Here is a 50,950-nt window from a genome sequence, read left to right as displayed (position 1 = left end):
AGGGAAGGAATGAGTGTCTGCACAGAAGACGTCAATGAACAACTGTTACAGGTAAGCACAACTCTGTTTTCATCTTCCATCTTTTCAGGCAGCCTCACCACAGAGGAGGTGGGATGAGTCTCTCACTGCACAGAAGGTGTCAATGAACAACAGTTACAGGTAAGTGCAACTCTCTTTTAAACTTAGTCCATTTCTACGTATTTACCAAAACAGACCCTATTTGGGTCTATAACTACAGTTATTTTGTCCCTGTTTTTCCATTTTGATGATTTCTTGTTAAAACATTGTTCATGGAAGTAGCTAATACTGTGTTTGTTCAGAGTCCAGCTTCTTCCTCTTTGAGGAGGCAGGATATATTGTTTGTACATACTAATGTATATGCATGGACATTAAGGTGCTTTTCACAGGCTGCTAAATCACATTTGGAACTGTTGTTAACAGATGACAGGAGAATGGTTTGGTGGGTTTTTTAAGGCACAAGCAGACTGGGGTGGGAGGTGGCAATAGAGAGCCCTCTCCTGGAACCAGCCTCCAAAGCCACCCTTTCTATTGCTTCATAAGAAGGGATGGTCCTGCTTAAAATATCCATGAGTTCACAGATCCTTTTTAAAACAGAATGCACAATGTGCATTCCTAAGCCTCGACAAATCTATTTGGGCACGGGTTTTTCCATATGTCTCCCATTATAGTACAGAAAGAGGAGAACGAAAGAAAAGAGAAACTATTTAACTGCTAGATAAATCAAGCGGAACGATGATAAATGATCTGCATTAAGTGTCTGCAAGAAAATATAATTATTTAAAAAAAAAAATCTCCAAGTGTCATTTCCAATGCTAGTTCATGACATATTCTTACCAAAGATCGAAGCACTGATCCTTACCTGTTTTAAAGTGGTAATTAATTAGGGAAGCACAAGTCTGAGAAAACTTATGAGGAGTTTTCAACGACTCTGAATCCAAGTAATACATAAAACTTTACAGCTCTAAAGCACCCTTGTAATATCTAGCTTACCATGCATATAAAAGTGTCTATAAAAACTGTCAGTTTATTTAGCCGTTCAGGAAAAAAAATGCACATGCTACACTGGAGTATGCCATTAACGTTTCATGCCCAAACTTCACAGGGTTGTTATTTAAATTGAAAGGGTTCTTCAGCCAGATCAGGACTTAGGGGTCCAACAAGAAAGAAATCTGAAGAATAGCACAGCCTTGTGTCAAAGGTTGACCCTATGGAACTGAAATTTCCTATTAGGCAGCAACTGACAGCTGTGTATTGATGCATTCTTGGGGATTTTTCTCTTCCAACTACTTCTCTGTTCAGGAACACCAACAATTAAAGGAAGGAGAAATGGTTTGATGCTATAAGGTGGGTAGCACTCAGGGATAAACTATCAACCAAGCCTCCACAAGCATATCTTAGACTAATGGGATAGTCAGTTAGACCGTTTATGCACTGGAGGTTTCATGCCGGGCTGCAGGCTGGAGTTTTAGTCGTGGTAGGTTGCTCTACCTCTTCCTGCACCCACACGGGGGAGCATTTGACCTGGTGCACCTCATCCAGCCCCGATTTGTCTCCTGCACGAGAGCTGGGGCAGTAAAGTTCCCAGTGCATAATTGGTCTTAGTGACGCTCACTATGGTAAAGTCTGAGAATAGCTAATTCTGAAAGCCATCCTTCTAAGGCTGACTTCATTAACACAATGTCCTGTTTACAAAGCACAATGTGAGAAGTGAACAAAAGAAACCAGATTCTGATGCTAAAAGACAAAAATAGATTTTGCTCACCTTGAGCTTCCAGTATCTACCCTTCCTAAAATTAAAACAAAAATAACCTTCTCCTCTAATAAATGACAGAGAAGGATGTTTCTCCCCCCCACCCCCGTCCCCATGTTCAAAGTGCCTACAAAACAGATGATAAGTTTGATTCCATGATATGGAACATTTAATTAGCTTATGTGACATTTTCCCTTGTTCTTTACCTTTCTCTTTGGGTGTTCTATATTTTAAACTTTCAAAAATAAATGATCAGAATTATGGTTTTCCACTCATGCAAGGTGGAAGTAGGCAATTTGCCTTTATGGAAACTCCCACCCCCAGGCATCATGGTACATTCTATTTCCCCTCCCCACACCGGCAGAAGATTTTCAGGCCCATTCTGCACAAGGACCAATGTTGCCAATTGCTTTCACAAAGTAATAATGGTATTTTAAATAGTGGAATCTCAGTGTTCCGCATACCTTCATTTGTAGTGGAATCCAGTAGCATTTCATTTGTTCCCCACAAGTTTCTGGTCTTGCAGGAATTGCTAGAAAGGAAGCGGTTTTTTCTGTGCTTGTTCTCGCCCCTGACCGTCAATCAAACGAACAGCCAATGGGCGGTTGTTATCTTGCTCCTGAAAAGCCCCTTTCTCTTTAAGCACAGTTTTTTAAAAAATAGCATGTTTCAACGAATATGCCTTGATTCTTCCTAATGTAGAGACCCATCTAGCTGGCATGTGAGCTGGCGAGTTATCGTTACCACGCTCCCCCGAGTGAAAAAAAAATCCCCCCCCCGCACGGGCGAGATTTTTGCCCGAAATTAAAGGGAAGTGGCAAACAGGGGGCTGTGTTGTGCTTGGGGACTTAGGGGAGCTTTAAAGCACTTCTGTGGAGGGACTGTAGCCGGAGAAGCCTCGCTGGGTGAATCAAGCCTTGCTAGTTCGTTGCTTTCCCCACTCGCTCCGAAGGGGGAAAAAATGGCGATCGCTTTGCCGGAAGTTCAGAGGAGAGAGCCGGGGGAGGGACTTTGTTGCAACCGCAACATTGTGAACGCACCTGTCTTTTTCACAAGTGTTGCAGGTTGTTGGCAGGAGTGTAGCAATTTTCTGAGGATGAATCCACTTTTCCCGATTCCCCGGAAATCACTACAACGAAGCGATTTTAGCGCTAGTGTTGCAGGAGTGTTGCAGATTGTGTGCGACGTCATGCGGAACGTCAAATTTGTAGCATTTACCATTTGTAAGACTTCTGCTACTTTTAACTCGTGCGGAATGGACCTCAGTGATTGCAGGACTCTGTTGGGAAAAGGGAAAGATTCACATCCACAACTAGGAAGCTCAAGACTACATAACCGTAACCAGGGCCCATTCCGCACACATAGCATAATGCACTCAATATGCTTTGGTAGCTGGATTTTCTTGTGCAAAACAGGACAATCTACTTCTAAAGTGCATTGAAACTGCATTATTTGTTGTGTGCAGAATAAGCCCAGGCTAGATCAAATCAATGATCTGTCTAGTCCAGCATTCTATTTCCCAAATTACCAAGTCAGATGTCATGGAGAAGCCCACAGTCAGAGACCACAAACAATAGCCCTCACCTGCTGACTGCTCTCCAGCTTTGGGGGGTTGTGTGTGAGTAAAAGGTATTCTATACAAGCTCAGAGGCATGCACTCCTTTATACAGACATGTTACACTAAATTGGTTTGCAGTTATTAGTAAATATCAGATTCCAGGCCAGGTCATATAAGGATTCATTTGTTCTGCTCCAACCCCCATGGCCTTCTCTATTCCTGAAGCATATTCTTCAGTATAAACCGTGGAGACCCCAGTTTCCTGCCCCACATTAAACAAAGGCAGAAATTATTGCTTCCCTGCTTCTTATTGTTTCATTTAGAACAACCCTGAGAAATCCAGGCCAGACATCTTCACTTGAAGGAAAAAAACTGCTTTCGGTCCAGCCCTTGGCCCGGAATGAGTATATGCAGGTCAACCACATCTATAAGGCGACCAGCTGCAATAATGAAACTGTTTTTCCAGTCTTGTTAACACTGAAGCCTAATGGGATAGTTAGTTAAAGAGGCAGTGTACAGCATAAACAAGTTAAAAGTAAAGGACCCAGATAATCCTTATCCATTGTTGTATCCACTCTATATATTTATGAAACAGCCTAGGGGGTGGGATGTGTCCGGCTGTCCAAGTTGGAACAGGGCCAATCAGGGTGCAGCCAGCTTTGCCCTGATTGGCCCTGCCCCTGCAACTTCCACCCTCCGTCCCTGGACTCTAGCCTCTTTGCTCTCAGATGCCTCCGTGCCTGGAGCCAGCAGCAGGTAAGGGGAAATGCCCTGGGAAAAGGGTCATGGTGGAGGGCCTGCTAATGAGGGCCTCTTGGCCTGCTAAGCAGGGCCTGCTGACGAGGGCCTCCCTGCCTGCTGATTGCTCATTAAGGGCTGCTAAGGAGCTCTGTCCCGGCCCTGATAACGAGCTGCCCATCCCCCGCCTGCCCCACTTGATCTGGCTGCAAGCTGCCACCCAAAGCCACCTTAAGCTGCCTGGCTGTGGTCCAGGGGAGGGACCTTTCAATGCCCATTCTTAGGAATGGGCTTTGAAGCTAGTAGAGGTATAAAGCAGGACTGATGAGAAGGGTTTACCTCTAATCTCTGTTGCTGCTTCCCCCTCCCCAATTCCATCCCAGGTCATCCCCCCACACACATGCACACAAAATTGCTTGCATATTTCCTCTTTCCTCAATGGAAAGGAATAGAGACCAACCTTACTAAAATGAAGGTTGAGATTTCAGAGTTTTGGCACTACATGGACTGATTCCACAATTATGACTTCCCAGCATGTTTCCACCACATTGGATTCTAAATATAGATTTCAAATTTGTTCCTGGCATTCTGCATCTTTGATTTTCTCCCGTCACTGGTCAGGATTCCAATTGCGGTGTGTGTTTTGCATTTTCATTGGGAGAGTATACTCCCCCATCATGGCTCCCACCCAGCCCTATTTTTTGTCTGAGCATGCACAATAATGCACTCGCACCATAATGCAATGAATTCTTATAAAATTGCACACACACACACACACACACACCATCCTTTGATTCCTGTGGCACTTGGATCACGCAAGCAATGGGGAGGCGGGGTGGTGTTCTTATGTTGATGTAAATTTAGTCACCACACATGCATGAAGACCTTAGCCTTAGCCACCATTACACAACTGTTTATCTACACAAAAGTTATAAAGTGTCCCATTGCATTTTAAACCATGAAAGTAAAGTGTGCTTAGATGCTGGAAGGGGAGGCAGAGGGAGTCCTTTTTTTTTTTTTTTTTTTTTACTTAAGGTTAACTTTCTGGAGTGTTACCAGAAAGTGGGTGCTTATTGTTATTACAAGTTCATGTTGCAAAGCAATCCTGTTCAAAATTTTAAAAAATATATATGGAGGGGAAGAGGGTGAGGGGAGAGGAGAGGCAGATAGTAGGTAGAGTTGATATGTCATCATTTGAGGGGGGAATAGAGGAGCAAACAGACTGAAATCCCAAGGAACTTCCTCATTGGCTAACCACAAATTGCCTTCCAAGGGAGGGAGAGAAATCATGGCTTCTGAGGATTCTCAAACTGCATGGCAAACAGGGATTTTGCACTCAGGTCTGCTCCTTATGAGCTCAGTTTTTGCGCAAATTGTTTGTTATTTAGTGGGACTTTAGGAAGGCTGCTAAGCATTTTTCACAACTGCAGTAACAGTCATGGGAGGGGCTGCAACTACATCATCCCCCATAGCTACAAACCCAGAGGTCCCATTCAGTGTCGCTAATAGCCTGTGGCAGAACTATCTTCCATAAATTTGTCCGATTACCCCCCTCCCTTTAAAATCCATCTAGAAAGATTTAAAGTTTATAGGGTCAAACCTTGCAACTGCATTAATTTCTGTTCAGTGAAATAACTGTAGCTATAAACATACCATTTTGGATGCTCAGAGACATATAACCTTGTTCAGAGACATAATGTGTTTCAACGAGGAAGGGAATGTTCATATTATTCTGTTCAAGAATTACAGTATGGCTATACGTGATCTGCATGTCACAATCCATCACAGAGCAAATGTGCTTAATTCCATTGAAGTCAATGAGTTTAAGTACAACTGTGACTGAACCGGAGGAAATGCTAGCATAGAACACATAGCATATTTTAACATTTAAATAGTGGCTGTTTCCCACACAAGGTTTGGCAGCCAAACAACCCAGTGGGGCTTCAGTTAACATAGGTTCTAATACACCATGTTGGATTGAGGTAAGATACCATGTAAATGGAGATCCTACAAGGGGTTGTAGGAGATCCCATTATCCTGTCCCCCCACCATCACTATTTTGTTTTGTCCTTTTATGATAGCCTTCCCTTTTTATGCTTCCTTCTCAAATTCCTACCCATTTGTCCCCCCTATCTTTAACTTATCCCTCCTTCCTTCCCCGTGAGAAAACACAAAGTGCATCTAGCCACTGGGCCAGGCATGGTATGTAACCCACAAGGAGTGGCTAGAGCACCTCAATTTCTCCTCCATCCCTCTCCCTACACTATTCCTTTGTTTCCTCCTCCTGGCAACCCTCATATTTCCTTGCTTCATTTTCTTCTTTCTACCCCACCCACCAAATCTTCAGCTTGTCCCCACCTGTCTTCACAATGGGGACTGGACAGGTCCATGGATGTCTCAGAAAGGTTCTGCTAGTAAAAACAGCTGAAAAAGGGCAAGCCAGTATGGAAGCAGGTTGTTCCAAACCTGCTGTTCTTCTTGGCCTTGTTCTAGACCTCAGTGTGTTAGGCCTTCTGGGCCACGTGCTTTATGGATTTGCCCTTCTGGCTTGCTGCTTCGAATTCTGACTACCTGTGCTTTAACCCCAGACTAAGTTTGGACTATGTTTGTGGGCTCTTGCCCCAGATGCCTGCCTGAAGTTCGGCAGTAACATCACATCGTCCCCTCACTTCACCCTCCTAAAGAACTGCCCCCCCCAATCTCCCAGCATTAGCCTATGTAGAGTGGGAATCCTATGGTCATTTGAGCCACATTTTAAAAGAAATGAATTCATTCCATTCTTTTCATAGCCTATATATCAGGGGTAGCGAATGCTGGCAGGGGCTCATGGGAATTGTAGTCCATGGACATCTGGAGGGCCGCAGTTTGACTACCCCTGCTATATATGGTTATGTGAGTTAAAGTCAATAAGATATTATTAACTAATTCCTTAAGTGAGCTAAATTATGTTTTCAAATTCAATTGTTAGTTTTTGGGGTCCCTTGTTTGTTTAAGTGGCAGAATATTTTGCCTCAATGCTTGTAAACGACTGTTGTTAAGACTAGTTTTTTTTCTCAAGCAACGAATGTGTTTCCACAAAAACAGGCAATTTTGCAATTACTGTCATGTTAAAAAATCACTATTTTATATATTGTTAAACTACAGGTCTAGATAGTCTGTGCTATTTGTTTGATTATGTAGCTTTATATATTGTAGCTCACCAAGATAGAAACACATTTTAAAATTGGCATTAAACTATATTTGCTCTTATTATAAGACCTATTTTTCAATGTGAAATACGTTTTATAGCAATTGTTTCCTGAATGTCACTTTTAGAAACCCTGCATACCAAGTATACTTGCCTAAATTGTAACAGATAGCTTTATTAACCATCTTCAGACCTACACTAATAATGATTGCTTTTGCCTAGGGCCAAAATAATTCTGAAACTACAGACCTCAGAACTTTCTGAAAACTGGGATGGGGGTAGGAATTAAAGACTATAATTCATGCCAGTGATAACGCCAATGATTTCAGTTTTCAGATCCCTTGCCTGAAATAACAGCTCCTCAATTGATTTAGTGGACCAATTTTAAAATTATGTCCTCCTCATCTCATGGGCACATAGAACTCCTAGTGACTTTTGTCTTGTGAATTATGTAAACATATGTAGCTTATGTAGATAGTAAGCTGCAATGACCTAGCTATCTGGTCAAAGGGCTGCATGGAGCAAAGAGAGATAGGGCTGGTTAAAGTTTAACCTGCAGAACTGTAAACCAACCTGGGGCCGGTGAACCTTTGGAGTTTGATATGGTGATTAGAGAATAACCGGAGTGACACGTCGCAAACTCGGCATAATCAAGGAGAACCTTTCCAGGTGGTGATCTCTGAAATTGCTCAGGTACGGTCCGTTCTATTCTGTTTCGTCTGCTAACTAAATATAGGCCTCAGCATTTGAATGTTTCTTACTGTTTGTGATCAGTATTTATAGGGAAGGCCTAAATGCCTAATGTTTCTGAACAAGAACATGTCAACATTTCGAGTCTGCAGGGACAGGGGTTCTTTATCTGCAACGATTCATATGCTATACAGTTTTTCCAGGGCTGGCAATGAATAGATAGTTGTGAAGTTGGCATCTGAGGCCCTCAAGAGTTGCTTTTCCACTGCTTGCCAAATGGACAACTGCTGAGGCGGGCACGGTGGTGACAACCACCAGAACATTGCCTTCTTGCTGCGTAGCAGGTTTGCGCCAGCTCCCACAGTGTTCTTCCCCTGGCTTGTCAGAAGAAAGCGTTACATATCAATTATAGGTGCTGATTCCAGTTGTGCATGGAAGATAGCAAGTCAGGCAGTGGCGCAGGAAGCATTGATCCCCTTCATTTGTTACGAAATGAAGGGGATGAAACAGAATGCTCCCCCTTCAGATTCTCTTTTGCTTTGTTAACACGCAACTCGGTGTCTTGACTGCAGCACCAAAAATCTCTCTCCATAACAGTCAAATATTAATGTATTTCTGTGGCATGTTGCAGGCTACTTTGCAAGCAGACTCCTCTTTCTCTTGTATCCTATCCACATTGCCTGTGGATACCATAGTGTTTACAAGCATGAGCTCTAGCAAACAAGTTGTTTTGAACCGGATGCATGTTTCTTGGTGGCTGACATGTGGGCCTCTTCTTCTGACCTGAATTCCGTATGAAGTTTAAAAACCTCATCCCTATTAAATTGTCTTGCATTGAGTGAAAACTAGGTAGTTGTAGAAAACCCTGTCCTTGGAGAATGCAGTGACAGATGGTGTTAAAGGAATGATGTAGGGCACAGTGTTGCAGTGGGCCATAACAAACCATAAACCCCATGTGTCCATTCAAGCAACTCATATTGCTGTCTGGTGGAATTACGATTGCGCTCTTCCAGGGTCACCTTTTGAGGATGATGTATAATAGACAGTAAAGGCAAGGATGGAGAGAATGAAGGTATTTGTGCTATTTATACAGCATCATTATAAGACTCAATGCACACCACTTAGGGCTTTGTGATACCAACTGAGAGAGGCATATTTATTTTGTCAGTTCAGAAATCTTTTCAAATGTTTTAAAAAGCCTCAATGCACTGTGAACATATTGATAAAACAATCTGGACAATTCTGCTTTTACTGTATTATCTTTCTATCATGTGGGAAGCTCTCATTAAATGTATAGATAAGTAGTCAAAGGCAATAGAAACCGCTGATGTTCCTAATCAACATATTCAGAGGGCTGTGTTTTTGGTTATATGCTGGCTTTTGTACATGTTGCTTACTTAAGGACCTATCTCATGCAGCATTGCTATAAGTTTTTTTTAAACTATTATTTGGGGGGCCTGTTCTCTCCCAGACATGTCAAGCAGGGTTTACATATTTATGCCTATAGGATCTTCTCCTGCCATGCTTATTTGGGTGGATTCTAGGTCTATCTTCCCACTCCACTGAGCAAGGTGTGTAGTTTTCCTCTAGCCTATGGAGCCTGTACTAGCCTAGATAGCCCAGACTAGCGTGATCTCATCAACTGGATGCTAAGTAGGTGTGACCTTGGATGAGAGACCTCCAAAGAATATCAGGGTCATGATATAGAGACAGGCAATGGCAAACCACATCTGAACATCTTTGGCCTTGAAAAGCTCATGGGGTCTCCATACGTCACCACCATGGAGCCTTCCTATAGCGTTCTCAACTATTTATTTTTTATGTTTTTTTTAATTGGTCAACTCATTCACCCCTCCCAAAATGGCCAATGATGGGCCTGGAGGGGGTGGGGAGGGGAGGGGCACGTACACAGGCCAACCATATTCTGCATGATTGCACCACGTCTGGAGTTTCTAAAACCTTAAGAATGTTTCAAGAGTTTTTCAATTGTAAAAAAGTTGAGAAAGGTCACATTCAGATTTATTCAGTGGTGCTCAGTCCCAGGATTTCTTAGGGCTGCTGATGGTCTACAGGTCCACTTGTTTCCAGAGTTCTTATTCTCCGCCATTTCAATTTGGTTTTGCTATATCAGTCTCTTGCACCTCAGTATTGGTCTATTGATCTGTAGATGACAAACACCATTTTTCTTATCTTATTAATGGAAACAGTAACTAGGCTTCCAGAGAGCACTACTAACAAGCACGCTCCAGAAGCAAACACACAGCTGGAGGGAAAGTTAGTACATTGGAAACCTGTGTTTCCATCAGGTTAAGAAATTCCACAGTCATTTTCTTTGAGATGTGCATTGATCTTTGAACAGCAGAAGACAACTGTGTCTGCAAATACGGGGATGGGGAACAACATTGCCACTAGAAACAGCATTACAAAGTCTTATGAGTCAGCTTCAAGAAGATTCAAAAAGAGGCTGAGAAACTGCCAATAAAATGGAAGCAAGTTCATCCATGAAGGGTTGATACAACTGAAGGTGACTGTGAGCTTTGCAGCAAGTTCGAGCCTTTGCACCTTCAGTTTAAACAAAACAAATCAAAGCTATATAGACCCAAAGCTACAAGGCTGTGTTATATGTTCTTATATAAGAGCTGTAAGAATCGGAATGGAAAGGTTCGTGGTCTTCATCACTATGCCATTTAGTCCTGCAGGTTATAATGTACAGAACATATCTGGCAAAACAAAACTCAGTTAAATGCAGGGTTAATTATATATAACTGTACACTTCCCCCAAAGAAAACAGCTAACTGAAGAGCTAACACTGCCTTCCTATATGCTAAGATGCCTATTTTCAAAATCTACCAGGGCAATGCCTTTAGTAAAACAAAAAAATATATGGCATAGCCTGCTAAATTTTGATCAGGGAGGCTGAGGTGCAAATTTTTACTCATGACTGGGTGACCTTGTGTTTGACATATTCTCTCGTTCCAACTTCCCCATCACAAACAAGGTCTTTGCAAAGATACAACCAGAGAAGTTTCTTGCAGGATGAATAGGATTTAAAAGTAACAGACAAACAAACCCATCCTTTCCTTTTGATCAGTAGCTTCTGAACCATGTGCTTGTGGGCTGCAAGGGATAAATCAAGCATTTGTGAGCCTCTCACATGAGAAGCCGCATGCTACATCTCAGCATGAGTCACTCATGGCTGTGGCCTAGCTTTCTTCCACTCAGTTTCCGGTGTTGGTAGTAGTGGTGGGTGACCTAACAAGAAACACAGCAATTATTTGCCTTCAGGGGAGACTACTTCTGTATGAGTCGCCATCTTCTCCCATGCTAACAAATTAGAAATACACATAGAAGGATATGTGAAAACAAGAAAAAAATATGCCTCAATAATTCCTGTAAGTTAAAGAATTCATATATTTCAACTGGAGGTCAACATTAAGCAAGAAGAAGAGTTTTGTGTCTTTAGAATCTATCATCATCATCATCAAAAACAACCATGACTAGTATTCTAGGTGATATCTAGTTTTGTTGTTGGACTACCTCAGTTGTGTAATAATAATTGCTGTAAATTACAAAGAACAGTATTTCATACAGGTATAAAATATTTTTATTTTACAATAGCCGAACGAATAAATAACATATTTTGAAAGTAAAACTTTTTTTTTTAAGTATAAGGCATGTCTTCAGGAAAAGGTGTGCCATTTGAAATTTGGGAAACTTAAGATGAGGAGAGTCTCAGAGGGGCAACCTCTTTCCTTGTTGATCCAAAATATGATCTATATTGATATAATCGATCTATATCAAGAACCAGATGTAGATCAGTGGTGAGAATGTTAACGTGGTAGGACGGTGTCTAAGTTCAAGTTCTCGTTCAGCTACAGAGTTCATGATGTTATCTTGGGCTGGTCACACTCTTTCAGTTTCTCCTACTTCCTTGAGTTGTTGTTGCAAAGGTAAAATTGAGGATAGCAGTCCTACGTAGACCTTTCTGAGCTCCTTAGATGAATGGTAGGATACAAACATGATAGATATTTGGCAAGTCATTTCAAATCATGTATTTGCATTTTCTGAAGTTCACTGTGGGTTTAATACTCATATATGCATTTCCAGAAGATGGAATTGAATGGGGATTTTTAAAAGGTTTAGAACTCATATATTCATTTCCGGAAAATGGAATTGAATGGGTTTTTTAAAAAGTCCTCTTCTGTTACAGTGAGCCTTGATTTTTTTTTAACTTGCTGCATGAGGTGATTATGACTGTATCAAAATTATATTGAAAAGTCTTTGATAAAAAATGTAATATTGAAGAAACCCATTTTGAAGCAGCTTTTGAATGGAAATGAAAAGATGCTCTAATTTTAACTGGCAAATAAGATTCCTTTATTTTTAGTAACTCAGAACTTAGCTGTAATGCTGCCAGCAAATAAGATTTTGAAAGCAATTTGATGGCGAATAATATCATCATATGACACCTTATCAAATTTAGGTAGTTTCCCAGATTTATCAGCAAGAAACATATGTAAAGACAGTATAACCTGAGCTTTTCTAGTGTATCTAAACATATTCATAAAATCTTAACAATTCTAAAATGTATGGCTACCAGATGCTGCCTTAAATTAGCCCTCCTGAAAATGACTGAGTAAAATAACATCGTTAGATAATAAAATCAGAGTCCAATAGCACCTTTAAGACCAACAAAGATTTATTGAAGGTGTGAGCTTTCGAGTGCAAGCACCCTTCGTCAGACTATGATCTTCTTACATGACAGGGAATATATAGCAAAAATCAGTTCTGTTACATCTGTGTCCCAACCAAAGACAGCCAATGATAATCCTTTGTCAAAACAGCCAATCAATCCCCTAGAATTCAGTGTATTTTACAAAGAGAAACCAAAATGTTGCTATTAGAGATCAAAGGCTATCACCTCACCATATGTTGCTTGCTCCATCCAAACATTAGATAAGTTTGCAATTGTTAGTTATTACGTAACTTTCCAGTTAAAAAAATGAAAACATATTTTATTAAAATTGTATTTTCCAACTTTTAATTAAATATTTAAAAAAGGAAGAAGAGGCTACCAGTAACAATTACTTTGAATGATGTTACCAGACAAGTGTCTCTACAGTTACAACTGAAAACCTGTGAGAATGTCTTGTGCTCCAGGCACTAGCTTAACTATTCATTGCGCTATTTGATCATTAGCACTGATGTATTTGAAGGTAGCCATCTGTTGACTGTCTGACTACCCATGCCGGCCCATCTGGCATCCACCAAAGCTTTTCCCATCATGGCTGCTGTTCTGTAGGATGGGCTCTCTAAAGAGGCGAGGGGACCCACTCCCTTGGAGATCTTCAGGAGGCTTTGCAAGGCCTTTTTCCTGCCTTTTTCACCAGGGCTCTTGAGGGTGTTTGATGGCCAGGCAATCTTTGAAAGGGGAGAGGAGAGATTTGGGGCTTGCTATTTTAGTTTGGCTTTTCACTGAGAATGTCTTTAACGGTTATCATAAGCCACCTTGAACCACACAGAAAGGTGGGATACAAATGTTTGAATACGTAAATAAAAATTATGTGGCACTGAAGAATGGGTAGAGCATTTCATATACGTAAGCAATTGATAAAGGTCTGATAGAAGTATATTAATCCCATACTAAAGATACAGCATGCACAGCTAGGTCTCAGCAAGAAAGGCACATCCAAGTCCAACGTTCATGTTCCACGGGAGGACTGGAGGACTGTTGCCAATTGACAAGCCAGTTGAATATTACGGTGACCAATCAACTCCTTCATATTCTCACCCTTGGATTCACTATTATTTCTTTTCTCTGTTCGCATTGCATCTGCTAAGGTTTCAACTGAAAGATCCAGAGGGAACAGGGCTCTTTGCATAACTTGCCCTCACTATCATATTCATCATTGTTTGTTGAATGCTGTTCCTACTGCATTGTTTTTAACTGAGTAATCTGCCTTGAAAAAGAGCTGGTTTTTAATAGCCTTCTTTTCACTACCCAAAAGCAGCCCAAAGCAGCTTACAAAACACCTTTCCCTTCCTAGCCCCACAACAGACACCCTGTGATGTAGGTGGGGCTGAGAGAGCTGTAAGGTAACTGCTCTGCAAAAACAGCCCTAATAGATCTGTGACTAGTCCTAGTTCACCCAGCTGGCTGCACGAGGACAACTGGGGAATCAAACCTGGTTCTCCAGATTAGAGACCCCACTCTTAACAACTGCACAATGCTGGCTGTCACTGGGAAAGCTGAACTATCAATCATCAATGAAGTACATAAAGTAGGACTTCCTGGGTTAAGTTACTTTTCAACAAAATATTTCTCAGTGAATGACAGCAAATTATTCTAAGTAAAGAAATATTCCACTAAAACCCATCTCCCCTCTATAGAAATTCTTTCTAACAGCATTATAAAAAAACACCATCTCATTTTTAGGATAAATACAGATCCCAAACTCACAAAACAATGTACTTAAAAAAGAAATCACTACAGCCAAGTCTCCAAAGCAGATAGCAGATGCAATGTGGTAAAACTGTTCCAGGACTGCACTCCATTTGATTGCAGGCTTAGAGAGCAAAGAACTGACATTCTACAACTCTAGCACATGGGAGAAAGATAGGAGGAAGAGAGGGAGATAATAGTATGTTTGAAAACTACTCAGTGCTTTTCCTAGAGTCCTCTCTCGGGTGGTTCAATCATCTTAAAGTCAGTGCATGAGCAGAGGTGATAGTACCAACAAAAAAGGAATAAATCCAGAATAGCCAGTCCCAAATCTCATCAGTGAAGAACAGATGGGAACTACGGGGGCCAGTTACAGTGGGTCAAAGGCCAGCTACACACAGAATAGAGAGGCCCCTGTAGATCAATAGAGAAAATGACCACTCATACCTAGTTCTCAGAGCGGTACCTTTCACCTGCTTTATTCTCTCTTCTGTGCTCGTCCCATCATTTTATTCTGCCTTCATGTCTGGCTACAGAAGAACCCAATCTTTCCCACTGTTTTACTGCCTGAGATGGGGTTCTACATGGCGTTTGCTATTGTGAATATAAATCCATGGGTTTTACATTCCTACTAATGATCAGTGAATTAATTCAGGTTACTTGATTCAAAACATTTTTGAAACCTTTTCATGCATCTACTTTCAGCATCCCTGCTTTGTGGAGGGAGGGGGGAGAGAATAATGCAAATACTGCTGATCATCTAGCTAATGACCTCAAGGGTAATATCGCAATGGTTGAGAAATTTGCTGACACATTGGGTGCAAAGTTCATTCACTGGACTTGAAAACAGAAAATCTTTTGAAAACTCGCAATGAATCCCCAAGACCAGCATCTAAATCGTTTTTCTTTTGGACAATGGAAGATTCAATAGTCTATTCAAGGAAAAGTTTTCACCTGAGTGCCCACAAAGCCCCATTGTAGTCCAGAGATTCTCTGTTGCTTCTTTTTGTTTTACTGAGATGTTGGTCCTTTTTAGTTGGGTTTTTAAAAATTACTTTGAATGATTGATGTAAAACACCTTCACAGACATTATGGAGCTTTCTTTTTAAAATTTACTTAATTTATCTTAAATTTGATTGCAGTGAGCACCCCTAATTAACGTGATTTTTTGATGATAATCAGTCACAATGGAATCAAATCAAAAATCCGGGGATGGATTGGCCGGCACCCAGAAAGAAGCTGCCCTCCGCACATTAATTCAACGCACAGGATATAATTTGATTCAGGTAGGAATTCCCCATCACATTCTTGGTTACTATTTTCTCACTGATTAAAAGGTAAATTAAATAGTTTACCATGCCATCTTGAACAGAATTACTCCTTTGTAAGTCAGTTGAGGTCATCCACTGTTAACAAGGGTTTGTTCAATGACTACCTGGGCTACCGTCTAGTGGATTTTGTGATACAAAATAGTGAATCTATATGCCCGGGTTCATTCAACCAGCAGCACCTGTTCTGTTACCTTAGGGAGCAAGTCAGTTTGCCAGCAGAGTTTCATGTCTCACCAGGATGGTTGGGATTGTTTCTGTAAACTGGGATCTCCATATAGAGGCTTTGCATGAAGCTACTGCAATTCAAACAACTGCTATGATCACATAAACCATACTAGCTACCTGTCCTGCCATACTCTGAGTAGCATCTAGATAAGGATGTGCTGATTTCTCAGTCTCAGTTGGGCTGCACATCACCAAAGAAGTTTCCGTGGGCAATCATGCCCAATATCCAAACTTCACAGATCCAAATTTTATTTTTACTGGAATGTAATGAAGTAAACCCAAGCATCAGAATATTTGTCATCTACTGAGATTTTCAGACACAGAATTCTTAATATTTTTAAATTCACACACATTACCTGAATGAATACAATGAGAAAGTCAAGGTAAGTTAATTACGGGCCATGATTGTGATTCCTAGATGTTAATTTTTCTCTTGTATAATTAACAGATTCAGATGTTGGTCTGGAGCAGTAGAATAAAGTTTGATTAGTGGCACTTTTAAGACCAACAAAGTTTCATTCAAGGTACAAGCATTTGTGTGCATGCACACCTCTTCAGATACATTGAAATGACTCCATAGATATAGGTAGAGGGTGAGCATCAAATTAGCATATATAGCATAATAAATTTATTTGACAGATGCAAAGACCAAATGAGATTTTAAAATCTTAGTTAATACGGTCACCATTAGTTTGGGTTTAATACAAAAATCTAGTGAAGGAAATAAATATATCAAAATCTGAGACTGGAGGGCAGATGTTAACCTTTTTAAATTTTTAATTAATATTTCAAGAATGTATTTTTCTGGTCAGAGGAGATACATTGCCCAGCCAATCACCCCAATCTCAAAGAAAAGGATGCTGTAAGGTTGGCTCCCCACTTAGGGGAAATGGATGGAGTGTAATATTGCATCTCTCAAACAACTTTATTATGCGTTGTACTAATTTGCTGCTCACCTTTCCACCAGCAGCTTCCCTTTCAATGTTATCTGAAGAAGGATGCATTCTCATGAACACTTACCGTGAATAAAACTTTATTGATCTTAAAGGTACCGCAGGACTCAGTCTTGGTTCAGTTACAGATCTTGTCACTCTTGCATGCTCTCACCAAGATATCTGTTCTCTTTACACATACTTTGCCATCCAGACAGAAAGAAAGGTGCATAAGTTCAAAGTAGAAAGGCGATACAGTTATTATCGGAGCAGATCAATATTTAATATTCTATTAAAAGATAGTGATCTGCCATCATTAAAGGCTTAAAAAGGGAAGGACGCCATTTTCCTTTTCATCCTACTTAGATGTTGTAAAGCATTTTTTGTTATAAGCCATATTTCAGGATGAAATTAATCAAAGAGGCTTTTTCAGGTCTCATGAGATGAAGTTGGGATACTAGGTTTGATTACATGAGAATCCAGGTAGTCTCTTGGGGCAGGAATATTCTCAGAGGAACTAACCAAATATGTGTTCCAGAAGGGCATGTACTCCAGCCTCTTGGGGATGCCAGGATGTCTTTGGAGGTCCCAGGGCATGTCTAATTAATAAACGTAGCTTTAAAAGACTCTACCTAAAAGTTCTATAACCAGAACAATTTCAGTCCATGGAGCATTACTTTCCTGCCTCTCTCCTGCTGGTGCTGCCCAAAATTCATACACATACACAAAATACTGCTCTTGGGGGTACAGGAGTCTGCCATGGAGGGGTCAGCAAAATTCACTCCCCCTTGAGCATTCAGAACTTTTAGGCGCGATCCAAGCCATCGTCACATGAAGAAAATTAATTGATGTATACTGAAGAGATTTGAAATTTTGATGCTGCATATTTTTTGTTCTTTTCAACTCAGGAAAATGGTCAAAGAAAGTATGGAGGGCCACCACCAGGCTGGGATGGACCATCGCCAGAAAGAGGCTGTGAGATTTTCATTGGAAAATTACCCCGGGACCTCTTTGAAGATGAACTTATACCATTATGTGAAAAAGTAATACTTTTATATGGCCTAACTTTTCTTCTCTCACAGATAGACCGTTTATGCACTGGGAACTTCACTGCCCCAGCTCCCATGCAGGAGCACAGATCGGGGGCAGATGAGGTGCCCTGGGCCAAATGCTCCCCCCATGTGGGTGCAGGACGAGGTGGGGCAGCCCGCCATGACTAAAACTCCAGCCTGCAGCCAGGCATGAAACCTCCAGTGCATAAACGGTCATAGAAAGCCTTTTATAAATGTCTTTGTTTTGTTGTGGTAAAGCGGGAGTGTATTCAGTGTCTGGAATGGTGGCTGCAGGCCTGGAGAGTTCAACAGAGTGTGATAGCAAAAAACCTGAGACATCCTGTTCCTTTCATTCAAAAATTGATGTCACTGTGGTCCATTACCCCATTCTTTTATTGGCTACTTAGCAGCAGGTAAGGTAACTGTTTAACTTAGGGGGCTGGCAAACACATATGCACAACTATCCTACATCTGCAAAGCTGACAGCAGATTTGAAGGTGTGCCTCTACTGGTAATTAGAACCTGGCAGATGAACCACTTTAATTGTGGCCAATGCCAGGCATGTAGATTGATATAGGAAAAAGAAAGGGAAGCTCTGTCACCTAACAACTTCTAATATTGAAAAACTGGCTACATACAGGAGGGAGTAAGCTGCAATCTCACCCACTGTCCTAGGTGCCAGGTATGAAATAAATTGTTTACTTCAGTATTTCAGGCTTTCATCTGAATCCACCCTGGTCCCTGAGAGGTACATTTGTGTGCAGAGAACCTTGAGTGGAAATCATGATGATGTAATAGTAATGCAGGGCCAGTCTGAAACAGGCAACTTCTAGGCACCAAGGTACATTTTTAAGGCACACTATCTACTACCTGAAGGTAACCTGGTTCATTTGTTACACTTGGAGTATGGGTAGAGAAAGAGAACCCACAACCGCACCCCAATAACTAGCATAGCCAGGTGTTTTCCTGCACTAAAATACCCTCATAGGAACATTGAGTGACTGGTTCAGAGGACTGGCAGCTCAGTACCAATAACACTTTCCCAAAGAGTAAAGCCCACTAAGTAGACCTGAATAGGAGTCTGAGTAGACCTGTTTAGGTTTGCTCTCTAGGGCTGAATTTGCACGGAGATTTTATTCCAATCTCAATTTGATTCAGTCCCTGCCATCTACACGGAGTTTATGAGGTATGACAGTGAGGTGTATTTAACTGCCTTGATGTAAATTCAGCACAACTGTCTGCTGTTATTAAAACTTTTGATGAAGTTTGGACCGTGTTTGAGTGGGAATCTCTAATAACTATGCAAGGTATAACTGTTAGTTGCAACTCATTCACAGGCTTCTAGAGGTATCCTCACATACACAGGCATATACAAAACCTTCCTGATCTACCTCCACTACTTACCTGTCTCCTAGTCATGGCTAAGGTAAAGGTACAGGTATCCCCTGGGCAAGCCACCAGGTCATGTCTGACCCTTGGGGTGACGCCCTCTAGCGTTTTCATGGCAGACTCAATACGGGGTGGTTTGCCAGTACCTTCCCCAGTCATTACCGTTTACCCCCCAGCAAGCTGGGTACTCATTTTACCATCTTCAGAAGGATGGAAGGCTGAGTCGACCTTGAGCCAGCTGCTGGGATCGAACTCCCAGCCTCATGGTCAGAGCTTTCAGACTGCATGTCTGCTGCCTTACCACTCTGCGCCACAAGAGGCTCTTTTGTCTAGTCATCACTAGGCATGTGCAATTTGGTTTGGATAGTCCAAAAGTACCCATTATTGATTTGAACAATTTTTGGACTAATTCAGTCTGAATCAACCTTTCCCTGTACTTAAATCAGCCTTGCCCAAATCAGCCTTGTCTGAATCACTGCAATTCGGGTGCAATTCGGTCATTTAGAGATGGGGCGATTTAAAGTTAAAATTTTCTTTTTCTATCTATTCTGTGGGGAGGGGGTGGGTTGAGGTAAAGGCACCAAATTTACAGAATAGCAGTGGGATCCTCTCCTCAAAAGAACCACCAGGTTTCAAAAAGATTAGACCCGGATTCAGTTCTATGGGCACCCAAAGAGGATGCCCCCATCCAACTTCCATTGTTACCAGTCTTTTGTCAACTTGGGGGCTCTTTTGAGGAGAGACTCCCACAGCTATGCTGCAAATTTGGGGCCGCTACCTCAAACTGCTGCTTGCACAGACCACAGAATAGACAGAAGGTGAAAATTTCCCATTGACTTTAATGGCACTGAATCGCTTCTGATTTAGCTGAATCTGAACTGGGGAAGGGTGATGCTTTGGAACCAGCCCAAATCAATTCAGAACAAATACAAAAATGTACGTTTTTTTTTGTTTGCACATGCCTAGGCATGATTGATGGTACTCTCCTTGTCTCTTGGAGACAATACTCCATGGCATGTGTCATACCCTGAGCAAAGTTTGAAGCCTCCCTCCCAGGAATTCTTCCAAATCCAATGAAAATCTGCTGTTAGAGGAATCATCTTTAGCCTAAGACAGGATGCATGCTATTTCCAGTGGAGAAGTAGCACAAATTTTCCCCTTCAAGTTGCAGCCAATTTAGGTCAACCCCATAGCAGTTTCCAGGCAAGAGATTTTCAGATGTGGTTTGTCATTGCCCATCTCTGACTGATTATGCATGTGGTGGGAAGTCCAGGCTGGCAGTGATGGGGCAGCAGGGCAAATCCCCAATAATGCATGATGTCGCCACCATCCCAGACACCATCCATCCCTGGCTCGACTAAGGGCCTGAATAGCCCGCAGTAAGGGAACGCAGATACTTCCGCATTCCCTGTGTAGCCGCGGTCGCCACCCGCAGCCCTACCGAGCCGGCCCTATACATACTTTGGAACCGGCTCCTCCCCCAACCTATGGTGTCCCTGCAGGGACACTGCACACCCCGGATGGCTTCACGGTGCTTTAGAGCAGAAAGGGGTGGTCTCTCACTCCTGCGATGGAGGGGTAGCGGCAACCCACTCCCCCGCCATTGTGTGGTGGGGCTCCATGCCCCCTGCTCCGTCTCCCCTGTCATACATGATAGGCTCTTCCAGCTCTGGCACTGTGCATGCACATAAACAATGTTGGGGCAGTTCGTGTGTGCTGGGGGAGTCCATCCCCTGCACATACTTGGGAAGCAGCAGGGCATGCTACCACGCCACAAGGAACCAGCAGTGGCCTGGCGCAGCCACCGCCATGCATAACCCGTCTCTGTGAAGCAATCCTGTACTTACTTTGTAGTTTCCCATCTAAATACTAACCAGGGCCCACTCTGCTTAGCTTCCAAGATCTGACAAGAATACACCTATTATCAGGCCCCATCTCAAGGCTAAATAGCATTCAGCTGGAGCCAGTCTTCAGATTAAGGCAAGATCTGCCAAACATTACATTTCTAAGAGATGAGCTAGGTGATTAACTAGAGGTTTGTGTCGTTTATAGTTTGTAAAATGAACCTGTGTTTCATGTGTCAGGTGTTTATGTTTTTTATTGAATGGTTTCAGTATCCTATATATACCCTTTTTAAATGCTGCTTTAACATCTTCAACATTTTACTGTTGAAATGTTTTGAAGTTTTGATGTTCGCTATCTTCAGCACCCTTTTTGGGAGGAAAGGCAGCATAGAAATGTTTTAAATACAATAAACATAAAATAAGTTTAACCAAAAATAATCGTATGGCCCTCTAATTGCCCTCTGCCAGGTTTATTTTACTTCTCCCAGGAACACAAAAAAAAAAACGACAGAAAAGCCACCTTGTAGACTTCTTCAGAACAGCCCAGCCTGTGTAGCTGCCCCATTCCTATCAGCTGTTCAAGGGGCAAGATGCATAGAAAAATAAGGGCTCATGTGTGTAAGAGAGGCCAGTGGACTGAATAGGGATCCCTTGATTCAGCAAAAGAAAGAATGTACAAAGGAAACTTATGCATGCACACCCCTGTGCTAGCATACCATCTGAATTCCAATGCAGGGCTTGTGTTTCTACCAATGAGCACAAATCCATGAAACACTGCGACGTTTGTAAGGATGAAGAACATTCTGTGTAGCCCAGTCCTTGTTCAGATAGGCCTTGTAGAAATAAATGCTTAACAAAACCAAATCAGAGGATTGGACCCCACCTAAATATTTCCACATGTGCAAGAGGGGCAAACATCACTGATTCCCCATCCTGAAGCAGGCCTACAGCTCCCTCCAGGCTCATAGCCAACAGACCAGTATCGGGGGGCGTATTTTGGGCTCTTTGGAAGGGGAGGGGATTGGCAAAGTTGTAGGTGGGATCCAAATCCAACTCTTAAAAAAAAGTGACTCTATTGTAACTTTTAAAAAGAACTGGTCAGTCCCATAAAACACAAATTGTTCGTTCTCTCCGGACTGTTTCCAAGCAGTATGCATTTTCCCCATATGAATGTTCCTGTTCTGTGAATGCAAGTATTCTGTGCTAAAATATGTATCAACGTGTGATGCATATATGGGACAGTAAAAGACTAAACAAGTATAAACAATAGACATTTTTACAGAAGTCCTGAGTGCATCAAGGGGAGATATGGGCCCAGAATACATCTCATACCGGGACTATGCATTTCTGTCCTTCCCCCTCCATTTTACACACCTTCAGACAAGACCAGATTACAGAAGAAGAAATCACAAGCCACCTACACTTTCCCCCTTACCATAATAGCCCACTGTTTAAAGAACGCCTAATATCCTATTGTACCAGTGGAATCATAACACAGCCCAAGAGGGATATGGAATAATTCTCAAAAGAAGCAACCAGCTGCTCCATCTTCCTAATACTCATTGTTGCAATCAGGGGAACAAAAAGTGTCATAGAAGAAGAGTTCTTCAAGTCACCTACACCAATTTAAATTGGTAGGTATTTTTCTGCGGCTTGGGCTTGGGTTCTTTCACCGACTAACAGTGCCATCCTACGCAGAGTTATGCCACTCTGAACACACAGCCCTCAACTGGCTTTGAATGGTGTCACTCTGCCTAGGATGGCTCTGTTAAAACCCTCTTCTCTCTTTTTGTTCTCAGCACAAGCAGAAATGGGATTTAAAAAAAAAATACAAAGAACAGATCAATGCAAGAAATCATTACTTATATTTGGATAAGTGCACTCCACAGTTTGTCAGACGTGCACAGAAGAGCAGACGATGTGTTATCAGTATGTGCCATTTACCTTGCTAACTAGATCAAACAGGGCTAGAGCAGCATGGACTGTTAGCTTCAACAGATGCTTCCTTCTGTTTATTTTGACTTTGAACATGGATCAGAAGGCATATCTTGAGCTTTGCGCTACAGTCTGAAGAGGAACTGATACACAGGTAGAATTGCATCAGAACTTTGTCTAAGAACTTTGGTCTGCCTAAGGGAAAAGGTTATAGGAGATTGTTCTTTGTCCTTTCAGATTGGTAAGATCTATGAAATGCGAATGATGATGGACTTCAACGGAAACAACAGGGGATATGCTTTCGTAACCTTTGCCAACAAACAGGAAGCCAAGAATGCTATCAGGCAACTGAACAATTATGAAATTAGGTAAACCTGGTTGGTATTACATAGCTAAGTCTAAAATCGAGTCAACAAATTATCCTGCAAATGCTTTTGCGTAACTTGGTTACTCAAGGCCATGGGTAGTCAAACTGCGGCCTTCCAGATGTCCATGGACTACAATTCCCAGAAGCCCCTGCCAGCATTTGCTGGCAGGGGCTTCTGGGAATTGTAGTCCATGGACATCTGGAGGGCCGCAGTTTGACTATTCCTGCTCAAGGCCTATGTGGCACAAGTTGCAAAAGCCACACAGCAAACCACATTAAGTCCCACATTTAAACCCCACATAATATAACAAGGATTTATATTAGGGAACAGCAACTGGAATAACGTGGATAAATCTGACCCCACCAGAATTGCCTAAGTGACAAGCTTGTTGTCCACCCTCAGTCTAAACTCCCTTAAAGATTAAATATTAAAATGTATGGATTTTATGCATGAACAAATCCTACTTGCCTTACATTTTCTATGCAACACTTTCTCTCATGAACGAAACCTTAACTTACTCTCAAAAAAATCTGATTGTTCTTGAAAGCCAGCCCATTGTAATGGTTAAGAGTGGCTGCTTCTAATCTGGAGAGCCAGGTTTGATTCCCCACTCCTCCACGTGCAGCGAGCTGGGTGACCTTGGGCTAGTCACAGTCCCATCAGAGTTGTTTTCACAGAGCAGTTTTGTCAGAGCTCTTTCAGCCCCACCTACCTTACAGGGCAGGTGGAGAGAGGAAAGCAAGGTGATTGTAAGCCACTCTGAGACCCCTTTGGGTAGTGAAAAGCAGGGTATGAAATCCAATTCCTCCTCTTCTTCCTCCGTACCCATTTGAAGACATTATCAGTTTATGATCTGCTACTTACACTGTACAGATACTTTAACATGGCAGTAGTAGTTTCAAAGAGTAGCCATGCTGGTCAGCAGGAATATTTATTTATCATATGGCAAAGTTACACACCGGAAGTATAAATAATATAAAATATATACCCAAGTGGGTACAACAGTCATGCAGATGGATTGGACAATTTAGAGAAATAATAATATCTAAGTTTTCAGTCCACTCAATCACAGTTTAGGGGGAGTACAAGGAGCTCAGTCAGAAAGCACGATGCTCACATACCTGTGACAGCAATCATATTCAGGTCCTGGTATTTCCCCTCATTTAGAAGAAGAAGAGTTCGTTCTTATATGCCACTTTTCTCTACCCGAAGGAGGCTCAAAGCGGCTTACAGTCGCCTTCCCTTTCCTCTCCCCACAACAGACACCCTGTGAGGTGGGTGAGGCTGAGAGAGCCCTGATATCACTGCTCAGTCAGAACAGTTTTATTAGTGCTGTGGCGAGCCCAAGGTCACCCAGTTGGCTGCATGTGGAGGAGAATCAAACCCGGCATGCCAGATTAGAAGTCCACACTCCTCACCACTACACCAAACTGGCTTTAAACAACTAGTCTGCACAACTGCCAGTCTGTCTGTTTTCTATTAGCTATCTTCCATACTTTACGCGGCAAGTAAAATCCTGCAGGCCTCTTGTTGTTGTTTATCAGGTGGCAGACATTGGGTAGAACTGATGGCACCCATGTTTGCAACCATTCATTCCCTAGATTGAAATTTTGGGCTTGCAGGATTTGGGCAGATCTTAGTCTGGATTGGCCTGTGTCGACCAGGCGTGTGGATGAGCAGCTCTCTGTTTTCAGTAAGCTTTCTATATTCAGGAAGAAGAGCATCTTGCTTTTGGAGATGCGCGGAAGCCATGTGGCACAATATAAGTAAAAGTCAAATGGTAGTCCCGTCAGATTGGAGTCAAATCTATCAAAGGGAGCTTTGACCCTCAAAAGCTTAAGCCTAGACATTCATGTTGGTTTGTAAGGAGCTCCTGGGCCCAAATCTGTTTTCGCATGAAGCTCATAGTTCTTGATCAATAGTCCTCAAAGAAGTGAGTTTCACTACAAAAATGGAACTGTTGTTTACATGCAGGAATGGACGGCTCCTAGGGGTTTGTGCCAGTGTAGACAACTGCCGTTTATTTGTAGGAGGAATCCCCAAAACCAAGAGGAGGGAAGAAATTTTAGCAGAAATTAAGAAAGTTACAGATGGTGTGATCGACGTGATCGTGTATCCTAGCGCAGCTGACAAAACGAAAAACCGTGGATTTGCTTTCGTGGAATACAACAGTCACCGGGCAGCGGCCATGGCAAGAAGAAAATTGTTGCCAGGTAGTATGCATAAGAATATCACAACACTGCTGGGGATAGATAGGATCAAATGCAGGCCACCAACCTAAGCAACCTGACGAGCGTTCCCAATAAGAGAAGGAGAGTTGAAGGTGCATTGCTCAAAGTTCCCACTATGCGAGAATTGTTCTACATGTATGAAGAATAAGATCTCTGTACCATATATAGAATCATAGAGTTGGAAGGGGTCATACAGGTCATCTAGCCCAACCCCCTGCTCAATGCAGGATCAGCCTAATGCATCTACCTTTTGCTGACGCATACACAAACATGTGAGAATCCAGGGTTGTTGGATGCAGCAATAACTTGGCAGCAGTCTAGCAGCTTGTCAGGCAGCCAGCAAATCTTAATCAATAGCATGTATAGGATGAATGTATAAGATGAAGAAGAAGGTTCTTATATGCCGCTTTTCCCTACCCGAAGGAGGCTCAAAGCGGCTTACAGTCACCTTCCCTTTCCTCTCCCCACAACAGACACCCTGTGGGGTGGGTGAGCCTGAGAGAGCGCTGATATCACTGCTCGGTCAGAACAGTTTTATCAGTGCCGTGGCGAGCCTAAGGTCACCCAGCTGGCAGCATGTGGGGGAGTGCAGAATCGAACCTGGCATGCCAGATTAGAAGTCCACACTCCTAACCACTACACCAAACTGGCCAAGATAACAGCTTGGCCACTATTGCTGACAGGAGAATTTCAGTCATATCCCAGTCTATAGCAGTCTATAGCAATGGGGGGAAAGGAGTTTCCTATTTTTTCCTACTTAGGACTCATGATATAGGAAAATCAGAATCATGATCTCTGTAATTTTGGGCTTTTTATCCCCAGGATTTTTTTTCAGGGCAGCTATAATGCTTATATCCACTTCTGACAAGCTTCAGATTGGTTTAAGTGTTTCTACTAAATACATACACAGGTAGCCCCACTGAAGAAAGTAACGAATCCATATCAGCAATTGTGAATTTACAAAGTTTGGTGAAGGAGAACCTCTGCATTCTTGCAACTGCCTAGCTGTAGTGAATAGCAGTTTCCATCACCATACGGATTCATTTTTAGGATAAGATCTCTGCAGGAAGCCTTCCCTTCCTCCAAATCATGTATGTGTTGTATCCAACTTGAATTCAAAGTCATGTATTTATGGAATTCTGACTGCTTCACAGGAAGGATACAATTATGGGGACACCCTATTGCAGTCGACTGGGCAGAGCCAGAGGTTGAGGTCGATGAAGACACTATGTCGTCAGTAAAAATCCTCTACGTGCGAAATCTTATGTTGTCAACCACTGAAGAGACCATTGAAAAAGAATTCAACAACGTTAAGCCAGGTAAAAGAAATGAAGGAAGGCAGCTTGCTCAGAGTTTGTCAATAACAGATACAGGATTGAAAAAGATAGACTTTCTCTCTCACCCTAACCTCCCTTACAGGGTTGACATATGGAGGAGGGGCAGAAGAGGACAGGGACAATAAAACTGTACTGGAAAAGCAAAACAAAAAACAAAAACCAGGAGGAACACAAGAGTCTGCCTGCCTGCTCCCCAAACACACTGCTTTGTCCCTGGCTGGCATATTATAATCATGTTTGCCACATTCAAAATCTGTCACTATTGGTCCACCTGGAATGTCTTGAAACTGGTCAGGTTGCTTTTATTTAAGCAGCATCTTGTCTACCTGGGAATAGGGTATAAACTGCACGGAGCTTTTATTCCAATCCCAGGTCGATTCAGTCTCTGCCGTCTACACAGAATGAGATTTCCGTTTTGATTTTGGGCAATTTAAATTTTCCTTCTGCAGCAAGAAGGAATGATCCAGATTGTGCAATATCTTAGAGTGCTTTTAATGTATGGCAATGTATGACTCCATTTTGATTTTATGGCAAATCTTGGCTTTGTTTATAATTAATTGTGCAATTGGAAGAAGCTGTCTAGAAAGACAGTAAATGAACTGTCAATGAAACCATCAACTAACAATGTGACCAATTCCTGGTTGGGAAATTCCTGGAAATCCGGGAGGGCAGCATAGGGTTTGGGAACAGGAAGGGAAGGATGGCAGCAGGATATAATGCCATAGACTCTGCCCTCTACAATATTTTAAGATTCAGATTGAGAAAGCAGGCTGTTTTGAATCTGGGCTCTCCTCCGTGGTAGAGACGCTCTGATTGGCCAAAGGTGCCCATGTGACAAGCTTGCTTTAAAGGAGAAGCCCCTAATTTCTCACAACTTCTGTTGGCCTTGGATTTTTTTCTCCCTCTTCTGCCTTCTTCGATCCTCTTCCCCCCCCCCCCAAAGAAAAGAAAGAGGCTCCCTGCTTGGCTCCTCTCCCACCCCCTTCAAGAAAAGAAAGGCTTGGCTCCCCCCCCTTCTGAACTACCCTAACCATGTGCAGAACACTTTCCTGTTTCAACTGGGGGGGGGGGGAAGAGGAAGACCTGAGTTCAAATCGATCTGAATTCAACAGGATTGACAATGGAATAAACAAAGTAAGTACAGACTCTGCCTAGGTTCTGGTCCATGAGCATCTTGCCCTTCCTGAGCCCTCTCTTCTCACTTGATTGTTTTCATGCAAAACCATCATACTTTGTTTTTAAAATCCCATGCCTTAAGAAACCTTGGGTGACAAACAGAATGAATATTGCAGAGACGTGGGCTGTTCAGAAATGTTAAAGTATTCTTCATGAGAGTGGAAGCCTGTATGGTCTCTCAGGTATTGGTAACTGCAGGAGACATGTTGAAGGCTTCAGGACACCAAAGGGTACCTTAGAAAGCACATGCTTGGTGCTATTTTTATGTTATCAACGGAAGTTTTAAAAAAATTAGGACAAGGGTATGTGTGTCCCAAAATTCAAATTAGTTTAATTGGTCACGGCTGGCAAAAATCTAAATCTCATTTTTTGGGGGGGGATTGCTGGTGGTGGTGATGGTGGTACAAGCTCAGTCCCCCAACTGACACTTTTCCAGACTCTCTGCGATGATTCAATAGAACATTACATAACAGCCAACAGTTATACCCGGCCATCAACACTGAGATTAACAGGAATAAAACCTCAATTCCGTTGCACAGAACAGAAAGCACAAATTCTCCAGTGGCTCATTACGGGCCCAAAGCTAGGATACAAAAGCTGAATGATAACAGAAGCAATTATATTCAGCTATGGAAATCTCCACACTTAGCCAAATATATAGTTTCTGACTCTATCCCCTAGAGCTCAGCAGCTAGCTACAAGTTAAAATGTACGTAAAATATATAAACATTCAAGACATTAACAGTGTAATCCTAGACAAAATTACAGCCTACTGAAGTTGGTGGGTTCAAAAGGGTATATTGTTAAAGAGCATAAAACATGACATAAAATACCCAGTTCTGTGACTTTCCAAGGCTTCCCATATTCCACTATGGGCTGTGCTCACCAGCACTCCAATGGCCAGTGCGAGAAAGAATTTAGAAACAATACACAATTGGCAATGTATGACTCCATTCTGATTTTACAGCAAATCTTGGCTTCGTTTATAATTAATTGTGCAATTGGAAGAAGCTGTCTAGAAAGACAGTAAATGAACTGTCAATGAAACCATCCACCACCAATGTGACCAATTCCTGGTTGGGAAATTCCTGGAAATCTGGGAGGGCAGCATAGGGTTTGGGGACAGGAAGGGAAGGATGGCAGCAGGATATAATGCCATAGACTCTGCCCTCTACAACAGCCATTTTCTTCAGGGGAGCTGATCTTTGTAGTCTGGAGATCCATTGTGCCTGTTGCCTCTTCCTCCCACTGCAGCCCCCAATGCCTGCCCTCAAATGCTGTTCTGATTACATCATTTGGGTGGGACATTCATGGCTGCAGTGGGAGGAGATGCAAGAAAGTCTCCCTCTGCAGGTGGAAATCCTTCCATCATCAGAAATGCTACATAGCATTCCTTATCTTGGCATGCTAGTCCTAATCATGCGGATAAAGATGGCTTGTCACACCTTGTTTTATTAACACATATTCAGGTCCCACACCAGAAAGCTGAAAAAGAGTACATCATTAACTTAGTATAAATACAAAAAAATTAGCTATATGGTTGATGGCTTGCAGTGCTAAGGTTTAATATTTACTGCAGAATTATCCTATTTAAGATTTTAGAATAACTGGAAGACCAGTGCTTTACCTACATTCACTGCAGAACTAATCTGCAAATCTCTTTTACAGGATCAGTTGAACGAGTAAAGAAAATCAGAGACTATGCATTTGTGCACTTTAATAACCGAGAAGATGCAATTGAAGCCATGAAAGTCTTGAATGGGAAGGTAACGTTAGATTTGCTTAGTATTTTGCTAGAGCACGTGTAAGAGAATAACATAAACATGGCTTGATAAGTGTTCATAAAGAGGGTTAATAAATAAATAATAACAAAATATATAATATGCGAATTTGGTCCCAATGACTTTGGTTTGCTGTGATTTTCTATTCTTGGAAATCTGTGATGTTTGATGTACGCTTAGAGCTTGAATCATGAGCCATTTGTCAAACTATCGGCATGACTGAAACATACCAGCTATTTATAGTTTTATACAATTTGAAACAGCAAAGCGCCAGCCTAAACTATTGCGTTTTGACTATGTGCAACTCAGGTTAGCTTTTGCTCAAACCATAGCTGACTATTTATCACTTGAAATTAACATAGCTGCCTCTTTTATTCATGCTACTGCCAACAAGAATAGATAAAAATGTTTTTAAAAATCAATTAAGATAAAGTTTTAAAGGGCACAAAAGCACCAAAAGGGAAAAATCCTAATTTAAAAAAATTAAACAATAAAATCCTAGTTAATGTAAAAGTCTGATGTGGCCCAAACATTTTCCAACAAATTGGCCTGCTGGACAGTTCCATAAGGACAGTGATACCCACAGAAGAGGCCACTTTGCTCACAGCTGCCTTCCTTACTTCAGTTAGGAAAACACAGAGCAACGTTTCCCGGATTACCTCAGAGTAAAGGCAGATATCGATGGGAGCAGACAAAGTCTGCCAACTGATGTCCAGGATGCAGAGATCAATTCTCCTGAAGAAAATGGCTGCTTTGGAGGGTGAACTCTGTGGTATTACAACCCGCTGAGGTCCCTCTCCTCCCCAAACCCCACCCTCCAGATTCCACCCCCAAATCTCCTGAAACTTCCAAATCCAGGGTTGGCACCCTGAAGGAGATATTAGCTTGAATCTACCAGAAATTTCTGCAGATGGAAGGGTTTCCTCACTTGGACCGTGACTTTCTGCAGCAAGCTTGGCTGAACCTCAGAATTTAGTTCTCAGTTCTGGTGACCGTGTTTAATGCGATAGACAGACAGACAGACCACATTCCCTTTCCCCCTTACACTTTCCATTAATTTTGCTCTAAGGTGGTGGATGGCTCTCCCATTGAGGTGACCTTAGCCAAGCCAGTAGACAAAGACAGCTATGTGCGATACACCAGAGGTACAGGAGGTCGAGGGGCAGTTCTGCCCGAATACACCTATACATTTGGGCATGTCTACGATCCTGCTACAGCCTATCTGGGAGCTCCAGTGTTCTATGCGCCTCAAGCCTACGCTGCCATTCCCAGCTTCCAGCTTCCAGCTGCCAAAGCACACCTGAGCAACAGGGGCATTATCAGGCCTCCGTCAATTAGAGGTAACTCTATTTTGAAGTGCTTATTTATCGATACAACATTAGCAATCCATGCAAGCAAAGTTTTCTGGACTTTTATCAATTGATGTGGTAGAAATTTCAGAGTTATTGTCTTAATTTCTGTGTGCACATTTCTCCAGTAGTGCAAGCCATAGCAATGTTTCCTCTAATTCCCCCCCCCCCCTACTGACTGGAGATATTTACATACTGAGCAGACTATAAGTGCTATAATCATAAAATGGGCAATGGGCAGTATAGGACCCTGCTTGGCTCCAGATTGTTGCAGAGCGGGACTTCATGTATTAATGAGCGCTCATGCACACAGCTTAGAGAAACATGGTTTACAGTTCAGGACGTACTAGATGGATGTCAATTTGGACTTGCCAGACTGTATGAGTTGCCACAGAGGTCATTGTTGGTAAAACTTTGGGTTTGATTTATGTGCTCTGTTAAAAGTAGAGGCCAGATTGTGGAGCAAGACTCACTGCCAAGTAGAATTGTCAAGCCTCAGGTGGGGATGGAGCATTTCTTGTTCCCCGTTCCTGTTAATGAACAAAAAATAAGCCATCAGCCCAACCTTGTGGTGTTAGTTCTGAGGACAATGTGGAAGTGATGTCAGTCTTCTCTAGGAACTGCTGGTGACTTTGTGGTAAACCATAAGAGATGTCATGTCCTTACCACTGTTGCCCTCCATGTTCCTTCCTCTAGTTGCCAGGCTTTAAGCAAAGCTACACTTCCTTTTATATGCTCCTTCTGGGAAAGTTTTTCAAGAGGTGTGAATAACTGGAAACACACACTCACAAAGCTCAGGGCTGCAGCATACGTGCAAACACACTCCCCTCTAATGGAGTTCCACAGGTACAACTGCTGTATTATTCAAGTCAAAGCCAAGTCAGTGCTTTTCAGTACTAATTCTCACAGCCATTTCCATGTCTCCGAATGCTTGTGTAACTCAGGGATGGGGACGAGGGGGGTGAAATCAACTGTTGTCTATGCATGTGTGAACCATCTTACGAGAATGAACCAGTTATAAAGTGTAACAGGAATGTGTGAGATGAATAAAAGTGGCAGATTTGGGGGTGGCAAAAACAGAGTCAAACATGATTTCTTTAGAGCCTGGAATACATGCCTACAAATGTTAATCAATCTGATATGTTTTATACCTTAAAGGGAAACCAAGTGAGAAAGGAGATTCCCACCCACCCCCAATCAAAATAATCTGTACATAAATTCAATGGACAGGCAAGCCTCATTGTAAACTGAACAGAAGAGAGGAGATGGGAGAAGTAATATATAATTCATTTGGGCTCTCCAACCACTATATCTCCAGGCATCACCCAAAATGAAGACCTGGGCTTTTAATAATAAGGACCTGCCTTGAATTCGACACAAACCTGATATGGCAGGAAGGATAATGAGACAGCGAGACATTGAAATGGACTGCAGTTCCCAAGTTCATTGTGTTTTCCAGTTGGAGGACAGTTTTTGGTTTTCTTTTTAAAGGAGCCTGGGCTGCTTGAAGCTTGCAAACTAACCCTGCAAATACTAAAAAAATATATGAACAAGCCCACAAGGTTCAATGGAAGTTAAAATCATATAGTCCTGTAGGCACCTGTGCATTTTCATATCCCTTCCCTTCAAAGGTGATAAAGAAATTATGGGCTTTTAGTACTGATGCTTCATATCTGACAAAGGGAGCTTTGATTCTAAAAAGCATATACACCGAAAATGTTGTTAGTCTGTAAGGCGCTCCTAGACCTGAAGCTAACTCTTCTCTCTAAATTGTGTCTAATAAACAAGTAACAAAGACATCAAGACATTTCCTGAGGTAGCCCCTATCACCCAGCCTAATGATAGAGCTGGCTACCATCTGTAGCATTTTGTCTACCCAGAATTCCCTTCTCCCGTCTTCTTATCCAGTATCAGGGCATGAGGCCAAGCCTTCCATTACAATAAGAATCGGGGAGATTTTCCGGTGATTTGATTTCAGTTTAATGCCTTCTTACATTCCTAGAAATTTACATGAATGTACCTGTAGGGGCTGCAGGAGTTAGAGGACTAGGAGGCCGTGGCTACTTGGCTAACCCTGCCCTGGGTCGTGGATACCAACTCAAAGGAGAGAAGAGGGGAGAGGACAAACTCTATGATCTTTTGCCTGGAATGGAGCTTACACCAATGAATCATATCAGTTTAAAACCACAAGGAATTAAACTTGCCCCACAGGTGGGTAAAATAAATTGAGAAGAAATGGTCCAATCTTTGTGGCCTGTGTTTTTGTTAACTGTTATATAGATATTATAAATAAAAAAAATTACTACTGATGTGATTATGCCAACATTTCTCAACGTTTCTACCATTGAGAAGCCCCTTCAACATTCTTCAGGCTTTGAGAAACCCCAGAAATGGTGTGAGTGTACAAAATACGATCATAAAGGTAAAGGTAAAGGTATCCCCTGTGCAAGCACCGAGTCATGTCTGACCCTTGGGGTGACGCCCTCTAGCGTTTTCATGGCAGACTCAATACGGGGTGGTTTGCCAGTGCCTTCCCCAGTCATGACCGTTTACCCCCCAGCAGCAAGCTGGGTACTCATTTTACCGACCTCGGAAGGATGGAAGGCTGAGTCAACCTTGAGCCGGCTGCTGGGATCGAACTCCCAACCTCATGAGCAAAGCTTTCAGGCGGCTGCCTTACCACTCTGCGCCACAAGAGGCTCTAATACGATCATATCACCCAATAAAAGTTTATCAAATTTAATATATATATATTAATTAATTAACTCCCACCCCTTCGGGAAACCCTTCTAAGACCATCAAGATACCTTGGGGTGTTATGAAATTTCACCATAGTAAAGCTTTTTAAAAAGTATTTTGCATAAATAAGTTTCTCCCACTCATTTTCCCCCCGGACCAAATTTTGAGCTCTCATGGTTTACACACAGTTACTTTAAGATAGCAATGGGTTGCCAACTCTGGCATGACAAATTCCCGGAGATCTGGGGTTGGAGACCAGAGTTTGGGGAGGAAGTTCTGTGAGAACATGCTTTCATTGAGCCTGTCTTCCAAAACTGCCATCTCCAATGGAACTCTGATCTCTGCAGCCTAGAGATCATTTGTAAATTGGGAAGAACTCCAGTCCCCAGTTGGAAGAATGCAATAAAAATAAATACTAAATTTCACCTTAAGCATGAGTGAATTTCTGGACAATTTAACTATCCTCTTGGAAGCCAGGTTTACCTGCTAAAAGAGAAGCAACATGACTTCCTTACTTCTTGATAGGGGGGACTGGGCTATAAGTAATACACATAAATGCTGTCTGTAGTACTGGCCAGCTGAGGAGGAGAAACGGAAGACCTGCAGGTACACAGCTGATAGCTCTAACACAGCCTTTCTCAACTTTTTTTTACCACTGAGAAACCTCTGAAACATTTTTCAGGCTTTGAGAAACCCAGATGTGGTACAATTGTTCAGAATATGCTTGGGAAGCATAGCTGTGTAGATGGCCTAACCAGGCACCCTCCCCTTCCTACCCTCTCTAGGCCCATCAACATGAGTATATGTGGGCATATCAGCCAATAAATGTTTAACAAATTACATATTAAAGCTTTAAAGTGCATAGGATAGTCTCTAAAGAACGCTGCTACTCTGTCGCCATCTTGATTCACACCCCGTTGTATGAAGTGAGTCACCCAAACACATGAAATTGCCTTACGCTGAGTCAGACCGCTTGTCTGTCAAGGCCAGCCTTACCTTCTCTGCTTGGCAGTGGCTTTCCAGACTTTGAGGCCCTACCACCTACTATCCAGTCCTTTTAACCAGAGATGCTTAGGGTTGGACCTGGGACTTCCTGCATTCGAAAAAATGCTTGGCAGTTGGGCCCCTGCAAGCTGGCCACATAGTTGTTGGCTTTTTTCCAAACCAGAAGATTAAAAGACATCAGCAGGCCACCCCAAAAATCAGCCAAACAGTACAGAAATTATTTCAAGACTGAGGGGCTGGGTCACATTTATAAGTGGAACATTCTATATATTTTTCATTCTAGATGTTAGAAGAAATCTGCCAGAAGAATAACTGGGGACAGCCTGTTTACCAACTTCATTCTGCCATTGGCCAAGACCAAAGACAGCTGTTCTTATACAAGATCACTATTCCTGCCCTCGCCAGTCAAAATCCTACTATGTATGTTACTCTTCTTCTTGCTGGGCTTATTCCAGGGGGTGGGCATTTTTATATGGTTTGTGGAGGTGAAAATTTTTATGCAGTTTGTTTGCAGCCCAGTTCATCCTCTGTGTAAGTTGTTGGAAGCAAGTCCCACAGTGTTTAATTGGGCTTACTCACAGATAAGTGTGTACAGGACTGCAGCCCTAGTATAATTACTCATCACAGCCAGATGATGAATTATTTCTATCCCTCTGAATGTAAACACACAAGAAGGATATGGTTAGACATTATTTATAGATAAACAAACAGAAATTATGCTTACTGGATGGCTTGTGAATCACCCATTTATTTTATTATTAAAACTGACACAGGTTTAAAAAACACCATGGTGATACTTCTAAGTATTCCTTATTTTGGTTGAAATGTTTAACATTAAAAGGAGACTATAGGTTACTGAGTTTTGATGACAGATCACTAATTAAAAACAGGTCTATATGTGTTATACCACATTGCCTTTCACCTGAGGATCACGTGGATCTCCCATAGCCATCTATGAACTAGAAGGAAATACAGGACCTGTACGTATATGGTCCACTTCCTTTTTTCATAGGCCACTTTGGGAATACCTCCAAGTTTACTGATAAGTGGGCAAAACTGAAATCTACCCTCTGTTATTTTTTGTATTACAATAATTCCATGAAGACTATCTTCAGGGCTGACCGCCTGCCTCATCCCCCTGTTCTCCCCCGCACTGTCGGGAGATGGGAAATTGCTCTACCATCCTCCCTTCCTGAACCTCGGGAAAATAAGAGGCTGCTGCTGTCCCTCATCAATCCCTGGCAGACAGTCATGGCAAGGTGGCACCCTCCTTAAACTTCACTGCCTATGGGGAGGCAAAAAGCTGCCAGGAGCCCTACTGAGACCCCCAGCGGAAGGATAAGGCAGTGCCTACCCTCTTTGCCCCTCATTGGGCTGTGGGGAGGCAAAAAGCTGCTGCTCACCCTCCTAGTTCCTGTCACCAGGTAAGGGGCAGGCAGGTGGAGAGTGACCACCCTGGCTTATAGATATCCTTTTAAGTCAGATTAGTGATACAATACTTGCAACAAAAGAAAGGTTTACGCCGGAGAGGGTGAAGAATTGCTTGCTAGAAATGATAGAAAGATGCAAAATGATAGAAACAAATATTTGCCACTGATTTGCAGGCATCCCTTCACACCATCCAAGCTCAGTGCTTATGTAGACGAAGCCAAAACCTATGCAGCAGAATACACCCTTCAGACTTTGGGCATCCCCACGGAGGGAGCAGAGACTCCGGCTGCTACAGCACCGTTTCCAGGTAGGTTATGCTAACAGATTCTTTTGCAGGCACTTCCTTATTGGCTGTTACAGGTCACAACATGGTAAACATGTTTGAACCAAGTCTCAGAGGTGGACCTTCACTTCCCTCTCTGTGCAGCCTTACCTAAAATACCCTAGTCTATTCCGGTAACAATTTCATGGCTTATCTTTGTGGTCAATTGGGGCTACAAAGCCACCTGTGCCACACTTAAAAGGTCACACCTGCCACAGAGCACAGAAAAGAGCAGATATAATTGCTCTAAAGCAGGGGTAGTCAAACTACGGCCCTCCAGATGTCCATGGAGCAAATACTGGCAGGGGCTCATGGGAATTGTAGTCCATGGACATCTGAAGTGCTGCAGTTTGACTACTCCTGCTCTAAAGCCACCTCGGCCCTTTTCAGTAGGGAGCCTATTACAGTTATTTAAAACAAGCAGATACTTGTGTTCACTGGCTTTAATTAAGCAAAGCAAATCAAATTCAGTGCAGGTGTGTATAAAAATGCTCCCCCAGATGTATATGTGGAGGGGATGTTCTTTTTTTCAACCTGTTGTTTCAGCATAGTGCCGAACACTTTGATGGTGTCAGCAGAGCCCTGTTCCAGTGTGTAAAGGAGAGTCCAGTCCTGGGAATCTCTCTTGGCGCATGTTACAACCATTTGATTCTGCATTAGTGGTTGTGAAAAAAGAACTGGGGTGGTGAAATGTCATCCCTCACCAAACAGAGCCAGAGGAAAAACACCATGACCTTGTGGATGTCCCAATTCTTCAGATAGTAGAGCTATCTGGTGCTCTTTATTATTTATATTGTATTTTGTAAGATGTTTTTGTAAGACACTGGGGACAAAAAGGGGACAAGGAAGAGAAATTACATGTTGTGATTTGTTCCGGGGGGCAGGGGAGGCATGGAGGGTGAAACTAGGCACGATGCTGTGATATGTATAAATAAATCAAATATTTTATTTCTATACTGCCCTTTCCCAGTGAGCTCAGGGTGCTTAACAACAATATTTAAAACAATTCGTAATAAAATATTTTCACATCAATAAAATGCTAAAAAATGCCTCCTTTAAAGGTTTGTCACTATGAGGGGTGCACCGAGTTTGGAGTTTCCTACATTTCTACAGAGCCCCAATGCCTGGAGCCGCAATATACAAGGAGAGAGGCAGTTTCAATGATATAAACCAGCTCCATACCCTGATTACTAGGGATGCCAGCCTCCAGGTGGGGCCTGGGGATCACCTGGAATCACAGTTCATCTCCAGACTACAAAGATCAGTTCCCCTGGGGAAAATGCATGCTCTGGAGGATGGCTCTGTCGCATTGTACCTATTGAGGTCCCTGTCCTGCCAGTCTCCATTCCCTAATCTCCAGAGGTTTCCCAGTTTGGAGCTGGCAGCCTCCCCAACCCCTGATGGTGGGGGAGGGGGGGCTGGCAACCTTACTGATTAGCCCAATTGCAAAAGGGACAGGCAAAGAAAGACTGTCTTCTGGGACATGTAGCAGCTCAGAATAGGGCTGTCAGCTCAGGGTTGGGAAATACCAGGAGATTTTTGGGAAGGGAATGGGTGAGATTTGGGGCAGGGAAGAACTTCAATCGAATATAATACTATGGAGTCCACCTTCCAGAGCATCAATTTTCCTCAGGGGAACTGATCTCTTTAGTCTAGAGGTGAGCTATAATTCCAGGGGATCTCCAGGTCCCATGTGGGGACTGGCTTCTCTAGCTCAAAGGGATCAATTTCAGTGACTCCATACAAAGGGGAACCCCTGTCTCTTCCAGGGGGTTGAGTCCCTTGAGGAGCTATTTCCAAAACAGTGTTAGGGAGATTCTTTCATGGACATGCCTACACCACATTTAGTTTGATCCTGACTGATCCCATCGAAAGTACAAAACCAAAATGGGAACCAAACCCCAACCTAACTAGCTAAGTTAGGAACCCGAAGGTACAAGGATAATTTTAAAGTGCAAATATTTATTACAATAAAGTGCATACATTAAAATTTTAAAACATTGCTAATTCACAATTGTATACCATATATCATTTCACAACTGCACATGGAACTAAGACCAAATGTGTTTTGACCCAAAGGGTTTTCCTCGGTGGTCAAGTTATTTGAAAATGCACTAATACATAAAATTTGGCAGCCTGCTTGGAGTTTTAAATATAATTCCAAAGGCCACCACTCTCTGCATTTGCCCAGCTATCGTTCAACGATGCATTCTCATGTGTCACATCAGGAAAAGTGTATACAATTGTGATGTATCAATGCTTTCAATTTTTAATGGGTGCCCTTTATTGCAATAAATATTTGCATTTTTAAAATTATCCTTGTAGCTCAAACTTTGGGCTCCTAACAGATTCTATAGAAAGGCATCAGGAGGAAATGAATCCTATATGTACACTGACATTTGACGATACCGTATTAAGTTTTGACCAAGAAAATAATCAATGAATTGGTTAGGACAGAATTCTTAATTATTTTATAAACCTAGTCAGCAAAAGGAGGAGACGTATGAGACCAAGCCAGGTATTATAGGCAGCATAAATAAAACTGTCTCCGCTGTAACTACATTTCCTTCATGACGGGATACCGACTCTTTGCATTACTGGAAATATACACCAATTGGTACTGTTCATTAATAGGGAACTGGTCAGGAACATCAGAGGGTTGTTGTTGTTTTTTTTAATTTAAAATCCATCCGGCTTCCTGCCATTGCAAAAAAAATCGATAGTCTAGGCTTGCTCAGGCTTCCGCATTATGTAAGACATACTGATGTTTTATTGAAGGCAGGGCCACTTACGACTTAATTATAGTGACCTCTCGCTTTCCTTTACCAACTGTTTCTACTGACTTGGAAGGCTGAGAAGTACATGCTCAGACCAAGCCAGGTGCCAGTCGTCCAGTAACAGATTGTCGGTTCATGTTAGCAAATCACGTCAGTTTGAAATAGATGTTTGGGGGGGAGATATGAATGTGTTGGCAAAATAGTGCTTATCTTACAGTCCAATAGATGTTTGCTGACCAACCAAAGCTACTAGATATTTGCTAAATGGACAAGACCCATTAAAGGTAAGGGCACATAAAGAAAATAATTTTTTTCTTATCCATCTATAAAGGAATCCTCTAAGGTTTCCCCCCTCTCTTCTGCCATTTGCCACTTTTCCGCACACAATAAAGGCCCATGGAAAAGTCAATTTTAGACTAGTAAGAAACACATCAACAGTAAAAGTCAGCAAAAGCAATATTCCTCAGAAACCTACTTCATTAAAATCATCTGTGACTGGAAAGAAAACGTCAGAAGTAAAAGGACACCAAGGAAGGCAGAAATGAACTCCAGAATCTATGAGTTCTACAATAGGAAAGGCCCATCAATTTGACTTTCACACAGGTGGAAACAGGGCAAATCTGTACCCATACAAGTTCATTTTCTCTTTGCCAAAGGTCTGGGTTTACATCTACTGTATATCTGAGTTTACCTACATTAGAAAAAGAAAATATAATAAATGATCCTGTAATTACACATTTGCATGACAGTATTGTAAAGTGCCATCCTAGAAAAGCTGTCATGGTCAAACCTTGCCTTTCATCCACCATACATGGGAAGGGTGTAAAATATTTCTTGTAATGAAACCTCTGCAGTTCTTTGTCCTTATGCAAATATCTGTTCACCTTCTAAACATCGAAAATTGTTGCTTAATACTAAATCAAACCACGGGTCTATCAAGGTCAGTATCATCTGCTTTGCCACTTGAATGAAAACAAACAACAAAGGGAGGAGAATAATTTCAACCCAGAAAAACCAGATACCCAGAGAGGTTGAAAAAAAGAAGAAAACACATTTATATGGAAATATCAAGGTCAATTTTTTTAAAAAGCTAAACTGATATTAAATCCTGGAATCTAATCAAATCACAGATATTTAAAATTATGCATAAAAATCCATCCGCTAAAAAAGCTTTTTGGTACAGTTACATTTATACTCGAGGAAATGTTGCACGCTTACTGGCATCTTTCCCATGACTGAGTGCAGTTATTAATAACATGAAATAACTGAATACTAATCCTACGTGTGGTCGTTATCTTCATGCTGTTAATATATTCTGATTTATACAACTAGAGAGCCAGCGTGGTATAGTGTTTCCTAGTGGCAGCCTCTAAATCTGGAGGTTTGATTCCCCGCTCTACCACATGCAACCAGCTGGGTGACCCTGGGCCAGTCAGAGTTCTGTCAGAGCTCTATCAGCCCAATCTACCTCACAGGTGCCTCTTGTGGGGAGAGGAAGGAAGGCAATTGAAAGCCACTTTGAGACTCCTTCAGGTAGTAAAAAGTGGGGTACAAAAAAACAGTTCTTCGTCTTCTATTTTAGCTTGTATTAATTAGCTTAGACACATATGATTAAAATTACAAAAAAAAGAGCAATTAAGATTGTAAAGGTAAAGGTAAAGGTAAAGGTATCCCCTGTGCAAGCACCGAGTCATGTCTGACTCTTGGGGTGACGCCCTCTAGCGTTTTCATGGCAGACTCAATACGGGGTGGTTTGCCAGTGCCTTCCCCAGTCATTACCGTTTACCCCCCAGCAAGCTGGGTACTCATTTTACCGACCTCGGAAGGATGGAAGGCTGAGTCAACCTTGAGACGGCTGCTGGGATTGAACTCCCAGCCTCATGGGCAAAGCTTTCAGGCGGCTGCCTTACCACTCTACGCCACAAGAGGCTCATAATTAAGATTGTACAGCACCCTAAAATGGCCGGCTCGAGAGGGGCGGTATATAAATCTAGAAATAAATAAATAAATACTGCCATCCTCTTCACCGATCAATGAAACACGCTTTGTTTTTGCATTTTCCCGCAGGGTACACCATTTCTAATGCAACGGCAACCGTGACGGCCGCTCAGCTCAAGCAAGCTGTCACTTTAGGACAAGACTTGGCCACCTATGCAGCGTATGAAGCATATCCCGCATTTGCAGTAGCGACGCGCAGCGATGCTTATGGAGCTTTTTAAAAACAAGCCTGCTTTTATATAAAGCAGACTTTTTGCCTTGAATTAAGCTATGGCAGGGGACAGGAGCTGCTTCAGGCTAATAATTAGCTGGGCACGGTGATTTTGAATTAATGATTGAGCACATCAGGATAATTCTTTGCTGGTAGATTAGCAGTTTAGTTAGGATAAGCAATGATAAACACCGATAACTTTTAAAAAATGGCTTTAAGTCCTTGTACCCTCGGCAAGAAAAAGGAAGCTCCTCAAATGCATCCTGTGGGGTTCGTGTTTACAAATAATGATCCTTGATGAAAAACGTTTAATAGTATTTTTAAGAGTGTAAAAACATTTTTGGGCGTGTGTAACCATTACAACCCAACGGTTTCTTATTTCTTGTGCATTTTATACAGTTATACATTCTTTTTGGAGGTTATAGCCACATGTACCCGGATCCCAACAGCAACAGTGTGTCCTACCCATGATGCTTCCAGTAGGTGCAGTCACCATTTTGGATTGTGGCCCTTTTCTACGAGAAAAGGCACAGTGAAAAGCAGCCACTTCAAAGGTGCTAGCCTCACCTACCTCACAGGGTGTCTGTTGTGGGGAGAGGAAAGGGAGGGCGAATAGGAGCCACTTTGAGACTCCTTCGGGTAGAGAAAAGTGGCATATAAGAACCAACTCTCCTTCTTCTCTTTTGGGACTCTCTATTTTCACCTTTAAAAGAAAAAAAAGTATTTCTGACCCTCACGCTGGTAGTGGACAAAAAAACCCTGAAAATATGACCATACTGTTTCAAAAGCTAATCAACTATGCTCCCACAGCATTCAGGTTGAGATATCCTATTTAGCTGATCTAATGGCTTTTCAGGAGCAGAGTAATTATTTTGAAGTTGTTAGTCCTAAATGTGACCATGCTGCTTGATCCTAACCCACTTTACTCAGAAGAAAAACCCACTATGTTCAGTGAGGTTTAAGCCTGGAACCTTATGCCAGCTTGGTGTAGTGGTTAAGAGCTTTGGCCTCTAATTTGGAGAGCAGGTTTGATTCCCCACTCCTCCTCCACATGCAGCCAGCTGGGTGACCTTGGGCTCATCATAGCCCTGATAGTGCCGTTCTCACAGAGCTCTCTCACACTCATCTCCCTCACAGGATGTCTGTTGTGGGGAGAGGAAGGGGAGGTGATTGTATGTTGCTTTGAGACTCCTTCGGGCAGTGACAAGCAGGGTATAAAAAACAACTCTTCTTCTACTGGGTATATTTTTAAACCATTTTTAAACTGGGTATATTTTTAAACCATGTTTGCAAACCAAATGAAAATGCTGCAAAGGCTACAACTAAAACAAGACAGAAGTGCCACCTTAAAGACAGAACACAGTTTTGTGTTGTTGCTGCAGGCTAACACAGCATCTCCTCTGGTGTCTTCTGCTTTCTAATGTTTGTGTTGCTTTCCAGACTAAAAACTGATTCATACGATCACACACAGTTTAAACTGGATGATATGCACATGGGCTTCAAAGAGGGCATAGGGTTTTGTTTCTTGGGTTTTATTCTTTTTAATCCTTTTGCAACACAGCAACATTTGATGGTAGTAAAAAGTAAGGGTGGCTTTCATTACTGTGAAGCAGCAGCTATACTAACAAGAGTAACTCACACATCTGCTAACCTTACGTACGTGTAACGTGAGAAGGGCAAAAAAATGAGCACATCTCTCTTCCTTGTTTGTTCCCAAAGCAGATTCTTGACGGATGTCATGCTCTGAATATACAATGTCTCTTCAGTTCTTAAGACAACAGAAACAGAGTTTTGGGGGAAGGGAATCTTTAGGAACTCTGTAAGTCGAAGTGATTTTCCAGTTACAGCACAGACTACGTTGTAAATTGCTTTAATGACACAGTGAAGATCTACCATGTTTCTGGCTATCATCTACATTCTGTTCTTGATAGTGAATGGGCTTATTGGTTGATTGGAACCTTCTGTAATTTTTCTACGATTGTAGAGGGGTACATGGTGTGAATGCTGTCTATTTTTCAGCCTGTTCTAGTGAAGGTCAGCTTGTAAGTAATCCTTTGATAGTCTCCCATACCAAAGATATCCATTATTGAAATAACCAACATTGTCTTTTTGATATTAACTGTTCTATTTAAAAATAGCTCTATCTATTGAATTCTGGAAGAGGTCCACAAAATGACTACCAGGTGGCCAGTATAGACCATAAAATTAATTCCGATGACTAGCTAGTAAAACCTTTAAAATAGCATTAACAAAAATAATGTAAGGCCTTTAAAGAAAAACCACCAGCTACACAGGAAGGCAGAGTGCTCTTTGGAAAGGATCTCATTTTAAGTTGAGATCAGTGTTCAAAATCTCTTGGCATATGCACTACTATAAAACCAGCTCACCAAACAGTGGATACACAAAGGATGCACTTACTTTCCTTCTGTGGGACAAAAAGTAGGAAAGCCAAGCTTTGCTGCTACTAGAAACAATGAGAAGCTTTCCAAGAACAGCAATCATTTTGAAGCTCTTGACTTTTTAACTTTGGGGCCTGAATCTTATAACTGGGCCTCTGTATTTCTTTTATATTTCCATTCCAGCCATGGTAATTTGTTCCCTTTTGGAATTTAGTGCCCCCACTGTAGAGGATCACTGTGCATTCCATAATACCTAACCAATCAAGAATCACCACTTTTCCAAGTATTTGTTTGGTTTTATGAAGCATGCTAGAGAGCTTTCAGTGGGATGCGAGAGTAGGCTCCTTTCTAAAGCAAGATTCATTGGGTCACCTGGTTATCCTTTGGAATTTCATCCCAGTAGGAAATGAACAGATGCCTCTGTTATCTCACCTACACAAAGCTTGATCTAGTGCACAGAGGGTATCCTAGAACCTTGTACCCCCAACATACAGTGTGCACCAACACTCCCAAGCACATGCATAATGCCAGGTGTTTATACAGAATGGAAGGATAACAGAATGCAGCCAAAGGGTGTGAATTCTGAGAGTCTGATGCCTACAGTGCCCTGAGGGGTGCATGCTTTTGTGCTCTCTTAGGCCCCCTAAGGACTCTTCTACACATGTGCCCTCAGCAGGATTGAACTCCTACTGAGCCCAGTTTTATTCCATAGAATGTGAAAGCAAGGTGGGGAAACCATGGAACTTCAGCTAGCTAAAGACTCTGTAGGCCTACAGGATCCAGGCAATTGCCCATCTGCAAGAAAACCCCAACATAACACTGATATCGAACCCCAAGCTTCCCAGCCTCAGTTGCAACTCTAGTTCATAAGATCCAAGGATATCTCATACAAATTCAGAACGTAAAGAGAGGCTGATGTACCAGCATCAATGAGTACTGTAATGGCTCAAGTGAGGAGGTTTGCCACTGAATACTCCTTCCTGAAGCAAGCAGAAAATCTCCCCCCACACCCAAGGACTGCAGAAGCCGGTTCATAACCCATGAAGCCCCCAGTGCTGCCTAGCACCTAACCAAGCAGATACTGTTGTAAGCTTGTTTAAAACTCTTAATTCAATGGATTGCACTGAATTTTACTCATTTTATGTTTCCTTTCTGCCCCCTTTTGGACATTACAATGCCCGTATATTTGTCCAGTGTGCTGCTGGAAACAGTCGAAACCCACGCCAAGGGCAATCAGTATTACTAGTGGTTTAGCTCTAACTCATATTGAGTCAGGCCATTGATACCCTTTATGGGAACTGGCTGTGTCCCTTTTTTGTCTCAGTCCAAGATTATCTTTTTAACTTTGAGAAACCTGGGGCAGACTGCATGCAAAATATGTGCCCTTTCATCCTTCTATAGCCTTTCCTACCACCAGCATTTGATAAGGGGAGTGTTTGCCAAGGGCATGGGGAGATCTCATGGAGACAGATGCCATGTGGACCACTGGGAAAAGAACACTGATGCTACCCATATTCTTTTGTTGTTGACCTGCAAATCAGAGCTCCCCAGAATTACAGTAATATTAATGGAAATTGTTGCCAGAGGTTGAATATTCTTCCTGAACTTTTATATGTTAACTCTCCCTTACTCCCTCATCTATTTATAAACAGTTAACATGTGCCAAGGACACAGAAACAGTATTAAAAAAAACAAGTGTGCATATAAGCACTTAGGTTTTTTTGTAAGTGTTTGTGCGTTTAGTACAGTCTTTGTATAGAATCCCAGCACTGTGAACTTGTAGATGTAGTTTTATTTAGAGCAACAATTAGCTTTGAAAAGACAGTGTAAGCTTGCAATCTCTGCGAATCATGAATTAAGATAAATCATTGGTAAAGCTGTTCTGCAAATCAAACAGTGATCGTGACCTAAGAAATTATTAAACTTCTGAAATTTGACGTACAAGTGTCATACTCTTTTGTAACCTCTGACCTGAGTGCTTTAAAAAAAACTGATTACCTGTACGTATTTAATATCGAGGCAATTACATTTGCTTATAGTTATGTTGTAACGATTTTATTGTTCTTCATAGGTTTACAAACTAGTTTAGTCTTCTCGGTTCTCATAGCACGGATCACCACATGCCCTTCCACTGTAATACATTGTGAAGGTTCTTTTCTGCCTGTCATGCATTGTGTTAATTTATTCTGTCACCGCCTGACCTGTGCTGGCTTAGGAAGCAACTGTGTGAGTGAACTGACTTTGGCTTCTAAAAAATCACAGTGGAATGCTTCAGGTCATTTTTATATGGTGGTTCTTATGTAGAACAGAGAACACCCAAGCCTATTTACAGTTTAGATAGGCACTCACCACGGGGTGGGGGAAAGAGAGAAACCAGGTACAGCCTTGAGCATACAGACACAAATAGTTTTTAGGAAGGTCTGAGTAATGTTTTGGGAATCTTAGGACTTGCTTCCATGAAGCAAAAGGCCTTGCTTGGGTGGAAGGAACCTGGTTTCAGTGGAAGAAGTTAACCCCACCCTTTTTGTCATTATTTTGATTCAATTAGAAAAGAACATATGCCTTACACCAGGGGTAGGCAAACTGTGGTCCTCCAGATGTCCATGGACTACAATTTGTTGGCAGGGGGCTCATGAGAATTGTAGTCCATGGACATCTGGAGGACCACAGTTTGCCTACCCCTGCCTTACACTGAGTCAGACCACTGGTCTATCAAGGTCAGTATTGTCCACTCTGACTGGCAGAGGCTCTCCAGGCAGATGTCTTTCACATCACCTACTGCCTGACCTTTTTAATTGAAGGTGTGACCTCCTCATGCAAACCTTCCTCCATTATGCCATTGCTTCCTCCCTGGGCCAATTCAATGCACAATGTTGAATCTTGGACCTGATGAAGTATTGTACGGCTATGCTCAAAGAGTCTTGACATGTGCTGTTGAAGGATCAATTGAATGCCAGCTCGAGGGGGGGGGGGCACTACTGATGCAATATTTATTGCAAGGTGTAAATGAAGGTCCATCTAAATCAGCAATTGCCACATTCTTAATGGACATAAAGCACTGATATGCATTGGCACTTTCCCACCAGATACCAAGTTATGGCACAAAAAGGCAAATAAAGCCATTAAGATAAATTGTATCAATGGACAAAGGTGGGAGGAATGGTGTAGACTGTGCATTAAACTAATCAAAACGAATTTTAACTGTGCCACCTAGTGGAAGACAAGCATATTTTTCAAAAATAAATATTAGGATTTAGTTCTTCTAAAATATAAATCTCATTTAATTATACAGCCTTCCCAAATAAGTCTCCAGGTGCAGTTTCCGACATCCCACCAGGTTATTCCTGAGACCTGTGACAAATGTATATTGTAACAAGCATACATAGATACACCCAAGAGATTCAGAATTAGCTGCAATTCTCTGTTGACTCCATTGCAAACCTGGAATTGGTACTGAGAAATGTGTGAAAAGATGTGAGTAGACATTATTGCAGCTATACAGGTTAATGCTCTGATCCATTGTAAGGCAGTTGTTTTCATAAATCATTATGTTACAGATGTAATGACACTGCTAGGTGAAATTTTTACAGAGAAATATAGCTCAGAAAGCTAGGCCTTCAAAGAAATGTGTGTCCCAAATGCCCAGTTCCTCTCACATACCCTAGAGCAGGGGTAGTCAACCTGTGGTCCTCCAGATGTCCATGGACTACAATTCCCATGAGCCACTGCCAGCGTTTGCTGGCAGGGGTTCATGGGAATTGTAGTCCATGGACATCTGGAGGACCACAGGTTGACTACCTCTGCCCTAGAGAAACAATATTTACAACTGCCATATCTAGTTATAAAATTTTAGCCTGCTGCCTATCATTGAACCGTACTGAGGGTTCAGACATGAGAATACCCACAAAGGAGGCGCAGGAGCCCCTGATAAGGTAACCAATGGCTATTTTTCCCCATGTGGGGAAGTGCCCCATCTGGAGAGTGCCCCTGACTAGAGCTGGGCCCAGATGAAAATGGGATCAAATCCCAGCTCAGACATGAGTGATTTGGGTAAAGTAACTCTTGTAATCCAGCCTCTTTGAAGAAAGGGTAGGAGAAAAAAAAGGCAATAAGCCATGCCCAGTAGTACTGCCAACCTGCAGGTGAGGCCTCAAGTTACAACTCCAGACTACAGAAATCAGTCTCCCTAAAAAAAAAAAGCCTGCTTTGGAGGGAGAACTCATGTAGAGTTGCCAGGACCCCTCTGGCCGCCAACAGGGGATGGAGGGTAGGGTTGCCAGATCCAGGTTGGGAAATTCCTGGAGATTTGGGGTGGAGCTTGGGTAGGACAGGGACCTCAGTTGGATACAAGACCACAGAGTCCACCTTCTGAAAAAGCCATTTTTCTCCAGGTAAACTGATCTCAGAAGCCTGGAGATGACGTGGGATTCTGGAAGATCTCTAGGTTCCCTCCCCCAAGATCCCTCCACTCCCTAACACCTGCCCTCCCCACACCTCACCCTAACCCGGAGCTGGCAACCCTACTCTCTGTCCACATAGGCTAAATTTCACCCCAAAGCCTCTCATGCATTGTCTGCCCGACCAAATACTACAGAGAGGGAACATTGATCAGAAACATGCGTAAAATCATGTATATGGAAAATGAGGCTAATACAAACCTGACCAGAGTTACACCCTTATGAATTCATGGACTTCAGAGGGCTTAGGAGGGTGTTAACTCTGCTTGGGATGGCACTGTTCATCTTTGTAAAGGTCCAATGCGTGACTTGAGTATTTGGAAAGGCTTGTACATAGCCTTTTATTTTATTTTAGGTTTTAGGCTCTAGAGAGCACTATCCATGAAGGCAGGAGTTTGGAGAATGAAAATATCACCATTGCAATCTTTGCTTTCTGTACAACTGCAGTCCATCAGGGCAGATAATGTTAAATTGTTCTGTACAGTCAAGGTCTTGCCAAAGCTGGAGATAACAGTGTTTGTTTGAAATCTGTCTAGCCCCTGACCTATTAGAGGGGAGGGGAAGACAAGCCCAGTCATTTTTCAAACCTTATTGCTATTTTTCTTTTTTCCCTCTCGCAAGAGCCCTAATTCTCACGCTTCCACGAGAACTCCCAAGACACTGTAGAAAAAAACACTCCGATTTTCAGTAACTCCAATTTATCCCTTAAGCTAAGGGGGGGGGGTGAGTTAATTGGGATGGCCTGAAAATGCATCAAATATTTTTATTTTATTTATATTTATTTTACTTTATCGTCTGCCTTTCTCACTTGAATTTAACGGCAGATTACAAAGAGTGAGTAAATATAATCAATCAGATAGAACTAGGGTTGCAGAACCAATCAGAAGTCTAAAAACAGAAGTGATGCAAAGCGAAAGTATGAACACAACGCATTAAATATTAACTTGTCATAAATGTAAGTATTAACATGACACATAGTAGGATCCGAGTTTCAGGAAATTACACACAGTCAACAGCATATTTAGGACATGGCAACCGGTGCTCATGCCCTGGGCATCGTACTTGATGTGGGGTGCACTGGCACCTGTCAAGCCCCCATGGGCAGTGGGAGCTCTATGCCCCAACCAGCCTAGACTTGGTGACACCCATCGTAGTGGGCAGAAGACAGCTCAGCGGCTGCAGATATCCCATCCTGCTGACACCATAGACCCGAGGCTCGGCATGGCTGTCACATGTCTAGCTGTGAGACACTCAATGGCTGCCTGGCACCCAACCTCCCCGCAGCCTTCCCTCTGGCATAGGTGTCAGTGAGGGCCTCCCCCCTGATAGTTCCTAGTCCCTCATCCCAACTTCCAGGTGATGGGGACGAGCTGAGGAAATCACGTCCTGAGGCAGCCACGACCCCTTGTGGGGGCAGCAGTACATGGGGCAGCAGGACGAATAGCCAGTTCACAGGTGGGCCTTTCTGTGTGGAGGCCCTTTCCCTGCTCTCTACATCAACAGTCCCTACCCACTCACTTGCCCCAGGCACAAAATACATGACATTATAGACTACAGTTCCTAACAATTTATCCAAGTAACTTAGTGAAACATTTAGCAAAGTGTGACTCCTGTCTGCACAGAAAAGCCCTCTTGAATAACTCAGTTTTGCCCATTTTGCAGGAAGCCAGGAGAGTGGGGGCCTTTCTGACTTCCTCAGGCAGGCCATTCCACAAAGTGGGGCCACAACAGGGAAGATAGTTGTTGATTTTGCCCATTTGCAGAAGGTCTAGTTCAGATGAGCAAAGCTGTTGAAGCAAAACATGAGGGAAAGGCAGTCTTGCAGATCTGAGGGTCCAAAGTCTTGAAGGGCTTGATATGTGATAGTTAATATGTTAAATTGAACCTGGTACCTGATGGGCAGCCAGTGGAGTGACTTCAGACTGGGAGTGATACATATGTTCCATCTAGCTTCCAATAATAGCAAAGCCGCAGCATTTGGCACCAGTTGCCATTTCTGGATTTATTTTGAGGGGAGTCCAGTGTATAGTGCATTACAATAGTATCGATGTTACTGTGGCACAGATCCAGGTGGCCAGATCAATTGTTTCAAGGTAAGGGACTAATATAGTTTAAATCAGGTAAAACACTCCAGGACTGACAAATGATCACGAATGTGGCACTTTGAATTCTAACATAAAGGATAAAAGTGACATTTTACCTCACAAGTTGAAATGTGAGTTCTTTGAGTTAACATTTCTTGTTTTTCATTTCGCTTTGTTAAGCAACAAGTATG

At 42.3% G+C, this 50,950-nt stretch overlaps 1 protein-coding gene across 3 annotated transcripts; it reads left to right on the top strand.

Annotated features, from left to right (window-relative positions):
• Positions 1–7,817: 7,817 nt before the first annotated feature.
• On the top strand, positions 7,818–46,155 carry A1CF (APOBEC1 complementation factor). 3 transcript variants are annotated; one of them, XM_077350398.1, is made up of 12 exons: positions 7,818–7,947; positions 15,529–15,672; positions 17,783–17,917; positions 23,332–23,462; positions 25,437–25,675; positions 26,848–27,012; positions 29,875–29,972; positions 31,057–31,327; positions 33,363–33,547; positions 35,364–35,500; positions 36,685–36,818; positions 41,678–46,155. In XM_077350398.1, the coding sequence occupies exons 2-12, from the start codon at positions 15,574–15,576 to the stop codon at positions 41,827–41,829; spliced, it is 1,746 nt and encodes a 581-aa protein (XP_077206513.1). In that variant the 5' UTR covers positions 7,818–7,947; positions 15,529–15,573; the 3' UTR covers positions 41,830–46,155. The 3 variants fall into 3 exon arrangements, with proteins under 3 accessions (XP_077206513.1, XP_077206511.1, XP_077206512.1); XM_077350396.1 differs by having other exon boundaries at positions 33,339–33,547; XM_077350397.1 differs by lacking the exon at positions 7,818–7,947 and adding an exon at positions 8,177–8,288 and having other exon boundaries at positions 33,339–33,547.
• Positions 46,156–50,950: the final 4,795 nt, after the last annotated feature.

This window comes from Paroedura picta, chromosome 8, assembly GCF_049243985.1.
Source record: "Paroedura picta isolate Pp20150507F chromosome 8, Ppicta_v3.0, whole genome shotgun sequence".
Classification (NCBI taxonomy): domain Eukaryota; kingdom Metazoa; phylum Chordata; class Lepidosauria; order Squamata; family Gekkonidae; genus Paroedura; species Paroedura picta.
This window is presented reverse-complemented; position numbering and strand designations above follow the sequence as displayed.

Bases quoted from the DNA above. Each gene is read 5' to 3' on its own strand.
- A1CF (XM_077350396.1), top strand. From the start codon at position 15,574: ATGGAATCAAATCAAAAATCCGGGGATGGATTGGCCGGCACCCAGAAA. The intron at 31,328-33,338 runs GTAACTCTATTT...TTACATTCCTAG, and splicing joins CAGGCCTCCGTCAATTAGAG to AAATTTACATGAATGTACCT. The intron at 33,548-35,363 runs GTGGGTAAAATA...TTTTCATTCTAG, and splicing joins GAATTAAACTTGCCCCACAG to ATGTTAGAAGAAATCTGCCA.